Genomic DNA, 63,310 nt, shown 5'->3' with positions numbered 1-63,310 from the left:
ATTGTCATTTTAACTGACAAGGGAAGTACGTGTAATTTTTCAAACCCCAGAGGAGCTCAATGAAATTGTCAGAAACCTCAGGGGAGGTTTCTAAAAAGGATAATTTCAGAAACCTCAGGAGGTTTCTGACATTTACACTCACCTCCCCTGTGGTTTGAACAATTACACTAACCTCCCCTGAGGTTACTAATCCTTTACAAATTCAGTCCAAATGATTAAAATATTGTTTTAGAGAGTGAAATTAGAATTTTGTACCTGATTTGCCCTTTGTACTATGTGTCCAATGAATGACAAAGTATTACAAATTAATTAATAATTAATAAACTTTAAGGAGCGTAGTTTATAAGCAAATACGTATTATTTATTTAAAGTACCAACTCTTTACAGGTATTTTACTTTCAAACATTTACTTTATTACAAATATTACTTTAAAGTACCCTCCATTTACAGATATTTTATTTTTAAATATTTAATTTATGATAAATATATTAACGTTTGTGATTAAAAATTAAAAAGTGTTACACTAATATTCTCACTAATATTCTCGCAAAAAGAAAATCAGTAGGTTATCTATTTAATATAAATTAAATATTTTTTAAAAAAAGAAATGTCCCATAAAGTATTAATTTTTTATGATTTTCATCCATTATATGAGTAAAGTATTAGTTCTTTATGAATATTTTATCCTGAATCATTTAATTTAAGCTAAATACATAAATATTTATAACTAAAATTGAAAAAGTGTTATATTAATATTTCTACGAAAGAAAAACTGGTAGGTTTTTTATTTAACAAAAATTAAATATTTGAGAGTAAATACAAATCTATATTTGAGAATAAATATTTGTAATAAAGTAAATGTTTGAAAGTAAAATACCCGTAAAAAACTCGTATTTTAAATAAGTAATACGTATTTGCCTATAAACTACGCTCCTTAAAATTTATTAATTATTAATTAATTTGTAATACTTTGTCATTCATTGGACATGTAGCACAAAGGGCAAATCAGGTACAAAATTCTAATTTCACTCTCTAAAATAATATTTTAATCATTTGGACTAAATTTGTAAAGGATTAGTAACCTCAGGGGAGGTTAGTGTAATTGTTCAAACCACAGGGGAGGTGAGTGTAAATGTCAGAAACCTCAGGGGAGGTTTCTGAAATTATCCCTTTCTAAAATTATCCCTTTATACATCGTATGAATTGCAAAGCTTTTGGATAGCCAAATAATGGCCAAAAATTATTTGCTTACATCACAAATACAATTTCTAACACACCTTTTTATCTTCCCAATTAATTTTTTATCTCACATACATCACATCACAAAAAGTGCTACAGTAATTATTCCAAATAATATTCCAAATAATCTCCTATCCAAACATACTCAAAAAATGTTGCCGTTTAAGATATATATTGCAGTTGGAGTTACACTTAACACATGAGATTTAGCTAGCAGACAAAGGTCATATTTGGGCTTTAAGGTCCATCCAGGAAATGCATCCGTGTCAGTACCTTCCTTCTTAATCCCAAAAGGTAGTTCCCAATCAAATGATTCCCATTAAAATTCCAGGACATCCGCTCCTTCCAGCACCAAATGGGATGAACTCAAAATCCAATCCCCTGTAATCAATAGCACTATCGAGGAACCTCTCAGGCCAGAATTCAATTGGATTTTTCCAATGTTCAGGATCCCATGCATTGACGAATACCAGCGTTTCTGGTTGAATCTCATGTTCACGTATGTAGCATTTCCCAATTGTTTGTCTTGGCACTAGAAGTGGATATGGTGGATACAATCTCAGGATCTCCTTGACCACTGTTTTAAAGTAGAGAAGCTTTTCAATATCATCTTCTGCCATTGCTGATTGAAGAAATTTGCTTCTGGCTTTGCTTTGCTTTAAGAATGGGCAATTCATAGGAAAGATGGATAGGCAATTTGGTAGAAATATGTTAATCAGTTCAAACACGCAAATGACAAGCTATATGTATCTCAGTTCAACCTTAATCCACAGAAACTTCTTTACTTTCTTCAAACTATAGCTTTCACGCAAAATGTTTTGTACTTGTCTAAAAGCAATTCCTTAGGGTAAAAGCCATCTGTTTCACAAGAAAATAATGTGTTGGCATATTCAAAGGGGATTTCTATCATGTGTTGGCACCGTGTAAAACACCAAAAGAAAGAATGGTGACGAGCGCATTAGAAGAACTTTAACGTTACCACCTACTCTGAATTGTGCTAACTTTCAGGCAAAAGATTTATACTTCTGCCTTATTTTCGACAAAACTGATATAGAACCCACATGTTATCTGCCCAAAAAAAAAAAAACTCACTTTTTATGCTGGGCTTTTCACGTATAGCAAAAAGACTTTTATTGTTTTGGTAGGCAGAGCCAAAAGCAACAGGGGATGCTTGCGTTGGTTTGCTCTGCTCTCTGGTTAGTAGGAACGCAGCTTTGGAAGAAGGCCATATTTTACCAGAGAGTTCATCAAAATTTTCAATCACTAGCACAAAATTTTAAGCCACAGAAAGTGCAGACAATTGGTTTAGGTGCACCACAAGATTATCTAGAGAGAGAAAATAGTACGTGCTTCTTATTCATTTCCCAGAAATTGTTTTCCAGATGAGGATGGAACACGTTAAATCTTGATTTCACGTGCTCATGTTTGGGTCGAATGGTACGGTTTCGAAGCAGGACAATAAGGGAAAGAAATATACCTCCAACGCTGAAATTAAATTCTGCCAACTCCAAACGCTCAGGATTTTTTCAGAAAATGGTGTCCTATTCATGAAATGGATTAAAGAAACTTATCCTCGATGATTCTTGAATGCACATTGGAACTTCAGCAAATTGCCAAAATCAACAGGACAATGTCTAAAAACGTAATGTGCCCCAAAACATGGAGTCAAGTTCTAATCTGTCTCTTGTAATTGAATTGATTAATTAACTGGAAAAATATAATATCAAGCAATCATAGTCTACTGAATTTTCTTTAAAGTCCAAATTCTTGGATTCCAAATCCGACTCGGCAGCACGCCAGCAACCTAAATCCACAAACAAAGGAAAATAATTGTTGTAACTTGTAAACCTATCAGTTCCCAAAGTTTTGACACTTGTGTTTTATTATAGTCCCAAACTTATACCAGCACTTAATCCGCAATGTTGTAGGTACTTCTGCATCCGGGGTTTGTAATGTCAATCATTACTCTTATTTAGCCGCCAGTCATCTATATCTACCTATTATATAAGAAAGAAGTCAACTTTCATACTTTGTCTCCTTACTTGTCGCATGGCTTCTTAATAACTTGACAAGTTCTTGTACATTGTTATTCTTGCCATTGCACATTTTTTTTTTTTGGCTTTTTATTCATGCAAAATCAAACAAGTCTGGCCTTATGTTTACAGGTGTTCATCGATCGATAGTCGGAAATTCGATAAAAAAGTTTTGATAATTTGGGAATTGATTTTTTAAGTCCAATATCCGATTACCGTCCAAATCTTAGTTTGATAAATTGGATTGGAAAATCAGTAGTGAGTTAAAATATTTTACTTTGCTATAAAAAAAATTGTCATAACAAAACAATATCCCATATGTTTTTCAACAAAATTAATCGACTTACTCAAACAAATATGAAATGCAAAAAAGAGGGAACTCATAATCTCAGTTTTTAAACAATATTGAAATAAATAAGAATTTCAAACTTAATTGTTAAGCTAAACTCCAATGTATCAACTTCCATTAAAATTTTATCTCCAACTATAGTTATAGTTAGTTTAGCTAATTACTAATTAATATTTAGTGATAGGATTAAGATTTACTCTTGTATTTAGTAATATACGTAAGTGGGCTTGTATTCTACTTTTGTCTTCTATTGATTTTATGCGAAAGAATGATTTCCACTTAATTGTTCTTGATATTTTAAGTGGGCCTGAAGTCTTCTAGTATTAATACAGAAAAACATCCACTATCAGAAATCGACATAAAAGTTTAGCTAACTCTAAATCTTTTTTTTTTTTATAACTCATTGGACATAAAAATCGACAAACAACCAAAGGTAAGGAGGAGCTCTGGTCAGGACAAACTATTTTATCAGGCCATTTTCTTGGCCTCTAATTGGTATCGACTCTCCTCTTCAGCATCCGCTATCAGAAAACTAATTTGTAGCCATTTAGCTATGTCCATGGCCTTGTTCTAAGCGCTTTGAGGTAGAAGGAAATGTCTAAGGCGATGAAAGTTTAGGGCCTTGTTCTTGGCTTTTTTCACTAAACTTAATGTTTATGCCACTAAACATAATATCTAGACTGAGCTTAAAGAGATCCTCGTACAAATCTTGATCATTAGAAATCAGATTCCAAAATCATTCCTTCCCAGTATTAAAATATAAATAAAGTACCCTTCAAGAAACTGAAAATAAAGGAGATTTCCACGATGTAGGCTGGGTGAGGGTGCATCTTCAGTTCTGAACTTTAGTTCAGGTGTGACACCTCCACCAGTTTAACTAATTCATGTTTTCTTCCCGACCCCAAAATACTTATCAGATTATGTCTGAATCAAGTGCATTGCCTTGCTTCAAAAGGAACGTATGCAATTATTGCTCCACATCAATGTAAAGGTGAAAAATATATGAAGTTTTAAGCAACTCAGTTGGCCAACAGTCAACTGTCAAGATAACAGTAGAAAAGGAAAAAGACACTAAATGACTAAAATTCATCAAAAGCCCGAAAGTTGAGTTCTAATAAGCAGTTGATATTGCACCGATTACATGAATTAGACATGCACGTGCAGCAGTAAATATACTGATTAGTAATACAAGGGGCAATGCTCAAAGTTTGCCTATTTGTCCTAGAAACAACCAGAGCAAGAGAGCAGCCATAGACCTGATCTCATGTCGACGGATTATTAAATAACGCCAGAGAACTTTTGATTCTCTAACTCAAATGGACAAACATCAATAAACAATTGAATAGCAACGGTTATGACCATTCAAGTCTCAGAGTTCCTGATCCAAACCCTAATCAATTGAGGTGTTCAGAGTTAATTCATCCCATTATTACCTCAATCTCGGAAGGCAAATGGAACGCGGCAAGGAAAACCAACACAACAACCCCCAACCAGGAGTTCTCAAGGCTCTCCTTTCCTTCCTTTAAGGTTGATTACCGCAAGTTCTTTTTCTACAAATTCCCCAGCGCATATGGGTGGATAAATGCCACCATGAGGAGAGTCAGCAAAGTGGCCTAGAGGTTTCAACACTGCATCTGACGCGATATGTGCAAATAGCTGATGAAAGGTAAAAAAAGATTCAGAGTTAGCTAAGCTTTATAATTTAAATCAAGCATTCAGCAATTTTTACTAAAATGAGATATTAGGAAGAAGGGAAAGAAAGAAAAAAAAAAATAGCAACTAAGATTACCGTGGATGAAACTCTCCAGAGGCTACAATTTTGCTTTATAGCTACTTTTATTGCATCAGTTGTCCTACTATTTACAACAACTTCATGCATGCCAGCTATACAGTCTCCTGCAGTCAACCACTCTATCTGCATGTTCAGTAAATCAAAAGCACGTGTCACCAGCCATTAGCACAAACCTATATTTCATGTAAAGAAAATGCAGATAAAGATTCTGAAACTAAAGATTCACACTTACCAGTAACCAAATACAAAACAGATAAATTCCATAGCAATGGAATGCATTCTTCGTCAATTGTTTATTCATGCAAGTGTCCATTTCTTTGATGTTATTTGTCATCAAATGTACTCTATCCACTATTTATTCTGAAATCCTTTTGAGGCCAATGGCTAGAATGGTTAATAGTTCTTGCTTAAGAAACCAAAACTGAGCAGCTGCTTGCTCTATTTGTGTCAAGCTAGTCATGTCTAACACCAGCAGGTTCAAGCAAATTGATGAGCTGATCTTGCCAAGTGCACAGTGAAATAGCATACTCTTACCTGTTTTCCCGTCTGAATGAGAAGGCATCCTACAGGAACCTTCACTCCCATTTTTTGGCCATTTCTCAGCCAAATATTTAGACCAGGGAATCTGCTTCTGCCATGAATTGTAAGGAAGTTGAGGTCGTAGTGGTATCCTGCAAAGACAGTGCCCTCTTGGCCATGACGCCGAAGATCACTTCCTGTTGGTGCAAGTAGATGTGGTCCCTGGAATTTGAAAACACAAATAACCCTGTTGGAAATCAACACCGAAATAATTCAAGAGAAAAAAGGAATTAAATTAAGGTAAAGAGAACAGAGATTGGCCCCTGTATTAAAATGGTCCCTAAAAGTACAACTTTGAAGGAAAACGAAAATGATTAGGGATGATAGGGTCAAAACCCTCATGCAAAACGGGCTCCAAAATTGGGACAGACCAAATTGACAAATTTGAACACATTGGCATTATACTCATCCAATTTTTTTTTTTTCTAGCAGGGGAGGGTGGGATTTAAGAAGCAGGGAGGGGGAAGGGGGAATAGAATGCAGGACTTCTAAGTCCTGAGGTCTCAACCTTAGCCACTAGACCAAGGCCTACTTGGCTAATCATCCAATTTAATAAAGTCAAGAACCCAAAAAAACTCATCAATGATTTAGGGACCACAACTGCATTTCTCAAATAGTTGGTTTCTATTCTGTCAAATGAAGCAAAAAATACATTCCAATTTCAACTTCAGACAATTAAACACCTGGATGGAGACTCAGAACTAAGAAAATACTGAGGATCTCTTGGCAGGATGCAATGTCATTCTCTGCATCACAGTAATTCAGGCAAAGGTCAAAGAGAGATGGATATTAACATGCATTCCTTATTTTGCAAAAAGACATGCTACATCACCCTTATAGAACAACCTTTTATGATAGTGCAACCAAGGACTGAAACCCATAAACCATATAATCATAAACATAGTATTAGTCATGAAGCATCGATTCATGCCTTAAAGTCAAAGGCAATGTATGATGAAAATCTAATTTCACATGGCATCCTCACACAACCATAGAGGGCTAAGCAGTCCACTTCGTCTGCAATATGTATCACATAAATTTTCTGTAGGAAAAGAATTTACTCATCACTTATCTTTGTCTTCATGCTATCTCCGATTTAGCATGTGCATAGCCATATGTTGGGGTAGCTGGAATGACAAGAATAACTATTACCTGCTTCATGAGAGAAGTAAAAGCATCTTTCTGCAAGCCAAATCCAATTGCTGCCATTTCAGCCACAGCCTGAAAGATAAATTGCATGCATTGTATTTCAGCATACATAAATTAGAGAGAAGAGCAGCAATCTTGATGACCTACCTCAATCGCGGATATCATTTTATACCCCCATGAATCCATAGTGGCTTTCCATTCAGGGAATCCTTCAGGTATGACAGGCTCCGAATTTAGCTCCTAGAAGAAGGGACTGCTAGTCATGAAAAGAAGACTAATCATGTTAAAATTGTCAAAAAAAAGGTACCACCAATACCTTAAAGCGTGTGTTTGGTGGCCGGGGACCAACCCTCCACATGTAACGCCACTTAGGGTCTGGCCCAGTAGGAGTGGCTGGTTGAAACTCTTTAGCCATTGCCCTTAACTTCTCTTGCATCTCCTCATCAACTAGACTACGAGGTACTTCAACTCCTTCTGGAGTCACCCCAACCTGTGAATTCAGCATTTCAGAGACTGTTGTAATTAAAAAAAAAAAAAAGGTAAGCAAAACAGAATACACGAGTGATAAAAGCATAAATGATGGTCGTGCAGTTAATGTCTCATTATAATTCATCTTTTTTTTCTCAGTTTCTCTTATTAGGTAAGCACTTCCACATGGTAACCATCTGACAATGACAGAATCTGCACAGCAGCTAACTGGTTCAGCTTACTTTCCTGGTTTCTGTATTCAAGAGAACAAGAAGGTGAAATTCAGCCCCTTGGCATATATTTTATTCCAAACATGGTAACATTGCTCAGTTCTCAACAAGTTACAACTTGTAAGACCTACGTTGCCCGTATTCTCCTGAAAGCAACAGCTAACTTCAGTAGCATCCAAAAAGATATACAAACAGCTAATAATAAGAAGAATGACAAATGCCACCAGTGTCTGTCCTTCAACCTCCATGAAAATCTTAACTATTATGCTAGGTATTCTTAAATGTAAATAGATCGACTCAACTTTCTTCATGAGAAACATCACATGCCTTCACATCTTTAAGCACTTCGGTTTTAACAAATCAGTCTCAAATGATCAACATGTCCACCAATACTTCGCAACGGATTTAAGATTGCAAAGATACTGGCATCATTGCATATACTCTCAGACAGAATGTCCAAACCGAACGACATTCATCTTAAACTAGCATTCCTTACCCAGCAGTTGACTCTCTCAAGCACAACCGTTATTGGAGTGCTTAAACACAAAAAAAAAAAAAAAAAAAAACCAATTTGCTCCTTGCACATTAAACTTTCAGATCAGATTCTAGTTCATAGTGACATCAAACCAAGCAAAGATTACACTTAACCCTCCCTCACCACTACTCTCAATGAACTTGCCCTACATAATTTGAAAATTGGACAGAATCCATCCCACAAATGTAAACTCTTCCCATTAAATTTTAATGCTTTTAGATAATATGATATTCGACAAGTACTCAGCACATTGGTCAATTTTCATCATCTTCCATTTCATCCCGCAGAACCTATAAATGCAATTTACACATTACTAACACCTATTTACTCCCAAATATATATTGAAAAAAAAAAGCAGCTGAAATGCATAACTTATCAACTATTTCCGTACAATGTTAATACTGCCATGATTTCACACTAATTCAGTATACCTGAAACGTAAAAAATTAAAGCACAGACTGTGACATTAATACTTTTAACAACTCAACATCAAAAGCAATTTTTTGACACAATAAAGAAAATTTTCCCAAATATAATAGAAAAAGGTCAAATCTTTTCAAGTTCTACACTTAAAGAAAACAACACAACACTTCATCCTCTAATTCAATGCGCTACAACTAAAACAATTAAGGATACGAACTAACTTACTCGGACGAAATGCCAATGCATTTTCAGCTCACAATTCAGCTAAAATAAAAACAATTTAGTCTTTTAAACATATTTACTCCTTCAGAAAACTAATTATAATCGTCCAAATTATACATTGTTTCTTTTTAGTAACTGAGGTTCCGCAGTTTATAACAAAAACAAAAAGAAAAAAAAGTTATACTACAAATCATTTCCCTGTTCATATTATGATTATTTTTCCTTTCCCGTAATAATTCCTAAAAATGGAATCGAGTGAAACCAAAAAAAAAAAAACACTACCGCAACATCTACCAAATGAAGAATATTAAAATTATATCAAAGTAAAACACAAACACGAAAAATGATCAAAATTATTGACAAATTTTTTTTAAAAAAAAAAACACTGGTAAATAAAAAGATTACTTGGTAATGGAGGTGAGGCCGTCCTTGGAGGCGCTTGAATTCTTCAGGTTTTTCGAAATACTTTTCCATCATATCGAGGAATTTATCGTTGTCTTCTGCAGAGCATCTCGGGTCTTTCACCAGCAAAGCTCCGGTTTCTCTTAGGGTCCGACTGACTTCTTCGCAGAGGCTTTTCATTTCCGGACCCAGATTCGTGCAGTCGGATTCGGACCTCAACTTCGTCGAGGTTTCCAAATATGGAGCCAAATCGATCACCGGCAGCTCCATTTCCCGAAATTACTGAAACTCTTTTCTTCTTTTCGTTTTCAGCAGATGAAGGAGAGAAAATAAATTCTTTGGACTGAAAGTGGTGGGGAGAAGGGTAGTTCTGGAATTCGAGATTTTTCGAGGCTGGAGGCCGATGGCGGGAGAATTTTTTTGCTTTACGGGGTCCTATTTATGGTACCTCATTTAATATCACCCCAAACAGGGCATAAACCAGGGACTGTCGTTGGGGGCACGAGTGTGCAAAATCGAAAAATTTCGATTTACTACCAAATTCGAATTCAGTAATTCACTAATTCATAATGAAAATAGGAATTTTAATTTCGAATTCAGGTCAAGTTCGGTAACGAGATTTTTCAAATCGAAATCGAAATTCGAAATTTCTATTTCGATTTCAAATATGTTTTTTATATATATAATATATATAATATAACATTTATATTATAATAATAATTTTTATATTCATGAATTCGGTGAAATTGGAATTCCTATTTCGATTTCAATTTCGTTTTCACACATATATATATATATATATATAATATTTTATATATATATGTAATATAATATTTATATAATAATAATAATAATTTTTATATTCATGAATTCGGTGAAATCGGAATTTACTGAATTCCGAATTGAATTCGGAACGAATTCGAATTCGGAATTGGTGAATTCGAAATTGAAATCGGTCAAAAATTCTGATACCAAAATTTCAAAAAATTCCGATTTCAAAGTTCCGAATTATCAATTTCGATTTCGATTCACACCCCTAATTGGGGAATCTGTGGTCTCTTGCAAGTTGGAACTATAATAAAATAATATTTTTTGAAATTTTTCTTGAGACCTAGCTCAAATCTAAAAGAGTCTACAAAAATTTGTGTTAATTCTCACGTTTTTGGGGTTCGAATTTTATTGTAATATAATTTTGTTTTCATTGTTCATATTTTTTGGACAATATTTATAGTCGAGAAAGAAATCACACAACTGAGCAAGTCACACAGTTGATGTTGATGTTTACATTTTTGGGTCCAAACATTATCGTAACAAAATTATTGCTTTTGTTGTTCGTGTGTTTTGGACGGTTCCTATAGTCGAGAAACAAGTCACGCAACTGAGTAAAGAAATACAATCATATTTGTTGGAATTATTATTCCTAATTTGGGAGATTAAGTCATAAATGTTGGATGAAGGTTGTCATTTCGATCCGTTGAAGCGGTGAAACTTGGTGATTAAATTATCCTAAAGGATTATGAAAACAGTAGTGAGGTAATGAGAGTTAGCCTCTTCCTAATTAAGGGTGCATCTGATAAAACTGAAATCTGAATCCATTAAATTATTAAATTGTTAAATATTAAATCTGATACATTTAATTACATATCACATTAAGTGATAAAATGAATAGTTTATCACTTAATTTTAGAAACAAGTTTTACTTAAAAAATTCAGTGTCATTTAATTAATTCAAATGTTCAATTTTTTGTTATCAAACGATCTGAATATATTAAAATCTGAATCCATTAAATTTAAGTGCTGAATTGAATTATCAAACAGAGACTAAGCTAGCTATTGTACATTAAACAAAACAAAATCATGCTGCTATCTAGTCCCTAATTTTGATATCATGATACATATACATGTGTATCGAGAATGCGCATCTTCTCGAGATTAATTACGCATTCATCTACGCGTAGACCATGATTAAGCTGGCATGTAGCTAGTAGAAAACTTGCAAAAAATATATTTTTACTTAAAGGGGAAAAGCGACATTCAAAGAATAACCAGATCTAGTTGGATCTTGGAAAAGGACAAGTAGGCGGATTAAAATATTTTGCTGTTTAAAGCAAATTAACTAAATAAAGTGGCATAGCAGATGGCTTTTGTCTCAAATAATTCTCCATTTGGTACTGTATTGGGAAAAGAACTAATGATGTAATGTTGATTATTGTCTTACATGAAAAGAAAGTTAAAAGTGCATTAGCTTGGGAATCCTAACTTTTGAAGATTTTCCCAGGTTTATTTAAGCTCTTGTTCCAGTCCCAAATGGTAGTTTCGTGCAAGGAAATAATAGTCAACAAACAAATGTGGCTCGGGAATCCTAACTTGTACGTAAAAAGCAAAACGCCAGTACAAGGAACCCATGGGATGACTTTGCCGTGGAGTTTAAGGAAGAGAACAAAGTACAGTAGTATGAATTAAGCAAAGAAAGTGTAGTATTATGTAAACAATCAAATTACCATGTTGATCAACATTGGCACAGCTAGTAATTTCTTTTTTTTTTTTTTAAGTCAGGGCAAGGTAACTCTTAATTTTAGTCTTCAAACTTTCTGGCATAACATATTTAGTGTTTAAATTATTAATTTTTGACCAATTTCGTCCTCAATCCGAGAAATGAATCAATTTGAACTGAAATTGGAGTTGGGAAGAAAGGTATTGGAGTTGAGAGAGTGAAACTAGCAATTTTATTTTATTAATTTAAAGTGCTTGCAAGACTTTTTACTTAACGGGCTCAATACTCATTAGACGTTCAATTTTTGTTTAAAGTGATTGATTTCTCATTTAAGGATGAAATTGGTAAAAAATTGATAGTTTAGACACTAAATATATTACGCCAAAAAATTTGAGAACAAAAAGTGTCTATAATACAAAATTTTAGAATAAAAACTAGCACTTTCTCCAAATTTATTAGTAGAACATGTTATTAAACTCGACTTTAGATAATTTCACAAACCGACAAGATCCGTTATTTTTTTTTTTTAGAGACGACAATTGTAATATATTCTAATCTATCCTACACTAAGGGGAGGGGGTAGACCTAAGGAGGTCCAGAAATAATTCGAAGGGGACTAAGTCGCTATTGGATCAAACGAATGCACTACGCACCCATCTTAATTTTTTTGAAGTAAATTCACATTTTAACGTGATAATAGGTGGGAGGCAAGATTCAACGGACCCACTACAGTGAACCCGTTTTCTGCATAAAATTGTATCAACAGGAGGCTAAGCTAGGGCTTGATCATAGAAAATAGGGTAAATTATATTTTACCCCCCTGTGGTTTACCCTTTTTTTTACATAACCCCCCTATGGTTTCAAAAGCTATACATAACTCCCTCATGGTTTGAATTAAAGTGTCAAAGTAACGGAAATAGTCACTCGTAACGGAACTTCTAAAAATGTCAAAATTACCCTTATAAATACATGACACATTAACCCCCTATGATTTTTATATTTTACCATATAACCCCCTTATGGTTTAATACTTTACCATATAACCCCCTTATGATTTTCAAAATATACACATAACCCCCCTTGGTTAATACATAAATTTCAACCTTATATAAGGGTATTTTTGACATTTTAGGTGACGCCGTTACGAGTGACTATTTCCGTTACTTTGACACTTTAATTCAAACCATAAGGGGGTTATGTATAGCTTTTGAAACCATAGGGGGGTTATGTGAAAAAACGCTAAATCACATGTGGGTAAAGTGGAATTTGCCCTAGAAAATAATTGCTACCACGTCTCAAATCATTGCCTGATGTCCCAATGACAGCCTTTTTTGTTTTTACGTGCGCAGATTTCAAAAAACAACCTTTCTTGTCAGGTCCTAATCCGCTAAGCACAAACTCATTTAGAAATCATGTGCTGATACAGTAGATTTTTTGAGATAGCCTTTTTAAGGGATAATTACAGAAACCTCTCTTGAAGTTTCTAACAATAGCAGACAGCTCCCATAAGATTTGAGAAATTACAGTCGCCTCTCTTCTTTTGATGGTTTGTGTAACAAAGTAGACTCAATGGACCAATTTTTCATTTCAATATCCTATAATGTTCTCTTTCAAATTTAAAAAGTTTCTTTCATCCCTTTCTTTAAATTTGCAATGTGCATCACTAGATTCACCGCCCATCGATTCTTGAAAGACCACTTCTCTTCATCTCTAAGGCAAGAAGGAAGAATAATTTAGCAACATTTTTTCATGATACAAGCTGCCTCTACGTCATCTACCCTTTTCTGCCACGCCATCAACAATTAATTATGATACTCAAAATAATCAGAACCCAAAATATATTTGTCATTTTAAACACAATCTAACTCATTAAAATCCTATTATGATCTACCCATGTATCCCACGTATAATACCATATCTTAAAAATGTCGACAATAGTGTTATATGTTTCTTGTACTCTAGAAAGAAAATAAAAAGATTACCATGACATTGGAAGCAAAATGAAAATTAATTTCACATTTGGGTTTTTGGCAAAACAATTTATTTGTGTAATTCGTGTTGTCTATATCAAATTAATATTGTTTAAGTGCTTGACCTGAGTTTTATCTTTTTGCCATAGAAAAATTGATTATTTACCAAGGGTTAATTATAGTTTGCCCCTTTAGAAAAATTGATTATTTACCATTTACGAATCTCTGTATATTTTTTCATGTGAAGAGAGAAAGGGGAAGATAATTTGTCAATGAAAAAGGACAAAATTTGTTGGTAAATTAGTTAGACTCGAGATTTGCCTAAGGAGAAAGAGGAAATAAATACTAGCAAATTGGTGAATACCATAGAGTAGAAAGGAGTAAATTGGTTTGCAGGTTTATTGTTGATTAGGAATTTTCTTTTATAAATTTCCTTGTTTTCTTATAAATGGGTTAAAGCATTTTGTTAGAGTTATTGAAGTAATTTTACACCATTAAGGGGGGTAATGTAATTTTTAAAACCACAGGGAAGCTGTCTAAAATAGTCAAAAACCTCAAGGGAGATTTTTGAAATTATCCCATTTAAAAAAGAAATAGTGTAATGCTTTTTTAATGTAATATATGTGATATAAAAAGGTTATTAAAAAATGTATTGATGATACATACAAGCAAATAAATTTCTACAACTAATCCACTATCCAAACAAAAATCTACTTAGATGGATGTATGCCACATTATTTGAATTTGAATTAGAACATCATATTTTGCATATGTGACATTCATCTAAATTCGCTGGTGTATCCACTATCAAATAAATAAATTTGTATGGTGCTCTTTTTTTTCTGTTTTGACAAATCATTGATAACAATAATATATCTAGTGAAGTAACTAGTGACAGGTTCTTCATATCAAAATTCTAGGTATCTTTTATGCTATGAATAAGTTTTTTTATACATTGTCTATATATTTTTTTTTATACACTAGTAAGTTTAGATTATTATGCCACATAATATAAATTTAAATTTGAAATTTAAATCATATATATATGACGTATATATCTATAGTTGTTAGAATAACAAAAATATTACACCGTCTGTGCATAAAAAGTTAATTCAAATAATAAAAATAGTTCAGGTGCCTTGGAGCTTTCTTCCCCCAAGAAACAAGAAATGCCCGCCACCCAACCACTCAACCTCTTTGGGTTGGTTTGGTTCACAGATTTTTTGATTGAAAAGGCATAATTTCGTTTTAAAAAGATGAAATTTAAAGTAAAAGAAAGCGAAAAAGTCATCACTTTAAATCTGAATTAATGCCAGTCACTTATTTCTGTTTACATTTTTTAAACGTTTTTAAACTCTGAATTTGAAATATATGTTAGATTAGGAATGATCTAATGTATAAATGGAGAATTCTTCTATTTCCAAGTAGCTATCAAGAAGACAACATAAATACATATGCTGCAATACACAGAGTTACTGACTAGTACGTAAATTTTTTTTTCTTTGGGATAAAATTGAAGTAGGATGGCTAGAGAATTTGTACTTATTAATTAGCGATGTAATATCTTTCTTCGTTATAGTTGGGAACCCGGGCCATGTGCAAGCACATAAGTTAATCACTCCAATATACGATAAGAGGTATTTGCATAAAGGAAGGTAGCAAGAAAATGGGAAGAAAAGCAAAAAGTTCCTGGCTGTTTGGATTGCTATTTTTTGGAAAAGCTCTTTCATATTTTTAGGAATATTCCCTTAACTCATTTTTCTACAAGCACTTTATCTCACGTACATCACATTGTAGAAAGTTCTACAGCGTTATTTGCATAAAAAACTCTTCCAAAAAATGCAACCCAAGTGGAGTTCATTTCACTTCAAACCCGTCCAAGAAACTGATTTAGGTATGCTTGTCCTTTTGAAGATTTATGGAATCTGCTGAGCTTGAAAGCTCGATGACATAATGAGCCAGGGCCCCAATTTGCAATTTATCCACTCTGCTAAACCATTTTAACTAAGTTTTACAATTAAGCTGGATAAATCATACCTTAATTTTGCTAGGGAAGTAAATTACAATTTAATCATATTAAAATAGATGCTGAGCCCTGTTCTCCTCCACTGGACAAAATAAGTATTCTTATGTCGACTACATATCCTAAGAAGAGTTCATCTAAGTAGAGATACCATGCAAAAGAAATGAAGATATATAAATTGTACGTAAAGAGTAATAGCAGATCACTCACATCAGTTTGCTCTTTATTACAAATTTCCTGCAACTCATTATCACTCTTCTGCATCTAGACAAGAACATCTTGAATTAGACGTTCCAGGGCATCAAATTCTTCTTCCTTCTGATTGAGCTCTTCCTCAATTGATTCCAACTTCTTCTTAGCTTCCTCACATGTTTTTTGGCTTGCCAATCTCATCTCTCCAACAGCACTCTTGATCATGGTTCGCCATCGTGGGTCGCGGTCACGGTCGCGTTGCGGTTTCGATTGTTCCACATCTGTTGTGGTATATCGGTTGAATATCGAGTGATATGCACATTATAACACATGAAATTTTTCAAAAATTTTGAAAAAATTACTAAAATTAGAAAATACTAAAAAAGACACAATTTAAAAAAATATCAGAGTCGACTGCGAGTTGACTCGGATATATTAGCCGATATCATGCATCACAGATTTAAATCGATCAATATTGACTGAGTCAGAGCGAGTCATCGCGAATATCATCATATTCGCGATTCAGGGATCGGTATCGTACCAATCCCCTCCATTCCAGTTACGACTCGACCGATACGTATCGGTATCGGCCGATATGGCGAACCATGCTCCTGATCCGCTTGATGTTAAACTCCAATGGTTCCTTCAAGTTAGGCTCACATTCCAGTTCATCCACTAGGTTAGTGAACTCCCCCTTCTTCCTCTGAGAATATAAATGACATAGTTCAACAAAGCACCAGAAATCAAACATTATGGCAAAATCTCTTCTTGCACGATGGCCATTTGAAGACAAAATACTTGAATAAAAAACAGATTGGTCACCTCTTGATCTGCAACCAAGTCCATCAAGATAGCTGCCATTTCCTCCTGCATAAGTATTTTCACATTACCCATATCACAACATTGTGTCAATTAAATCTGACAGTCTCAAATGTCCTCTCACAAACCAACACCCTGAAGCTAGATAAAAATGCACAGTTTATCTGAAGAGTAAGGACTGTGCATGTTATCAAGACTCTAGGAATACTGAGAAAACCAAGACAACTTCACAAGGATAGCTGGGTGAAAATGTTAACTGGCTCCTAAAGGGCTCTTAACTAAACCAACCTATATCTAACACAATAAACGGAAAGGACAAAGCTAGATTGGCAATTAATATTTGTTTCGGTCTCTTCTGCTGATTCAAGACATGCAAAAGAAAGTAGGAATATCAGGAAATTAAAGAAAACGGATACTATTAAAGTAACAAGTGAACAAAATTCCATGCCATTTCCTTCTCATGTCTACATTTTCGTTTCTTGTTTCCACTGAGATTCCAGTTGCGTTGGCTCCTTCTCTGGCACCTGAGACCTTAGTGTTTGATGTTCTAACTGTAATTTCTTCCTACCTCGCCTACTAAAAACTTTCTGACACAGAACAACTACCTTCTCTGGCATACTCTTCATATCTATGTCAAGGGAAAAAGGAAATAATACAGATAAGGTACTGTAAAACCCACGATTTTTGGCCCATTTTTGTTATCTTGCCCAATTAAATTAAATGGTAATTTACCTTTGATAATAGTAAAAATAATTGCAGGTTAGGTTAAACGGTTAATTAAGGGGTACTAATATAAGTAGTGCTAGGTTTAGGGTTTTATTGAAACCCTAGACAGAAAAGAAAAAGCCCAACCTTATTTTTCTTTCGTCTGCCTCTTTAGAGCAAGAGCCGTCAGAGGGGAGAGAAGGAGAAGCAGACGACATCGTCAATCGATCCGACGACTAGGCACCTAAACCTGTAAGTCTCGAGTTTACGCAAGAAAACTTTTCTTTTAAGTTTTGTAGGTGTATTAATTGTTCTAGGAAATTCTATGGACATGTATTGTTGCTATATAGGTTTAGATATGTATGCTTTGATAAGATCAGTATCTAGATTAATAGAAATAGGGGAGGTTGATTTTAATCCTGAGATTATAAGGTGTTTAAATCTGTTTAAAGGAAAAAAAAAGAGAGAAAAAAAAAGGGAAAAGGAAGAGCAGCGGCAGCTCTGTCTCGGCCAGGCGTTGCAGAAGCAACGCCACAGGAAAGAATTCCAAGGGTTGGCCGAAACTTTAAAAAAAAAAAAAAAAGAATGAGATGATGTCGCCAGCACTTGCGACAATAAAGCAATTGTGGTTGGCCGAAATTTGGGTCGCTAGAGGGTCTGGCGACCATGGTCAGCCATGGTTGATAAAATAAAATAAAATAATAATATATAATAATAATTATTATACGCAAAAATAAATAAGTAAAAAGGGAAGCAATTTAAACTTGGACCAAACTATAGTATAAAAATTTAGTAAGTGTTTAATAAATAAATTTTAAATATAACTAGTTTATTTTTTATAGTATATCGTGAATATTAAAATGCAAGACCCAATTTAAAGCAATTGTTAGAATTGAAGGGTTAGTCATGTAAAATGTTACCTAATTAATTACGTCTAAGATGCTTAAATGGAAATCTAAAACATTTTAATCTAGCCTTATTAAGTCAATTTAGATAATATAAGATAAGTTCTAAATTGTAAAACGAAATGCTTAAAATCATAATAATAATGTTACTAATAATAATAATAATAATAATAATAATAATAATAATAATAATAATAATAATAATAATAATAATGCTGACGATCACACTAAGGATAATAATAATAATAATAATTGTAAATTAAACAATTATCGTAAGAATAATAACAATATGGACATGGAGGAAATAAATTAACGATACAAACGAAAATAAAAATATAAATACGAGTGGAACAAACTAAGACAATAACTATAATAAGCCAATTTATATACACATAGGTACATGTATACATAAATAATAATAACATCTACACACGCATAAAAGTAGAATAAAATGAAAGGTAATAGTAACCAATTAACGAATATAAATAAGTGGTAATAAAGTAAAATTAGCAACGACGAGGATGATAATAATAATAATGAATAATTATAAATTATAAATAGATATAATAAGATAGTAAATAGAATTATGGATAAGTATTTTCTTTCAAATTAGGAAACCTTAGAAAATGAACACTTTCCAAATTAAGAAACTTTCTAAAAATAGAAACTTTCCAAAAATAGAAATCGCCTAATTTGAGGGAAATGCTATTAGGGTCCATATAATGGTTTAGGTATGAATCTGATACTTACTTAGAGGTTGTATATTTATGCATTTATAGAAAGTAGCAACTAATTAGGGAACCTATGCATTTGATAGGTGCAATACAAGGATCTAAGGTAGTTCCACTCGAGCAGCCAAACAGAGGTAGGTGGTACTTACCCTTCTGAGATTTCAAATGTGCAAAGTGAAATTTTTGGTTTCAATGCTATTTTGTCGTGTTGGCTCGAAAGGGGTTTGATTAAATGTTTTGCTTGGAGATTTATGAGAGTTATATTTTATTATACAAAAATGGACCATGCGACTTATTTGAAATGTGTTGATATGCTTCTTATATACAAAATGAGCTGAATTTTTATGAAAGCAAAAATTTATATATACGATATATGAACTAAATTTTGACAAGTAAAGCTCAGAGCAGTCGTGGAATAGCCGGTAGGGGCTATAGTCCTGTCTAATCGCCATGGTAGTTTGGTATAGAGTCCGGCCGATTGGTAAGGTCATGGTATAGAGTTCGGCCGATTGACAAGGTCATGGTAGCCTGGTATAGAGTCCGGCCGATTGACCCAAATATGAATGAGACCAATCGGTAGTCATGAAACTTATTGGTCGCCCACCTAGTAGGGGTTTAATCTCTAGGCTGAGTACTCAGTAGCCGGTCATTACATGTACTTGTTATGAGCTGATCTGAAAGAATGATTTATGAGCCGATATGAAATGAATTTATGAACTGATTTGAAATGAAACTTATGAACTGAAATGAATTGATTTATGAGTGGATATGAAGAGATTTGTGACTTGAGATGAAATGAGTTATGGCTTTACGATTTCTTATATACAACTATTAATAAGATGCTTTCAAATTGCTTGTCATTCTTTACTACTGATTGCTTTATAAATAACGTTATTTTTAAAATTACAGATGTGAATGATATGCAAACGATTTGAGTTGTACTTATATATTTGTGTACCTATAAAATTAAGAGTGCATGGTTCAACAGAGGGGTAAATATTACCTACTGAGCGATGTGTCGTTCAATCCACTTCTTACCACTTTTGCAGATTCGGAAGAGTATGAATTGGTTTTATATAGAAGACCCTGAGGATGACTTTTATTAGTTTAGGTGCATAGAAGTTGGCAGGCTAGCTACTTCTTGTGTTATCCTATTTACTTTTGTTTCCGCTGTTTCAATTGGAGAATAAATGTACGAACGCCTTGAATATTCGTAGACTTCCTTTTATATGTAATTCGAACCGCACTTTATTTGTTTAAATTATTTAGTATGGTCAAATTAAATTAGTAATGTAACCTTGTATTCCTGAGTGAGACTTGGGAGTACGGCGGATGTCATGTGACGGGCACGTGCGGGCTCGGGGCGTGACAGGTACATACCCGTTAAGAAATGTTGCACATGTTAATCAAATCCACATGACAGGTCTTTAAATCGATACAAACGGATAAGTATGCAATCTAGACTAATAAAGTTCAATTATAAAAACCAAATGGCATTTTCAGATGGAGTTTCGATGGACTAATTGTCCAAGTTCAAGAGTAGCTAAATATGTTTGTGGGATCATAAACCTTAATAAAACTTATCATTTGATCTATTGATCATTACTTTTCTCTTCCAAGAAAGGGCAGATTATTAGTACTTAGCATGCTTTCATTTCCCAACATCAACAATCAGTTACATCCTTGTCAAAAATGAAAAATTAGATGCAAATTTGTCCACAGAAAAGTCACATTATACAATAAAAAAAACATAGAAGAAAACAAAGCAAAATTTCAATATACCACCAGTACAAAGCTTTGATAAAGATTTTTACTACTCCAACAAAGAATCTAAAAATTTTAGAGCGCATGTATAAGTGACTAAGTATATATAGATCAAGCAGAGGAGGAATGGAGAAGCAGAAACATTTTTACCTTTACCTGTGTATGCTAAGTTGCGCTTTCGAATTTCAAATGGAGCTTCGCTTCTTCTGTAATGGCCTTGGGAACACGCCTTCTTTCATCTACTGTAATATTCAGTGCCTTTTCACTAATTTATTTGCCTTTTCACTAATGGCTAGCTGAGGATGTGGCAAAACAAAAATTTGTTATTACATTCATGTACAAATTCTCGTACTAATGCATTTTTTAAATAATTGAAGCAGTATTTTATTATAAATCTTAACTATACTAAAAGAGCGAGTTTGCAATTGTTCAATAAATGAAGCGTATAGAATTTTTTTTTAGCTTGTATTATTTTTGTTCCTAACATCTATTTGTATCTGTGTATAATTGATATAATTTCTATCATTAGTGCAGATTTAATGAATAACTAGTGTGAATGCCTGTGCTACATACAGTGCTTACGTTATTGACTAAAATTAAAAGAGAGGGTAAATTTAAAAAAAGTTAAAAAAAAATTATACCAACATAATTACAATTTATGATTTGTCTAACAATAGTTCAAAGTATGACAAAATCTATAGATCATTCAAAAATTGTGTGTTTGCAGAAGATAGATCTTAAAATAATAATAGAAATTTATATTATAAAATGAATGATATATAAATAGAAATAAATGTAATTGCATGTTTTATTTGATTTCAAAATAAAATAATTACAAATATTATGCATTCGATTTGATAATCTTGTACAAAGGTGGGAACATTTTTTACACCAGTCAACTTTTACTATGAAAATTAATATTGGTGGTTTAATTAATTCTATTAAATTTTGTGGAGTTCGTACTACAAAAAAATATTCAGCGAGACTTATATTTATTGGAAGTGAACTTGCTGAATCTTTTTAAAATATTTCAGTGGGATCATTATGAGGTAAGATTCATTTTGTGATCAATTGTTTTTTATCTTTGTAATTTTGCAGGTTTGGAATTAAGACGCCATTGAAATCAATGATTAAACCAATAGGGGATGATGGTGGCCATGGTCCTCTCTCCCAAGTTTTAAAAATTTCATTCATATTGTGTAAATATTTGTGAAAAATAAAGTTGGCTCTCCTAATTTTTTATAATTTTAGTTTATATTACGAATATATATATATATGTATATGTGTGCGTGCACGCGCGTGTGAATTGACTACATTTGAATTAATTTTTTTTAAAAAAATTATTTATTTTTTACATCCCATTATAATTAAAGTTAATATTTGATATTTTTAGATGTCATATATTTAAATAGATGAAAATTATTATTTCAAAATGAAATACTTACAAACTTATGCATTCGATTTGATAATTTTGTACAAAAATGCGAACATTTTTACATCAATCAACTTTTAGTATGAAAACCAATATTGATGGTTTAATTAATTGTATTGAATTTTGTGGAGTTTATACTACAAAAAAATGTTCAGTGAGACTTCTATTTCTTGAAACTGAACTTACTGAACTTTTTAAAAATATTTCAATATGATCACTATAGTGTAAGATTCGTTTTGTGATCTGTTGCTTTCTCATTTGTAATCTTGCAAGCTTGAAATTATGACACCATTAAAATCAATGATGGAACCAATGGGGGGCTAATGAGGGTCATAGCCCATCCCTTCTACGTTTTAAAATTTTTAATTTATATTGTGTAAATATTTGTGTAAAATAAAGTTTAACCCTCCTAATTTTTTATAATTTTAATTTATATTATGAGAATATATATATATATGTATATATATGTGCACGTGTGTGTGAATTAACTACCTTTGAATTAATTTTTTTGAAAAAGTTATTTATTTTTATAATCCTTTATAATTAAAATTAATATTTGATATTTTTAGGTGTCATTTATTTAAATAAATGAAAATTATTTTGAAGATAACTTATAAAAATAATTATGTTAGGAAAAATTTTAGCCCCTCTAGGAAAAAAATCTTGGTTTATCACTGATTGAAACGTTTGTAAGTGGGATTCATCTATGGTGATAGACTGATAGTATGATACATAGTCTTTTTTTCACTATATTTAATTTGTGTGATGACAAATGAAATGGGTAAAATAGATTAGTGATCATCAGTTTTGTGAATAATTATGATGTGGTAAGTGTGAGTATTGTTATCAATATGTGGTAAGTATCAATGGTAAATGTGAAACGTGAATTGGAATTTTCAAATATCATTTTGTAGGGGTGATTATTATCTGTTAGTTAAAATTTAGGGGTTTTAATTTTGTGGGTTAGTGGGTCACGTAAATTGAGGTTTTGTGAATTAGTAGGTCACGTAAATTGAGAAGTAGGGATAAGGAGAAGATAAGTGTTATTAAATTAAAATAAATCTAAAATTATAATAAAAAAGGATTTAGATTCCTGACGCTTTTGAAAGTTCCTTGTAAAAAACCACTTGAGATCCTCGGTGACATGTTTTCTATGCCAATCCAATGCCACCAATAGTATTGTGCCAAGTGTCATGTTATTATTTACCCTTGTGTTAAATCAAGCCAAATTAAATTATTAGAAAATTAAAATGTAAATAATAACATGACACTTGGCACAATACTATTGGTGGCATTGGGTTGGCAAAGAAATATCATTTTATTTCCTAAGTCTAAACTGAGGGCTTTGCATTGAACTGAACCATCCATTGCAGAATGTTTCTCATTTCAAATGAGTTGCTTGCTAAGATTTCAGCCCTCTGTAGCCTATATAGAACATTGATCTTGAAGACTGGCTGACTTTGCAAATTCTTTATATTACAACCACTGGATTTGTCATCATGTTTCTTGTTTGGTTCATTCTTTTAGGAAATCATTGATGAAGATGATGAGGAACTGAAAAACCTAAAGAATGAACTTGGAGAAGAAGTTTATAAAGCTGTGACTACTGCATTGTTGGAGATTAATGAATACAACCCCAGAGATAGAACCCCTATCATGGAGTTGTGGAACTATGAACAAGGAAGGAGAGCAACTCTCAAAGAAGGTATCTCGTTTATATTCAATCACTGGAAGATGGCCCCCAAAGAGAGAAGCTTTTAAGTGTTGAAGGAGCTTGCAATCAAATAGTACTAAATTCAAGGAGCTTTTAAGCAGATTTGGCTTCAAGACCCCTAGGTTGACCCGTACCATTTCAAGGAAAGAGTTGTCGAGTCAGCCGGTTAAATCAACTCGGTAATGGTTGTCCTATTTGAAAATTGGGAGAGGTTTTTTTTTTTTTTAATAACAAATTAGGGTTGAGATTAGTAGGGACAAAAAAAAAGAAATATGTGGAGGGTGATCATTTTTATCTATTTACACTTTATACGTGCTCGTAGTCACATATTTGGATATCAAGAATTTTAAAAAAAAAATTTCAGATTTTGTTTTGCTTACATCATATATATAATTTTCAACTATCTTTTTATCTCACATACATCACATTATAAAAAGTGATACAATAATTATTTCAAATAAATATTTCAAATAATCTCCTATCCAAACAAACTGATTGACTATCATATGAGATTCTACTTAATCTCGAGAGAGATAATAGTTCTGTAGCACAAGCTTTGTAAGGTAACGAAGATGATTTGTCAATTACAGGACCTTTAATTAATGGTAAAAAAATTCACCTTGTTGCATTTGAATCGCAAGCCATTTAGAGGTTCCTAATGATTTTGATAGAATTTCTCATAAATTTGCGTGCTATCTAATGATTTTGAATTTCTCGCAAATTTGCGTGATATGTCAAATCAATTTCACAAGTGGAATCTACTATGCCTCACTTTTTCATGCAATTTGTGCTGAACTTTTTTTTTTTGGACAAAAATATCATCTATATATCTATATGTATTAGAGAGCAGGTTTTTTACCACTTGAGATCCTCGGTGACATGTTTTCTATGCCAATCCAATGCCACCAATAGTATTGTGCCAAGTGTCATGTTATTATTTACCCTTGTATTAAATCAAGCCAAATTAAATTATTAGAAAATTAAAATGTAAATAATAACATGACACTTGGCACAATACTATTGGTGGCATTGGGTTGGCATAGAAAACATGTCACCGAGGATCTCAAGTGCTTAGTTCGGACTCGGGAAATAAAATGATATTCATTGCCATGATAAGTCATACAAGCACTTTAGGTTTTCTATTTAAATCGAGTAGCAGAATTTCTTAGTGAAGCACCCTTCAATGCTTCTGAAGTATTTACTCAATCCTGAATTTTCCAACTTCAATGGTGCTGTTATCAAATTTGTAATGTTGGCAAGAAAGTTTGAGCTAGAGTTCTCTAACTTACTGCTTGCCAATCAAAGAATTACCAAGTCTCTCAGTAATCTATGCGCAGTAATTGATATGGCAGAAGTCCAAGGCCTTATAATTCAATATTCCAGTTGAAAATTTGCAGTTCTAAAGGAGGCAAAGGAGAGGATACATATTTATAGTCAGGTGAGATACATACCATATAGATATTTTGACCTTCATCCTCCGCTACTCGGAAAGGATGTCTTCTAGGATCTAAAAGACGAGACTCCCAGTATGAGGACAATTTCTCAGCCTTCAACTGTGCTACAGCATCTGAATACATTTTTCTCATCGCAACATAGAAAGATGTATTGTGCAGCTTTCCCTATTTCCTGACACCAATTATAGACGTGCTAAACTCCAAGGCCTACAAGGCAAAAAAAGTACACTCTTATGCATTACTTATTTCTAACAACTTACGAAAGTACGGAAATAGACTATCATAATAAAATCATTGAAATTATCATCTTCATCTATACAATTAGGTCAGAACGAACAGAAGAGATGGACAGAACAAGTATGTGTTAATTTTAGCTATTCATCAAGTGTGGCATGAGTGCAGAGTAATCCTTTTTTGTACATATAAGCATAGGTTTCAAGACTGAACTAATGTAATATCAATGTGTCGGGCTGACTATATATTTTATTTGCACGACATAAGATGAAGATGAATCACAAATTTTGAGGTTAGCAAGGGGAAAGAAACGGTCTAGTTGCAAAGGAATCGACAAGCCAAATGCTTACTTTTATCAACTTCTCTCGAGCTTCTTACAACTTATCATAGCTCTTATGCCCCTTGATTGAGAGAACCTGCTTCAATCTTTCTTCACTATCCAATTGTTCTTCCGTCTCTTTCAATTCTTTTTTAATGTAATCCAACATTTCCTCAGCTTTCTTATCGTCATCTCTGGTTTTTGCACTCAATTGTTGAGTCCATCTTAGCTGTGCGATTTCCAGTTCAAGATCATGAATTATTTTTTGAAGGTCATCCTTTTCGTTCTGCCACTGCACCATTAAATATTAAACATACTTGAATTATATTCCTGTTTGACGAGTGATCTAAAAAAGTTTTAGGGAAAGAGAGTACCTTTCGCTGTTTAAATAACTCTGAAATGTTGCTACCTCCCCTGTTTGCTTCATTGTAACTCTCTGGTTCTACAAAGACAAAAAGAAAGCAATTATTTTTTGACCAGCAATAGCAAAAATAAATATAGATGAAAACAACTTAATGCGTTGAACTACTCAGATACTAAGCTATTCTTGCACTTATGAGAATTCATGCATGTAGGTGGATGGTATTAATTGGTTGATGACATAATAAGCAAGAAGAAGCCCATTGGCACATGCTCGTGCCAAAATAAACTGGACAATGTTCTTTGGATCTGTGTATCAAAATTCAGCCCCAAGAAGACAGAGATTGAATCCTGACTATGCCTGTGATAGTCAATTAATACTTATTTGCTACTAATTCAAGTCAAAATAGATGTTGAACCTCGCGTCCTGGATTAACAGAAAGTAACATTCTTATATTGCTCTAGAACTTAGAAGTTTTGTCAGGGTAGAAAGTTATTCAGAAGGAAGATGAACAGTTTCCCAATTGCAAAAAGCATAGGCAAACCACTAACATCAAGTTGCTCATGGTGAGATTCCTGCAGCTGATCGTCACCATTCACCATCCTATCAATAATATCTATAATCAGATGATCCAAAGCATAGAATTCTTCCTCCTCCTATTTGAAATCTTCCTGAACTGATTCCAACTTCTTCTTAGCTTCCATGTATCTTTCTTTGCTTGCATGTCTCATCTCTAAAACACCATTCTTGATTTGCATGATCATCAACCCTAATGCTTTCTTCATCTCAGGTTCCAATTCCTGTTCCCTAACTTGCTTAATAAGCTGTCTCTTTTTTCCCTAGTAGAGTAAAACATTCAACAACAATTCAGAGATTCAAATACAGAGAAATTTATCTTCCAATGAGCCAATCTGAATAACCCATAAAAGAGTTACCAGCTGATCTTCAGCTAGCTTCAACATGATAGCTGCAGTTTCATCCTGCAGGGTTACAAGTTTTTTTTTGTGCATCTCGTTCTAGTTTTTCAACTTGATATAACAAGTTAATGATAAACTTCGAGCAACAATTTGCATCCATGTTTGTTTGCAAGTTTTAGAGCTACACAGCTACGAGATTCTGCAAATCAATTGAAAGATCATCATAACTTTCCCAAGAACATAAGAATTAGAATCTTGATTTCTTCCTGATTCCAAAAGCCATAGAGTAACACAAAGGATAACTTATCTATCAATGCGCGTAATCAGACGTGTGATTAAAATTTTTTTATTACTCTGATCACTTCCAAATTTTAAAAACTGGAACAACTTATAAACCCGAAAAAGCACTAACATGCACAATATTTCATACCATTTCCTCCTCATCATTAAGCTTTCTTTTCTTATTTCCACCAGGAAATTGTTGTTGCGTTCTCTCCTCCCACTGCAACATAAGCCTTCGGCTTTGATATTTTAGTTGAAAAACACTGTCATACTGATCAACAACTTTCTGTAGCTCCTTCATGTCTATCTATAGAAAATGCAGACGCTATGGTACTTATTCGTCAAACAATCAGATCTATTAACATATATCCTTGTCTTCCCCTCCAGATAATTCATAAAACAAATATACAAAAGTCATATAACAGAATTAGAAACTAGAGAAGCATGAAGTCTAGACTTCAGGTCTTAAAAAAATTCATAAAAGAAACCAAGACAGCAAATTCAGTTCATCAATGCAAACTTGCTTTAGACTAAAGATTATCAAGAATTTGTTCTTACTAGAGGCAAAATCTAGCCCATTTAGAAATATAAAAGAATCCAATTGCAACCAAGAATTCAAGCATCCATAGATTGAGAAAATCACAATATTCGTTTTCCAACAGGGGATGGTCAATAATGTACCATCGACTTGGAAGTTAGAATTATTCAGATGTAGTATAGTCAATAAAATGAGATCTAATGAAAATGCTATCCTTCCCTTTAGTTTTTGAGGACAGCAACGAATAATTTCCCAAGACATGGTAATGATTCGATAACACCACTTCTTTATTCCATATTTTTAGTACAAAAAGAAGTTGTTCTATAAAATATTTTCTTTCACCAAACAGGTTGTTATTAGTTACCATAACACTATCTAAAAGAGTAATTAACATAGAAATTGTACTTTTACTCTCAAACTAAAATGAATATTAATACTAAACAAAATAAGTTGATTTCTCTTTTTTGTCTTGTCAAAGTTCCCTGCTGCTTATGCAAATTAATCTACACTTTCCTTACAAAAGTTTCTCCACTCTTTCCTTCCCTCAATCAGGCCAGGCTGCTAGCCCCTCTGTTCTCCCCAGCCCATGCCCATGTTGGTATTGGAGTTGCAACAGGTGCCGTTAGAGATAATTTCAATTCTTGATATCCAAGCTCCAATTTTTATTCACATCACATACCAAAATGTTTTATCCCAGAAGACCAGTAAACCTTCTATACTAAGAAAAAACAAAAAAATCAAATCTTTGAGTGAAAAAGGTTAAAAGAAAAGGTCAACAGCATCTACAAAAAAAGGTAAAAAACATAGTAGTATAGAATTTTTGTTATCGTTTTCAACTTTTCAATCATGTAGAACAAAAGCCATTACCATTTGATCAACGAGAAATACGGGAATCAGTCATTTCATTTGATTCTCATTCCCTACCCAACAAAAACCTCCAACCCATATGTAACATGCATAAATCTTAGAGCTTCCAACTTTTAAGGACAAAATGAAAAAAAAAGTAAGAACATAAAACACAAGATAATGGAGAAACATGAAATATTACTGGGCTGTGCTTTTTTGAAAGGATTCTTCAGCTACCATGTACCTGGCAAAATCTTGCTTAGATGCTTTGAAGGAGCCTTACCAAATGTCACAACGGGCATGCGTAGTAAATGAGTCTCGAGGACAAAGTGAAAACAGACGAACTTTTGTCACCTTTACTGGATTTAATTCCAATAAAACCCCTCAAAAAATTGCTTCTCACTGACTTGCCCGTCTCAATTCTCAATTGAATCAATCTACCCCTGTGCTTAGTGTGCTAGGCTCCGTTTGAATTAGCTGTTTTTGGATGTGTTTTTGAAAAATTTTGCTGTAGCAGAATTTTTAGATTATATTTTGGGATATTTAAGAGTAGAAGAGTTTTCTAGAATATATTTTGAGATTTTTTTAAAATTTTAAAAAATTTAAACTAATTTTTAGATTATTTTTTAGAATACTTTTTAAAAATTTTTATTATATTTGAAAAACACTCCCATCCAAATAGTTTTTCCAGGTACAATTAGGTTGGGCATTGCAATTCCAGGCTAGATTTTACATATACAAATGCACGAGGTTCTGTGAATTGACCAAATTACTTCCAAGTTCTTGTTACCAAAATTTTTAATTACTCGCTATTGATGAAAAATTTTCTAAAACAATCTAATTATTCTCCATATTGTTAAAAATTCTAATTTTGTGTAACTTTGGGTTAATGAAGCTTATTTTTAAATTTTGGTTAAAAATTACATTTTTAACTACATTGTACTTAATATTTTATACGTTGAAAATTTTTTACAATAAGTGTAATATTTACAGTTAATGTTGGCTTGTTTTATTAATCCAAAAGTTTTTTCAAAATTTTTTTTCTTCGTAAAATTTTATATAACATGTAAAGAGCCTTTGGCCCTCTATAGGATTCAGAAAAAAAAAATTTGTATGGCATGAAGAGGGTAATTTGGTTGGTTCATGTATCCATGCACATTGAACATGCCAAATTCAGTCCAAAATTGGATTTTCCCAACCCAGAAGGAGAAATTTGTAATAACACAGGAGGTGAATTAATTTAATTAGGGGCAAAAAATCTCAGGGCCCTTAAACTATTGTTCGTATCAATTTTTTACTACCAAACAATTTTTCGTCACAAATTAGCCATTAAACTAACTAATTAGTACAACCGTGGCCATTTCATGGATTTTGACTCTTTATCTACAAAATAATCAAAACACTTAAGGATATTTTTGTCGACCAAATGTTAATTATATTGGATGAATGCTTAGGGGTATTTTTGTCGACCAAGTGTTAATTATATTGGATGAATTCTAGAGTCGGTGAAAATACCACACATGCTGATTTTGAAGAACTGTAAGAAATAGAATCTAATACATTTAGTATTGGAGCCGTATTGCTGGAACTTAATAGAACAAGGGTATAGGGTCAATTAGTGGTGGACGATAATACCTGGATGTATTGATTATTTTGTAGATTAAGAGCCAAAATCCATGAAATTGTTATGGTTGTGCTGATTAGCTAATTTAGTAGTCAGTTTATGACGAAAAATTATTCGATGGTCAAAAGTCAACGCGAACAATAGTTTAATGACCGGTGCCGTTTTTTGCCTTTCAATTAGACATTCAATAAAGCAATGTGAGAAACAAGCATTTCTTAAGGGGATTTATTGGAATTTACCCATCTTTTTATGTATTTTTATTCTATTTACAGTGTAGGAAACTTTTTTTTCTAACTAATAGACATAATAATGTGAAACATGATTTTTTGTTGAAGATCTCGTGGCATACATCTACATTAGTGTTAAAAATAATATTTTCTTATACTATATAAGAAAGAGTTTTGGTCAAAAGGGGTTTTAAATTTCAACCTCATGGGTAGGGGTATTTTAGAAATGTGAAATAATGTATTGCTTTTTTAAAGTTTTTTGTACAACTCATGGCAGCATGTGTTTGGATATATTTATAGAGATGCCCTCATGTTGTACATTTAAAGTTTGTATTGTAGGTAGAGTACAATTTATGGTGAATTCTTTTGTCATACATTTCCCAAAATGGAGTTGTGTCTTTTTATGGGTATTTTGGGAATGTATGATTATTTTGATTATCTTTTTACCTTTGGGTACAAGTGATAATAGCCTTTGTGTGGCTGTAATTAATTAAACGTCCTTAGTCTCTAATTAAATTGGGGAGAATATGGTTTAGTAGGTAATTAGTGAAAGGAATTAATGAGGGAAGGGTATTTTGGGAATGCGAGTTTGTTGTACTGCTCTTTTTAACAGTTGGTACAACTCATAATAGCTTTTGTCTTGATGTAATTACATAAAGGTGGTGAGTTGCAAATTAAAAGTTGGAGAACATGGTTTGATCACTTTGATGTAATTGATTAGACTTCTCGGCTGGCTAAATTCCATTCATTGCATGGATTTATTGCAAATAATTTATTAAACACAATCATTAGGGATAATTGGCAGAAGTTGTCTAGATAGGTGTTACTATTCAAATTCTGTTGCTTCAACTTCATATATTTTGGCTTACGGTCTTTACCATTTCCAACCATTCTAGGACCAGAATGGTTAAGACAAAATTAATGCTAATTATTGAAAAATTTAAAGTATCAAGCGTTGGACATCTGTTCATCCCCTTTTTTTAGTTTTTGGGTTTGCTCAACAAATGTATTGTTGTTTGGAACCATCTTTCATCCATTTGAAGACAAATCATAACCAATCAATTGACTTTTAGTTTTTTGAATTGTATTTTTTTGCGTTGCTTGTATTTGTGGTAGGAACAGGATTCATAGGAAGAGTGTTACATATTTATATCTCATAATCAGAATCTCCAAACCAAGGTATGTTGAAGTTGTATTTTTTTTACATTGAAATTTGTCATAATTTGCAAATAACTTGTGATATATGTATAACTGCTTTCCATGCACATGTTAATATATTTAATTAGGTCATACTAATGCATTAACAATATCAGTCTCATGTGTGTGAGGAAAAGTTTTGTAGGGAATATTTGCAATAAGATAACCAAAATTTTATCCTTTTTGCTAAATCTTTCAAATTCTTTTGATATACATGTAGTTAATTTTTGAATTGATTTTGGTGTTAGTATGTACTTAGTGATACTGATTTAGTTTGGTGACAGAGCTCATTCATTTATGTATTTGGTTATATATATGATTGTCTAATTTCTGGGAATACTTGATTCATTTGGTGGTAATTTGACCTTTGTACTGCTGATTTGCTATGGTGATAAAGTTGATTCATCTATGTGATCATGTGATAATTGATTTTGGTAGTTTGATCTTCTGCTATGAAACTTATGATTTGTCTTAATCTTATATTTGATAATATGTTTATTTTCTCTTATATTTTGCTAAACTTATGGTAATTGAGTAGTCCATAGTGGTTGAATGGAATTCATTAAAACTTTCATTCCTGACTTCCTTCACAAAGCATTATAATTCAACCTAAATTTAGATACATACTTTATTAGTATTACACCACAAATTATGCCGGATAAATAATTCCAAAATTCGATTGAAGTTGGAGTTGTTTTGTCACCAATTTACTAAAACTATAGCAAATTCAGTACTACTGAAAAATTATACAGACAAACATATTTTTATCTTTTGAAGATCCTTGTAAATACTTTATTACAATTTTAACAAAAACAAAGCTTCCAAAATAGTTAAAAATGGATCTTAATTTACACAAGTTAATAACTTCAATTTCTAATAATTTGTAAAATCTTTACCTACTTAATTTATTAGCTATTGCACCAAATTAAATGATTGTTAGATGTTATCATACAGTAGCATTTGACAAATTTGACCAAAACTCATTCTTATATAGCACAAGGACATCTGGGTATTTTTGGACTGACAAATTGTTTTGCAATCGTTAGTGCATTGTGTGAGAACTTGTAAAATCCCTTATATTTTTCTTAAAATTACTTTTTTATTTGGAATTTATTCCTTTATAATAGCTTAACTACTCATTTATTCCCTCAGTAGCTGCAATCAACCATAGAATCAAGAATTTTTCCTTTAGCTTCCTAGTTAGTGTAAATTAAGGTTTTCGCGTATTTTGGCCGTGTGATCACTTGGTGAGGTGTGTGTACTAGATTTGGTGGTTAAAAGTGAATTTTATATAAGAAAAGTGTGTGATTAGAAGTGATAATAATAAATGAGTGAATCATAAATTAAAACCCTAGTAAGTACGAAATAAGGAAAAATGGCTCGAAACGACGTGCACCATTTACTACCGATTGAGTGCACCACTTAAACACTACCTTATTACCTTAATACCCTTATTTTTATTTCAGCTAATTAACCCTAAAATATCTCTTAAACCAGCCACAATCTTTGACCAAAAAAAAGAGGAAAAAAAAATTGAGATTGATCCTACGGCGACACTTGGCAACCATCCAAGGGTTGTTTTACCAAACCAATTCTAACCTTCTTATCTTTCCTTGAGCTTCATTTCAGCCTTTATTCCTCTATGGTGGCCGAGTATTAGAGGGAGAAAAGAAGGAAGAAACATTTCAATTCCAATCTTGATTTTTGGCCTTGTTTGAGTTGAATCAAAAATTTAAACCGATTAAACTTTCACTTGGGAACTTAGGAAGCTTTGTGTGGTAAAATTTTGGAAGGAAAGGTTGTGATTTTCTCTTGCAAGTATCCTTGGTGAGGTATTATGGCTACCTATCCTTTTTCTCTTCCTTAATCTTGTTTAAGTTTGGATAGAAACTCATATTCTTGGCTTATGACAGTTAATTAGTGAGTTTTGCATGATATGGTGGAATATTTAGTTAAGGTTTGATATTTTCAGTTGGGATTCTTGTTGTTTATCTAGGATATGATGTTTATGAGCTTGGATAGAGACTTGGGGTAGTGATTCAAGATATAAATGTGATTTTCAAGCATTGAATCATCAAATTCCAGAAATTTGAGACCAATCTGCCCTGTTACTGACTAGTATGTTCGTCCATGTTAGAGGTCGAATCAGGCCTAGGTCAAAACATGAAAGTTGTAGAAAATAGAGTTGTATAGCTTGCTGTAAAATTTCAGCTTAATCAGAGTACTATAGCATATAAAATGACAAAATTATCCCTGACTGTCAAATGCCCTATTTCGCGGGCAATTTTGAGATTTCACATTTTGGTTTCATTTTTCAATTTGATCCGTATCAAATTAGCATTTGGTCAAAACACAAAAATTGTAGTTCTATGTTTCAACTTTCCAACGCATCTAAAAATGTTTCAATCAGACTTTTGTAACCTGAGTTACTGCCATTTGAATCCAGTGCTGATAATTAGACCGACAATGAAATTCTGGTTATGTAATTTGCAAATTCGACCTGGATCAACTGTGAATTGGGTTGACTTGTTTTCATGAAAGTTGTAACCCTTTGTCTTAGTTTCGAAACACTACCTAGTACACCTTGATTCAATAACCACAACTCTAGTTATGGTCGAAACCGTGCAACCTGTTTTCATTTCTGCGCGAGCGTATGCATTTCTTGGCAGTTTTTGCTGTTTTGGCCGTTTCAGGTTTTATTTCCATTATGATGGTTGTTTGACTAATAGTTAAGTATAATCTTTTATCACAGGCAGTAACGACTCGGACGGAGTCGGTGGACCCATATAAATTGCCGTGATTTGCGTGCTAGTTGTTTTGGGTGAATAATTGGGTTTGTTTATGTAATAAATTATCAAAGTACTTTGTACATGTGAAATGGGTATTTAGGCGAAGGTATATTTTATCTCACTCGACCTAAACCCATTTTCTGTTCTTGATTTAATATGTAAGAATACGCCTTGTATTGAGTATCACCTCTTGTGTTGTGTGCTGTTGGGGCGAATACATGACTTGAGTGTTTTGATGAGTACTTTATTGAGAGATTGGATATCTCAGGGCTCGGTTTCAACCCGATTTCAAGGATAGACGGACTATTCGAGCCGGTCGGGGTTTGGTCGAAATTAGTTCTATGTTAACTTGGGATTTCGTTCTTTGTTAAAACAAAGTGATTTTGTTTTGCTTGAGTTGCTGTGTGATGTTGACTGGGCTAGCGGGGGTTGATAAGGTGAACAGAGAAGTAAGTGGAGTCTACAGACTATGAGTATTTTGATTGACGGAGTGTCAACAGGCGGTCAAACTTGGGGAATTGAACTGGTTTTGAAGCCACTTGTATCCTACCATTGTGATATTATATTTTTGTTTATTGATGTGAAATATCTTGGTTTATATGTTTAATTGGATGTGACTTTACGTTTTTACCCTGATTATTCACTAAGTATATAACTTACCCCATTTAATTTGTTTTCCTTAGCAGGAGCCGACGAGGGGATCGTTCGGGAAGGTGTATAGTATAAGTGACTTTTGGTTTATAGAATAGTTACATTTTGCCCTAGTACTTGTTATAAGTTGACTGATAAGATTTATATTTTTGTTGTGGTGGTTATAGTTAGTAACTTCTCTAGGGTTTACTTTCTGGTACTAGTAGTGTGTATAGCTTAATGTAATAGTTTATACAACTTTTGAAGATGTAATAGTGTAAATAGAACTTTCTTTTAGCGTGAAATCTATTTTCTCGTTTTTGGTATCGAGTCCTGACGCGAGTTAGGAAAATAATCCACTAAATCCTTTGGTGCGCCTTTGGGTACGGTGAAGTCGTCACACATTGGGTACAACTTATATTAGCATATGTATTGGTGTAATTTACTAAAATGGTGTTATATGGCAATTAAAATAAAGAGACTTGCAACTATTCATTCAATTATGTAAAACAACTCATAATAATACCAATGCATGAGTTCCCACGTCTGAAGCCCCTGTCTTTGAAACAGCTTCCACACCAGCAATATACCACTGTTTACATCTTAATTAAACAGCCAACAACATAGGTATATTGATGATTTAATGTCTAAGTATCGATTATGGTTGTTCCGATGTCTCCTCTTTCACATTCTTCCGTTTGTTCCCTTTTCGGCTTCCAGGATTAGGTTTAATGCCCTCTAAACTACTCCATTATCCATGCACTTCCTTCTACTCATATTAAGTAGGATTCGGTTAATATGCATTATTATCTACAATAATTTTATTAATATTACTTAATATGCGTTGTTATCCTATTCTTATCTTTATTCACTTGCTCACCTTGCAACAATATGGATGATATATATCGATAGGTTCTTGATAAAAAATAACTTCTTGGTTAATATGGAAATAATATTCACTTCAACCACTAAAAAATCCTCTTTAATGACAGGCACTAAAAGTAGTTAAAATTAGATGCTATTTGTATGTTGTTACACTAGTTCAAGTTTTTAAGTACAGCTACAGATTGCCCAGCTATTTTTGGCCAAAGGTGCAGGTAAAACTTAATATGTCCCAAAAGCTGCTAGTAAGCATATTAATTAGTTGACCTTTAATAATTAATATCTATACAAAAAGTTGCAAGGGAAAATTCCTTACCTTATGAATCTCTCCTATATATGAAAACCACTTTTCAAATATAATTTGTGTTAGTGTATTTCTTATTTTATTTCTGAATCTATAATACGTGATTTAATTGACTAGATGTTAAGAGTTTTTTTTTTATCATGTTAACAAGTACCAAGACAAACCATTTTTTTTTTTTCAAAATAGCATAATAACTTTGTCATAAAGTTTACTATTAACGTATTTACCGTAATTTTGCCAGATGTTATGAAAAATAAAATGATTAATCTTCTATATATTTTCATCGTTAGATACATAATACATAATCTAAATTTGAATTTAAAATTCAAAATTTATATATGTGGCACACATCCAATTCTGATGATGTGTACACTATCAATGTATATAATACATTAATACTAACTCAAAATAAAACTATGTGTATCTTTTATTATATAATGCATGAGCAATGGGTTTGGTGTTAAGAAAATCCGTCATTATTTGTTCTTTTGATTTTACCCTTGCACCATGGAATAATGTACAACCACCACATGTTTCATACTCCCATGTTCACATAATTGCTCCCACTATACTTATCTACCACTTATGCTCCATACTTTCACATTTACGTAATTCTTGGTACTATACTTATGTACTATTATCACCTACGTTAATATAACTATTGCTGCTATACTTATTTACTATTATTATATTTATCCCAAGCCTTCCTATGAATTTCAATAAAAAAAAATCCCACCACTCTGTACTTAAGTCCTTTACCACAAACAATTTGTTATTCTATATTTTTTATTTTTATTTTTGCTTTAAAATATGCACACGCACAGAGCGTACCTTGCCCACTAGTAATAAATAAAACCTATGTATGCAACATGCAAACCATTCCAACATGTCCAAAAATTGATGTATGCAAACATCAAGAAATATTTTTCACTTAAATTGTAATAAGCATTTTTCTAGAAATTAGAGATTTTGGGTTCAAATCCTTCATCCCCCTTCCTGCTTTTTAAATCTCATCCCTCCCTTATTAGCAAAAAAAAAAAAGTATTTAGTCAAATAATAATTCACAATTATATGTTCTTTTGCCTTTGGTGTCACGAAATTGTACAAATTTTCTACCTACCAACCAACCAACCAAAGGGTATCCTATTGCCCTAACCTTAATACTTTTTATATGGAGCCGATAAGAGACTGAATCAGTTTATACAAATGATCCAAGTGATGTCAATTAATCCAAGCAATATTTACTGCAAATGTTGCTTGGGAGGCCAATTAAATCCATCTTTGATCAACTTCACCAATTTGCAGTACTTAGACTTGAGCTTGAATAACTTTTCAGGAAACCAAGTGAATTAATTTAACCCAAGTGTGCAAGTGATCTTGCAATGTCAAATAGCATCAAGTCATCTTGTAATGTCGAATATCATATACAGTGTAGGACATGCTAACAACGTATCATTTCACAATTCTAATATATAAATAATACGTGATCACAAGATACGCAAGAGGAGCGACATGATTGCATTAATAGTTATATGATTTTATAATGATTACGTAAGTATATACAGGAAAAGGTTACACTGAAGTAATAGTTATGTTTTGATGTAGTGTGTAACTAAATGTTTTACTCTTTTGCAACATTTTGTTTACATTTATATGATTTGTTGTGCAGTATTTAGCGTACACAATAAAATTCACACTTTTGACAAGTAGATAAATAAATAAAAATCAAAATTCATGCCTACAATAATATAATGTAACATGTAAGTAGGGGTGTGTATTCGGTGCAAAACGGTAATTCGGTGAATTCGGTTATTCGACCTATAAAAATCTAAACTGTTTTCAATTTTGAATTGGCCGTAACCAAATTCATTCCGGAACCGATATCAAATTCGAAAACGGTAATGAATTCGGTCTAACCGAATTCACCTATTAAAAAAAACTGAATTTTTAAAAATTATTACTGATTTGATCCCCAAATTTATTCATAATTTAACACATTACTTATGTTCTAATCATTTTGTGGTTTAATTTAATTGCATTTATGTGATCACTTATACCTAGAATCCTTAGTCTATGATTTAAGGAACACATAAAAAGTGATTAATTTAAACTAGAATAAACCTTAGACTGTACAATAATTAGTGATAATTTATGAATTTTATAATTTACAATGATTAATAATAAGTAATATTAGTTACAAACTTACAAATTACAATGATTAGTGATAAGTTATATTAATTACAAACTTATAATTTATTTCAAATCAAAATAAAACTTATTTACAATCAAAATAAAACTTATTTACTTACATATGTTATTGTGAAAGTCAATACACTAATACATTGATTTGCAATTCACATGCATTTACTTACACTGCTTAGTTGTCTTGTCTATATTTAAAATCTTAAGATTAGTGAATAGATAATATGAATTTTTATGTTAAATATGTAATATAAATTTAGAGCATACTAATACTTGCAAGTTACAGATTACGCATTCAAATATTCAATAATTCAAACATGAATGATCAATGATGTATCAAATTACCAATATCTAAATTCTAATTACTAATTATGTTTATTGTTTAATATTTAGTATTATACATATATGTATTAATTATTATCTAATTCTAGTCATGTTACTCATGTATAAAATAATAAGCAGTTATCTTATATTGTTATGTATTACTATATATTTGTATTATTATAATCATATAACAATTAACAAATACTAAAATAATATATTGTATATTATTATATATTATTATTATTATAAGTACATGATATGATGATAATACCATATACTAATTATTATTAATAGCATTTACATATATAATATAATAATATATTAGTAGTATATACTAATACTAAATAGCATTTATCTATATATTATATAATTTTAAATACCAATTTGGTATTCAAATGCGGTAATGCAGTGCCCTACTTCAATTACCGAATTTGAATGTGAAATCGGTTATGACCAAATTCACAATTTCATTACCTATTTCATACCATATTAGAATTCAGTGAATTCGGTATGTACCGAATTTGTACCAAATTATCAAATACCCAATTTCAAATTACCGAATTGAATTTGAATTCGATTATGAATTCGGTATGAACCGAATTGATGTAAGTACATACCAAAACTTGTAATTAACACAATAATCGTACCTAATTGCACCAAACACATGATTTTTATTTATTGATTTCTTATGCGAATCCGTTGTAAAATCTCTTTTTTTTATGTCTATTTCTTTTGATCTATGAAGGCACAATGCTATTACGTTCATCCTTCAAATTTCATTTCTAATATATACATGTTGCAGTTGACAAAGAAAAAACCCCCTAGTTTTTATGTCTCAAACTTGAACCCATGTGAATCTCAAAAGCCAATACCTTTCTCCAGCACACACGCTGTTATGAAGAAAGCGATTGACGGCTAAAAAACCTTTTATTATAGTTTCCTTTTTTCTTAGGAAAATAGTACTTGTTTCTTAAATTGTTACTAATTTGGTCCATACTGACTTTGAGAATCACAAGGTAAACACGATCAACCGTGAACTTCACAACAAATATAATTGCTTTTGTGTTTATTAGTGAACTTTCCCTTATACATGTACCCAAGTTCCTTTGCAATTTACATGTAGTATTTTGCTTTGATCCATCAAAAATGCCACTTCAACCAAAAGTGAAATACCACAATGATGGTACATCCGCTACAAAATGAAACATTAAAAATCTAAACACCATGTAACTTTACATTGCCACAAAAATAATCATCTAAATCCAAGGAAAATCTCAGCAAATTTACCCCCTTAGCTTCAAAGAAAAGTTCAAAACTACATTTCCCTCGCTAAAACTTTTAGTGCCACATATCGATTCGTTTTACTTCTTCCTTTTTTTCTCAATTCTGTTTGTGTAGAACTTAAATTCCCTTATTTGAATTTCTTATACATGGGTTCTTTTATTCTATACCTTAGGGCACATGATAAGAAGTGGTCCGGGTATTAGTTGTTGGAAAAAATTTAAAATTTCTTTGATAAAGTTTTCCAAATTTAGGAGAAGGAGATGGTAATGTTTAAAATTTAAAGTGGGTCTATCCCATACACTTTATGTGCTTATCCTGTGCCCTAGGGATACAGAATAAAAAATAACAAACCAAAGCATGCGCCAATAGTCTCATAAACAATGAGGCTCTTTAATTCTCTAGTAACTGCTAGTCGGATGAGATGAAATCGGACTGAGCCCATAATTGCATATTCATCAAATCAAAATTGCATATTCATCAGATCGAAAGACAGCTATCCTTCAATGTATTAAAGTCACAGCTTTACAGAAAATAATTTCTTTGAGTTAACGAAAGAGTTTATTAAAAAAACCAATGCAATAATTATTCTTTCTTTTTCAATCAGTCATTGCAATTGATAGAAAGGGCCAATTTGCATTTTGCAAACAAATTGTCCCAAAAAAAAAATTGGCCTAGTAGGTCATTTACATAATAGTCATTATAATACCGGAACGCAGACACAGGGACGAGTCTATTATAGTCATTATAAAACATTTTCCCTCTGTATATAAAGTGCCAAAAATCCGCCGTCTCTCAGCCACTTCTCTATGCCCCCTTCTTCCCTTCCCTTCTCCCCTTCGTAAACCTCAGCCTCGTCGCCCCATTTAACTGCCCGCCATCAGTTGTCTTGCTATATATCAAAGTTTCTTGATAAAGCAAACTTAGTCAGTCTGCTTATACTGTTTTGCCACTTGAGATTTCGAACCACTTTGTAGGTACTAATCCTCTATAATTTGTTGTTCACTTCAATAATTCTGTCATATGCTCATCTGGGCTTTTCTTCTTTTCCATTTTGGGTATTTCATTTGCTTCTGTATTCGTTTATTGACTGGTTGTGGTCATAGCCTTGCATTTGCCTTGAAAGTGATTGAGAGTTGGTTTGTTAATAGTGCTTTTTTTTTTTCCTGTTTTCTTGACTTTTGTATTGAAATTTTTTTTCCATATTTGAATCTCGATTAAGATTTTATTGGTTTTAGTTTTGTTTCTGCATTATATGTAAAGGGTCCGTCTTGTTTAGTACCACAACAGTGTAGAACATATGTTGCTTGGATAAAGTGGCATGAATGAAGTGGATTTGCAAAATGTTTCTCCATTGATGTTTTATTCTTGGTCAGTGCTTGGTTACCCTCTTATAAAAAATTGAAAGTTGATAGATTTTTTTTTGGTTCCAAAATAGAGTCTTGATTAATATCTTATTGGTGTTAGTTTTGTTTCTGCATTATATTTAAAGGGTCTGTCTCGTTTAGTACTACAATGATGTAGAACATTTGTTACTTGAATAAAGTGGCACGAATGAAGTGGATTTGCACAGTGTTGTTTCATTTGTGTGCTTGGTTGCTCTTATAAAAATTTGAAAGTTGAATTGGGTTTCAGGAAAAAAGGGGAGGAATATATATTTTTCTTCTAATTTTATTGTCTTGTGTAAAAGGCGGAGTTACTGTCTTTCAGTTGTCTGTTGTTTTGAAGAATGAGTACTTATTCAGATATCTGCACTGTTTGCCGAATTTGGTACCATTTGTCTAAAATGTCTGTGGCTCTTTCTATATGCCATATACATTTCTTGAATACAGGGGCATGAATGAACTGCAAATGCGTAGACTATCCTGCTTGTTGTCTTGTTGGGTATGTTTTAGTTGTCCTTTAGTGTGGTAGTGGTAAAGGTGACAAATTGTTTTTAGGGATTTTACATATCTTTCAGGGTTAGCTGTTGTATTTGGTTTTACAAAGAAGGGGGTTTATATGTTTTACTCTGATTCTTTTTTCCCGCAATAAGGTCAAGTTGGAGAAAAATAGTTCCGTGTGATTTATGCATATGTTCCTTTTGCTTTTGTGATTGATTTTCTTTCTGTAAGTCTGTTGTTCTCTGTGCAAGATGAGGACTGATAAAGATTCTGGAAGTCGGTTTCTCAATTATGGGTCAGAGGATCTGTTGCATATACTATTACATGTTTCTTTGAATTGAATATAGTGGCATGAATGAGGTAGAAACGAATAGAGGGTCCTGCCTTTGTCTTTTTGGATGCTGTTTAGTTGCCCTTTGTCTTAAAGGCATTAAGGTGGCAAGTTTGTTGCTTTGAATGTGCTCTATATGCTTTTGCATGTTTTGCTGGTGCTTTGGGCAAGAAAGAGGAAATATATAATCTGTTGGTTTTGAATTTGATGTTTTTGTTGAACTTCACTATAACATTCTCTGTAATGTCATATAGGTATTTGTAGATTAGGGGTTGTTAATGGCGGGGAAGTCAAACAGAGGGAAGAATCGGAAAGGGTCTCAAAATGCTGCCAACCAGTCAGAGCAGACAGCCTCGTCCAATCCTTCATTAAGCAATCATTCTGGCTCATCTGATGCTAATGGAAACCCAGCTGCAAGTGAACCCACGAGCAGCAATGAGAATAAGGATTTGGAAAACATTTCCACGGAGAACAAAGGACAAGGTGAAATGAGCATGACTGTGGACAACCAGACAAAGCAAGATGAAGTTAATGCAGCAGCAGAGCACAAGGCTAAGCAAGGTGACTTGTTGTTTTAGCTTCTTATTATCTGTTTATACCCATGACTGATACGTTCTGCTGGATGTAGGTTATAATCTCTTTATTTTGATTTTAATCCCAGAATTGGCTTTTCAATGTTTTAGTGGGACTTGAGTTAAACCAACAGCTTGGTGTCTACATAGTGTGCTACTGAGCAAATCTATGTAGAATATAAACCAAGTGACTTGTGCTCCAATTTTTCTAATATGTTTTACTACTATATTGATGTTTTTACATTGTTTTATTTCTTTTTACAATTTCTTATAAAGTTGCTATTTTTCTTTATTATTCCTGTCATGGCTGCATTCTAATGCTTCATCTTGTGCTGCAGGTGACATTCATCTCTATCCTGTTACTGTCAAATCACAAGGTGGTGAGAAGCTAGAGTTACAAGTAAGAACAGCATCCTGGTTTATCAACTTTTTCCCCCTCTCAGTTGATTTCATAATTTGTCTTTCCTTGCATAGCTCTAGAATTCTGTTTTCTTTTAGCTACTGGTGCCATATATTGTTAAATAGTTTTTGGCTGCAATTCCTTTGTCATATGATATTTGCTCATGTCAGTACGTGGAGGGGCCATTTGTGGATTGTAAATTATTTGGTTTTCGTTACAGTTGAGCCCTGGAGATTCTGTCATGGATGTGAGGCAGTTTCTTCTTGATGCACCGGAAACATGCTTCTTTACTTGCTATGATTTGTTACTGCATGCTAAGGATGCTTCTGTTCATCACCTAGAAGATTATAATGAAATTTCTGAAGTTGCTGATATAACTGCGGGTGACTGCTATTTGGAGATGGTAGCAGGTAGCAAAATTCTCTTTATTTGGCTGATTTTGCATGCTTCTCATAAACATTGAAAGAATCACGTCATAGTTTACTTTGTGGATGCATAAATTCTCTATTTCCTAAAATAGTACCATCAATTTTTTTTTGCCAACTGGAAATGATTCTTTTGTTTATGGGCTCTGATTTAAGACTATATGTTGCAGCATTGTATGATGACCGATCTATCAGGGCTCAGGTTCACCGCACTCGAGAGTTGCTGTCACTTTCGACGTTGCATTCCTCTTTATCGACATCGCTTGCCTTACAGCACGAGATGGGCCAGAGTCCATCTGGAACTTCAGGAGGTTGGTCTTTCATAATGTAGTGTTTACATATTTCTTGCCTTTTATGCTTTTCTTTATTTTTCCTGTTATCTTTCTTGATCTTATGTTTGGCTCGGACTTATTGTATACTTCTTGAATGTTTAATGGGTTTAGATCCTGTGAAATCTGAAGTTGCAGACCTTGATAGTTTGGGCTTTATGGAGAATGTATCAGCATCACTGTCTAATTTGTTTTCACCTCCTTCCAAGGAGATCCAATGCGTGGAGAGTATTGTGTTTTCGTCCTTCAATCCTCCTCCTAGCTACAGAAGGTTGTCTTTTCTATTGCATAATCATTTTTTATATGCCTTGTCTTTTCTCCATGAACCCATGATGTCTGCTTCTTTTTTAGATGTTGTACTGTCTCAGTCTTCGACGTATTTTGTTCAGGCTTTCAGGAGACCTGATTTATTTGGACGTGGTCACTATGGAAGGAAATAAATTTTGTATAACAGGAACAACAAAAATCTTTTATGTCAATTCTAGTACGGGCAACATTCTTGATCCAAGGCCGACGAAATCAGCTTTTGAAGCCACAACCCTTGTTGGACTTCTGCAGAAGATTAGCTCCAAGTTCAAGAAAGGTAATTAACAAGACATTTGACCACTCAGCTTGAGTTCTTTTTTCTTCATTCAGATTCCAAAGCATTGGTTTCTAGGATACTGAATGTTATATCTTTTGCATGAAGCTTTTCGAGAAATACTGGAGCGGAAGGCCTCTGCACATCCTTTTGAAAATGTTCAATCTCTTTTGCCACCAAATTCGTGGCTTGGATTGTATCCTATTCCCGGTAAATATGATACTATTGAAATTAGTATAGTCGAGACTCAAAAAGGTTAACTACTACATTTTTTTTGGTCTGAATATGGATGCCAGTAGACCACATAAGCAGTAACAACCATTATGTGTAAGAAAGAATTAAGGATGGAGGTCTGTTGTTTATACATCCTTTTTTGGCTTATTCTTGCTAGTTCATTTTCAGCTGCTAACTAGGCATCTCATTTCTGTAAGGCAATCTGCTGTATGGCATCTCATATGATAATATGGATAATGCTAATAGATTCTGTGGTTTCTCCCTTTCTGGTGCTGCAAAGATGATAAACAATAGCAGAAAAAGCCTACCTTCAAATAAAACCTGTCAAGGAACAGCACAGACATTGTTTCCTATTTTGGATAGCTTCATATTGATCAATAGAAAATTTAATTATTCATTAAATGTTATTTGAATTTGTTGAACCAAAAACGTTGACAACATCTTCATAGTCAAGACTATAAGCTAGCAAAAGTTGTTTTTGTTTTATTTTATGGTAATTTGTGCAAAATCATCTGGGGCAAAAGCTGATATTCTTGAGTTTGTTGTTTTGAACTTTTGAGTATGAGAGGTTTTATTCTATCTTATCACAATCTAGGCTATAGGCCATGGGAACCTTTATTGCAGTTAATATGAGCATAGCTTTTTGATTTTACTTAATACTTATTGTTTGCTCATATAGATGATAAGTGTTTGTTGATTGAGCTCTTTGGTTCTTTTAGCATTTAAAATACTCTTCTTTTCATTTTAATCACGCAGAGTTCCAAATATTATATGAGTACCATATATGCTTATCAGGACAAATGTAACTGAGATTTGGGAAAAATCGATTTAACCTCAGTAATGTTACAGAGTTTCTTTTTATTGAACCTTGCAATAAGGAGTTTAAAGTAACCCTTTTGTTTTCAAGCTTTTTAACAATTTGCAGGTCTTTAATTTCTCAAGTTTTTGTACGATCTGATCTAATCTTGTCATGGACTTTTCTGTTTTAGATCACAAGCGTGATGCAGCCAGAGCTGAGAATGCACTGACCCTTTCCTTCGGAAGCGAGCTGATAGGGATGCAGAGAGATTGGAATGAAGAACTGCAGTCTTGTCGAGAATTTCCCCACTCGACACCTCAGGAAAGGTGTATATTCGTTTCGTTTATTCAGGATTCAATGTTTATCAATGCATTAAAAGAATTTCAAGTTGGTGGATTGATAAACTTTCAATCTAATAATTTTAAGCTTAAGAGTCCCCCTTAATTTCATTTGCTTTTGATGTTGCTATACTTCTTAACTGGAGTATCTTTTTGCAGGATATTGCGAGATAGGGCTCTTTATAAAGTTACATCTGATTTTGTTGATGCAGCAATCAATGGGGCCATTGGTGTTATCAGCAGATGTATCCCACCCATTAATCCAACTGACCCAGAATGCTTCCATATGTTAGTACTGACTTTTATGCCTAATGTTTTGTGATGACTCAGAAATGTTATAAATGGTTCTTATCTTTGCTTTTCAGAATGTACTGTGTGTTATTGTTTTGTGAGTTGTATTTGGCAGTAATTCCTTCCTTGGGCAATTTGACATTTCATGAAAATTGTTGTACATCTATCTGTACTATCAGTTGTTACTGCATAGTGTGATTTGTGGTCTGGAATTTATCCTGCTAATACTAAGGCCATAGAATTATTTATACTAGTTAGATACTCCCTTTTGCCTTCTTTGGAGCCATCTGACTATATAAAAATAGAAGAGATGAAATGTAAAAGTTGCATGTATGAACTTTTTAGCAAGCATTTTCCTTCTATTCCCAATATTACCCTCCTAATTTCTGGCTACCTTAAGCCACCAGAAAAGGGGAAAATGTGACTGCTTTCTAATTCTAAGGAATGTACTATTTTGTCTCTAGTGTCCATGGTTCATCATAATCTTGTTCAACCAGCAACAAAGGGTAGCTTCCTCTTGTATTTATGTTTTCCTGTCTTATGTTTGTATCTTGAATTGTTTCAGTGTCCACTGCCTTATTGTAAATATTCTGTTTCTTTTTTCTTTTGACATCTACTCTATTTTCTATTTCAGGTATGTTCACAATAACATATTTTTTAGTTTTGCTGTTGATGCGGATCTTGAACAACTCTCCAGGAAGCAGGCATCAGATGCTTATGCTTCAAATAGAATTGAGAGCTCAGGCATGCTGCAGAGTTCTTCTGAGAAGACAGCTAACCATTTGCCACATGGAGCCCAGAGGGTTCCTGACCAGTCTGACAGCTTGAATACAGAAATTCTTAATGGTGTCACTGATTTAACCTCTGATGTTCCTTCTGAGACTCAGTTGTCTGAAAGTGAACAAGCCACATATGCTAGTGCGAATAATGATTTGAAAGGCACAAAGGCATACCAGGAAGCTGATGTTCCTGGTTTATACAATCTTGCAATGGCCATTATTGATTACAGAGGTCATAGAGTAGTTGCACAGGTGGCATATCAGTCCCTTGTGAACCTAGTGCTAGAAAGCTTGATACTGCAATGATAATTTTGAGTCACACGTTTCAGCAAATGATGCCTTTTCTTCTTCTTTGTTAATGTCATCTGTATTAGTTTTCCTGCAAACTTTGTATGTACAGTGTATGCACGTACCTTTTTGATGCATGCCTGTGTGTGGTTTATTTTCTAATTGTCTTAAAGAAAAAAGTGGAACTGAACCATGTAACTTCAGCTTCATTCTGGTCCATGCCTACTATAGAATCACTAAATTGAGTCAATTTATCATGTAATGCTTATTATTTTTTAATTGACGCCCCCGGTTTCCCCCTATAAAGTGCTCTTCGTGCTGTTTTGTCTTAGTCGATTCCCTAAAGTTGACAAATTTGGTTAATTTAAGAACCAGCATATATGCACTAGTTTCTCATGTTAAGTTAGGTAAGAATAGACAATTCATCAAAATTGGCAGAATGTTGTTTCAACTGTATAGATACTATCATGCGCGAGGATGCTTCTCAGCTAGAGTTGCAGTCTTACCATGTTAAATATGCATGCCTTTGTGTATGTAGTGTATTTGCACTCTGTCTGATGTTTGTGTGGGTTAGAATGTGTAGAATGACACTTCTCTTCTATCATTTGCTGATCATTATATTTTATATGCATGTCTGTATTTGCGTTAATTTATTTGTATATTTTTTATGAGCTGAGCTAAGGAGAGTTTTTTTTGACTAATTTCCTCTAGTGTGATAATGATTTCACTTCTTACTGGCAGAGTGTTTTACCTGGCATCCTTCAAGGTGATAAATCAGACTCCCTTTTGTATGGTTCTGTTGACAATGGCAAGAAAATTTGCTGGAGTGAAGATTTTCATTCTAAGGTTCCAGTAATTTTAGTTTACGTGAATTATTCAGCTGTCAACTTATTCTTATTGCACTTTTACCTCCAGTAATTGCATTGAAAATCTCTTTTGTCACCTTTTGCCCTTGTGTCCCTGGCTCCTCTCTCAAGGTCATTTCAGGAATTATTACAATTTTATGTTTAAGTTGTCAAGGAATTTATATCTTAGAAGTGTGCCACAAATGTTTGTCTAGAAATGTGGGAAAAATCTGAGAATAGAAAATTGAGGAAGGAAAAAAATGAGTTTTCTCTGAAGCTCATAGGTATCTTCCAGTCTATATGGCTAGTCAAACTCTGATGTAACCTCGAATATGGTGCATTTTCAACATCTGATGTTTTCCAGTTGTGTATATGTTTACTTGTGCAGGACGCCTACAGTTCACTCTTTCTGTTTTCACTTTTAGGCTTAGTTTGGGAGTTTAGGATAGAAAAGAAAAGAAGGGAAAGCTTAAGTTATGAGAGAAGAGAAGAGAAGAGAAGAGATTGTTATATTGTTTAGGAGTTTTGAAAATTAGTGGAATGATTTTGGACATAGAAGTCATTAAATATTTGTTCAAAACCTTTTTAAGGACAAAATAGGCATTTTAAAAAAATTATCAAGCTTTCTCCAAACTTTCTTCCCATTTCCTTCCGATTTGGGAGGGAGCATTTTGATAACTATTCATCATTCCATTTGCTTTCTTTTCTTTCCTACTTAAAACTAACAAATGAAGCAAAAGGAAACTTTCTCTTCTTTCCCTTTCTTTTCTATCCAAATCTCCCACTTCCAAACGAAGCCTTACTGTTTGGGGTTTATTGATGTTTGCGAAACATTGTTGGAGCTGCAACAGAGGCTGCTCTTTTCATATTCCCTTTGGTGAAGAAGTTGGAATTAAATACGATAAGCTGGATTAATGAACAACTTATTTTTTGGTCCTCCCCATTAGTCTAATGGAGTTGTTAGGGAGAATGAATTGGAAGTTTGGTTCTGTCAACTTACCTCTAATTGGCTTCTTCTTTGTTCAGCATGTTCCTGCTGCCACATGGCATTGGAACTCTTAACACATAGTCTGAGACTCCCCCCCCCTTTTTGTTCTTGTGTGGATAACTTATAGTTTTGTGTAATCTATATCATTTTTAACTTCCATTTTTTTTAAAATTGGTTTTCCCTATCTGCAATGCTAAATTCTTGTGAAAATTACTGCATATAATCCACAGTCAAGTGGATATCCAGAATTCTTTTCACAATACTTCCTTTTTTTTTGGGTGAAATGTTCTTCTCAGTGTTTAATGTTTGTGCTTATCCTTATGGATATGATGTTTAATTGCATGCTGCATGCATCGATAGGTATCAGAAGCTGCCAATCGTCTCCGTTTGAAGGAACACCGTGTCTTTGATAAATCTGGGAATGTTTTCAAATTGGCTGCACCAGTTGAATGCAAAGGCATTGTTGGTAGTGATGACAGGTACTGTTCAATGTTGTGTGGTGTTTGTTATGGTATTGTATAACAAGTTCTGATGCAAAAGTGTCTGAGTTGAATGTTTGACTCTTTAATATCCCAGAATCATTCATCTTCTTACCTGTCTTGGTTCCTTATTAGCATAATAGTCAAAATTAAAACAAGTCAATGTCATTTTAATCATTTCCTTTGCAGAAAAGAGATCCCATCTCGCTAATGTCATTTTAATCATTTCCTTTGCAGAAAAGAGATCCCATCTCGCTAATGTCATTTTAATCATTTCCTTTGCAGAAAAGAGATCCCATCTCGCTAATGTCATTTTAATCATTTCAGTAATTTGTAATCATTTTTATCACTACAGATGTGCTCAATAGATACTATTTTCTTGTAATTTATAGTCATTAGTTGCAAAAACGCGGATGTAATCCATAGTTTTATCATCTTTCAATGCTTGTCTGTTTGATTTTTCACCTATTCTTTATTTATTCAGGCATTATCTCTTGGATCTGATGAGAGTGACTCCTCGTGATGCTAATTATACCGGACCTGGTTCCAGATTTTGTATACTTAGACCTGAACTGATTACTTCCTTTTGCCATGTAAGTTCTGCCTCAAAAACGTTTTGTTTTGCTTATGAATTTTCTTCACTGTATTGTGATATTGGAGATATATCATTTTGTAAGGCGGAAGCAGCAGAGAGGTCTAAATCTCAGGTTACATCTGAGATGGATGTTTCTGGAGGTACTGATTCTTTAGATGCCAATGCAGAACCAGTGCCGAGCATCCAGGAAAATCCTGTTTCTGCAGGATCAGAGATGCAGGTGAAAGTGGCATTAATGGAATGATTTTGTGATGTCTATTGCAGGAGTTTTCTTTTTGCACAAGTTATTGACATTACTGCAATAATGCTTTTTAAGCGCATATTGCATTTCTAATGTGCATAAGCATCTTATCTATCCTGGCATGCCTGACATTAATATCTAATCACTATTTGCGGCCAGTATTATGAAGTTGATAGTATTTTATACATTATGACTTTCCATTTTGTATGTGCAGTTGAGAGAAAGTAAAGAAGTGCTATAAAGTGTTTTCACAAAATCAAGAGGTTATATGTTCTTGTGCAATTTGGAGTTTATAAGAAGGAAGAAAGTTATTTCTTAGTTTTTCTTGTTTGCAGAAATGGTTGATGAAACCTCAAATAATCAGAAGTGTCTTGACGTTCTTTCATGTGTTCATGTAACAGTAAAGATTAACCTTTTGCTGTTTCCATGTGGGCGCTTTTTGTTATAGAAAAATGGGAAACAATACCTCATCTTTTTCCTTCCCTGAATTTCTTTTTATTTTTAAATAAATGCGAAAGATATCCATTAAATTGTTTCCAACTTATCAGTCGGGGACTATTTTTGATTGCCAATTTTTCGTTATTCTATTCAAGATTTTCAATTATGCTTACAAGATTTCATTGCAATAATGTTATTCAAATTATTTGAGTCCTTCCCATTTTCTGGAATACTCAAAAAGAAAAAAAAAGTATTTTACGGAGATTTAAATGGATAAATAGTAGGATTTAGTTTTTACATCCTACGGCTTGAAAATAAATGACTATCATTGTGAAGCATTCTTTCAAAAGACAAGCTTGATTACTTATTATCCGCAGAATACTTAAAACGTAGGGTTGTTCATATGCTACCCTCCCTTCTCCTCTGACACAGACACCTTTTATTTCATTCTCTTCATCACCTTTGCAATTGTGAGTATTTTATAGCATTCTGTGAATCTGTTTGATATTTGACCAATTTTGTCAAAGCATAGCTCTTTTTCTGTTTTTCTTTTGGTTTTTTTTTTTTTGCGTTGTGGGATGCAGGCAGAGACAGTATGTCCTTTCATTTTCCCAGTTCATGTATGTTTTTGTTTATTTTCTTGCTCATACTTCACGTGTTTGCTAGTTGGTTTGACATGTACATATGTGTCCGTATTAGAATGAAAGCCTAACCTGCTGTAAGTTACGTGTGACCTAGCTACTCTATTTTGCAGAGTAAAGAGAAGGTAGAAAAGGAAGTGGCTGAAGAATATGGTTGTCAGTCTGAAAGCAGACATATAAGCGAGGAAATACTTTTTAATCCTAATGTCTTCACTGAATTTAATTTAGCTGGGAGTCCTGAGGTGCTTTAAGTTACCTGTTCATATTGTTTCTTCCCACAATCTCATACTGGCCAACCATTTTTTGTTAACCATCTGCTTTCCATTATATTCACAGGAGATTGCTGCTGATGAGGAAAATGTGAGGAAAGCAAGTCTCTATCTCAAAGATGTATTACTTCCGAAATTTATACAAGATCTCTGCACACTTGAAGTTTCACCCATGGATGGACACACATTAACTGAGGCACTTCATGCTAATGGAATCAATGTCCGCTACCTTGGCAAAGTAAGAATGTTTCCTGCTCTACCCTTTCCTAACTTTAATGTTGTTTAGAGACATCAATACTTTTTCAGGAGGAACTTGAGGCCTGAATTTTTGTTGGTTCAGCTAGCCTGCTTTTGTGGTATCTCTTTCTTGATTTACTTGTAAGTTGGACTGAATTGTATGCAGGTTGCTGAGGGTACCAGGCACATGCCTCATTTATGGGATCTTTGCTTGAATGAGATAGTTGTCAGATCTGCAAAGCACATCCTCAAGGTATTAGCTGCTACTTGCTCTTTTGGCATCTGTTAATATGGTATTTACCTTGTTATAATTTGGTAAGATGGTCATGTATTTACAAATAAGTTTTTTCCATACAGGATGCCTTGAGAGACACGGAGGACCATGATCTTGGTGGTGCAATTGCTCATTTCTTCAATTGTTTGTTTGGAAATATTGCTAATAAAGGTGTCGTAAATAGTACAAACTTGAGAAGCCAAAAGAAGGTAATTAAATGTGTACCCTTTTGTTGGTTTATTGAACTTCTGTAAGATATCATCTAGCTGGTCAACATCTTTTTCTACATGGATTATATTATTTTGTGCATCTCTGACTCAAAACTTAAGTACCTTGTCTAGTCAAAATTTCATGATGATAACATTGAAGGTAAAAGTTGTTTGAACATATTTTTAGCTGAAGAGGATGTTTGCAGTTTTTCATATGTACACTTGCTTTGATATTGTAGTTTAGAAATTTCCTGAGTTGAGAATGTAAATATTACAGGACCATGTGGGCCATCAAGCTTCATCAAAATCCTTCAAGAGTCAGGCTAAGTCAAAAAATAGAGGATCAGCTAGGAAGAAGCAGTCCTCATTTTTGAATTTTAATTCTGATTGTCTCTGGTTTGACATTCAAGAATTTGCTAAACTAAAATACCAGGTAACATGAGCTTGAGAAAATTTTGTCCTGGTAGCTTGCCCAAGATTTTCTCATTCTATTAGTTTCCTAGTAGCTTTACCTGTCTCTTTTTCTATGGTGCAGTTTGAATTGCCAGAGGATGCAAGATTGCGTGCAAGGAAAATTCCAGTGATCCGCAACCTTTGCCATAAGGTAGCTTTGGTTTTAGACCATCAAAATGAATGTTTTACAAATATTATTCAAACTTTGTGTTGCGTCTTCTTATCATGAACATTAGAAATCTTGGGTATTAAGTTACTGTACCTTTTGTGCAAGAAAGAACCAAAAGAAAAAAAATAAAAATTATTGTTCTAAAAAACTTTGCTGCTATCCAGTACTTTAAGGAATTGTTTTACAATCATGAGTACTTCTGGTGGAAAATTGCATTCACATGATTGTTTGCGATTGACATGTTCTTGGTTATTGCTTTGATGTGAGATTTCTTCCTGTTGCCAATTTTGAATGGCGTCAATATTTTACTTTTCCGATGCGCACTTTCTCTTATGAATCCTGGATGTAATCACTCCTAGACAACTTTTTCTCTGGAAATTTCCATAATTTTGGTTATCGATTTTTTTGGACTCGTCTTTTAACTTTGTAAAGGGGAAACTAATATTTTGCTCAACAACCACCACATCGTGGCTATAATAGACTTGTTGAAAGTGTAGAAAAGAGAATTATAGAATAGACATAAGTAGGAGAGGAGCAAAAATTACATACAAATGATGCAAACGTGCCATGAGGTACTCAGACTATATGATTCATAGTTAATCATGGTATGTTGAGATAGCTCACAGTGTGGAATTCATGAAAAATGAGGTTTTGGCACAGGAATGCCATGTGCGGTTCTTTTTGTGGTTTTACATATATGTAACTATCTTGTTTTAAAGTAGGAGATATCTTATTATAATCTAATTGGTCTTATTTATTTGCTTTCTGTTGAATCTGGTATTACATGGTAATCTTTCACTTTGTGCATTCTTTCCTTCTGGAAAATAGCTGTTGGTGTCCTGGTTATTGTTACTATTTGGTGGTTACACTTAACACATAGAGCTGGGGGTCTTAATAGGTGGGTGTAACAGTTGCAACTCGGAGATATGATCTCGATGGAGTTGCGCCTTTTCAAGCATCAGATATTTTGAATCTCCAACCTGTAGTAAAGCATGCTATTCCTGTTAGTTCGGAAGCCAAGGATCTTGTGGAAACAGGGAAGGTTCAATTAGCTGAGGTACGGATGATTTTTGCTTTCTATTTATCATGAAAATCCAAGGTCTTGCCATTCTGTTTCACTGTCTGCACATGATAAGAGTTGATGTTGGGAGTTGAACGTGCCAAGATTGCAGAAAACAAGATTACAATCATTCTTGTCCTAGCATTTTTTATGCTGGGAGTTTAATTTTATAATGTCGCAGAAAGAGAGAAGAAAGATTGTAATCATTGTCATCCTACTATGGTGATTGACAAACTTTGGCCATGTGTTAAGTGTTGGAAATCAGGTCCCATCATGACCTGGAGGTCTGTAGAGTTAATTTCTCAATTAATCTTGAGTTGTGCAAAGAAAGTATGTTGATATATAATCTAAGCAATTACTAAACATGCTTGAGGGCCTTAAAGTATGAACATTGATCTACATATTCTTCAGATAGCTCTATTATTTTGAAATTTGAGTGGCTGTTTCGTACTTTTACTAGCTTCAAAATTGGTTTGACCATTCTACCTGATTGCAGGGGATGCTCAGCGAGGCATATACATTATTTTCGGAGGCCTTCACTATACTTCAACAGGTATTATATTGAATTCTGGTGTTCCATTTGTTTTTATGACTTAATGAGCAAGCATCTCATAGCCATGTTCTGACAAAATGTAGGTCACTGGTCCAATGCACAGGGAGGTCGCTAATTGCTGTCGGTAAGGACTACTTATTTGATCACCTCTTTTATTGTTTTGGAAATATATTCTTCTATGGAACTGGTGGTGGTTCAGTTTGTTATCTCCCTCAGTGATTATGAGATTATTTGGGATAATTTTTTGAAAAAATACTGTAGCACTTTTTGATGTGATATATGTGAGATAAAAAGGTGGTTGAAAAATGTGTTGATGATGCAAGCAAGTCAGTGTGTGCAAATAAGGTGTAAATAATGTGCAATCCAAACACACTGTATTTCTCCACTTTAGCTTGTGTAAACATCTATTTTCTTGTTTCATATAGCTTTCCTAGCACTTTAATAGGTGTTTTGACTGTTAACATTGTTCAGAAGTAATTTTCTCCTTGTTTCAAATTGTTTTAATGGTGATCCTTATTATTCTACAATGTTCTGATAATTAATTTATGCTGTTTTTCTCTTGTAACTTATAGCTACCTTGCCATGGTTTTGTACCATGCTGGCGACATGGCTGGAGCAATAATGCAACAACACAAGGAACTTATAATAAATGAACGCTGCCTTGGACTGGACCACCCTGACACTGCACACAGGTTCTAATCTGTCTTCTGAGCTTTACTATGTTGCCTTGCTCATTAAACTGTAATGCCAAGTGAAGCAAGCACAAATATCTTCTGGCCTGTAGCCCGATTTCGACGACTAAGTTAAAGTAGATTTTTGGATGCCAGACAACATATAGTAATCGAATATTATGGGATTTAGTTGTGCAAAGTGCTTGGTCTTGCTATTGGGTCAAACAACTATGTGAAGTAGGTAAGCCTCAGGAAATAGATAGAGCCGAGTAGATCTGTTGGCCAAGCTAGCTCAAGTAGCTCACTAGTAGTCCAATTGGTTTTACCTTGATGTTGCCCTGCTTAGACAATCCAATTTATCTGGTTACTGCATTTTTCCCTTTTGCTTTGAGATATATTAAGAAGTTTGTGGAACAAGTGCCCATCCATGATTAGTTCCTTGGACAAGTGCAGGAATACAACATTGTTAGAAGATACATCTTCTAGCTAAGAGTGAATAAGTTAACAAAAAAAAAAATAAACTTAGACACAGCTTATTTTTTGATCTAATTATTAGATGACAGAATTACTTTTTTCTTGAAGAGTAACAGTTAACATGCCAAAAAATCTTACCCATGTTTCTTGGGAAATGTTATTTGCATTCCCATGTTTGTTAATCACACTTCTACTGTCATTTAATCATATAGTTTTCATTTATTAGACCATATGATAAAACAAATGGTGGGTGTGCAAATAACAAAAAATGAAGTGCGAATAACATTTCCAGGACTTCTCTATCATCTTCTGTTTATATGATACATAGTCCACACATTCTGCTCTTTTGCATTTGAATTAAGATCTTTTTTAATCATCTTGTTCTCATGTTAACTTTCTGCAGTTATGGAAATATGGCCCTTTTCTACCATGGTCTTAACCAAACTGAACTTGCACTGCGACACATGTCTCGGGCTCTACTTCTGCTAAGTTTGTCTTCTGGCCCAGATCACCCTGATGTTGCTGCAACTTTTATAAATGTTGCAATGATGTATCAAGACATTGGAAAGATGAACACAGCTCTTCGTTATTTGCAAGAAGCCTTGAAGAAGAATGAAAGGCTTTTAGGAGAAGAACACATTCAAACTGCTGTGTGCTACCATGCTTTGGCAATTGCATTCAACTGTATGGGTGCTTTCAAGCTCTCTCACCAGGCATGTGCTTAGCATTGTTAACTATGCTTCACTACTGATTGTGCAGTTTGTATGTATGAATTGATCAAATATTACTTCCTGGTATGGCAGCATGAAAAGAAGACATACGATATACTTGTCAAGCAACTTGGAGAAGAAGATTCCAGGACTAGGGATTCTCAAAACTGGATGAAAACATTTAAGATGCGCGAGTTGCAGGTACTTTCACGTAAATTGTAAGTTTTCAATGTGGTCATCCTTTGTTCTTCTACATTGTGGCCAATTAATTTTAATCCTATTCTTATCAGATGAATGCTCAAAAGCAGAAAGGTCAAGCTTTGAATTCAGCTTCTGCCCAGAAAGCTATAGATATTTTGAAGGTACCCTTTTAATTAAAAACATTCCCCTCATTCAGCCTTTCTCCTCTTCTGAATTTTTTGGTTTGAGAAGTTTTAAGGAACAAGAAGGATAGAGTACATGAAGCTCTCGGGAGTAAGAATTTGGAACTTGTCATGGAACTTGTCATACTCTAGGTTATCTAAATCATGGAAAGAATTCGGAAATGTAGAATGCTAGGTGTCTTGGGGTAGACATATTTCTGGTAGACTGGTACAAAAAGCGAAAATTGAGTTTTCATCACCTGGAATTCTTTGAGATCTTGTCAAAGAAGTAGGAGTCCTTTTATTTGTTAATTTGGAGAAACTCCTTAAATAAGAAAAAGTAGATAAATAAAGTGGCATCATGTTGTGTTTGTAAGCATTTTTCTGAAACAATAGTGATACATAACATCTGTATTTATTAGCCAACTTTGACCATGGAATCATGAGTAATAAGTTATCTCCGGGGATGGAAAAACTGCCAAGCCCTGGGCATCCCAATGGGACACAGGCATATTTCTCGGGGTATTGTTGACAGTTTCAGTTTCAGGCTTTAAAGTGTATAATTGGATGGACTTGTATGGGTTATTCCTTTCCTGGTTTGATGGTTTCATCCTGAAGCTGAAGATGACTCATTGCAGGCCCATCCTGATCTAATACATGCATTCCAAGCTGCTGCTGTTGGGGGAGGATCTGGGAGTTCTAGTGCTGCTACAAGTAAATCGCTGAATGCAGCCATAATGGGCGAGGCCCTTCCTCGAGCGAGGGGAGTTGATGAAAGGGCTGCCCGAGCTGCTGCAGAAGTTAGAAAGAAGGCTGCAGCAAGGGGCCTTTTAATACGGCCACATGGTGTTCCTGTCCAGGCTTTACCCCCGCTTACGCAGCTTCTTAATATTATCAATTCTGGGGTGACCCCTGAAGCAGCAATCAGTGAGGAAAACGGGGTGAAGAAAGAAGTTAATGATCATCCTCCAAGTGAAGCTGGGGGTGGCTCTATTGATGAATCCAAACCAGGTCCACAGGATCAGACCCCTGTTGGATTAGGCACAGGTTTGAAGCAGAAGGCCAAGGCAAAGGTTCCATTATGATTTCAAATGCAAAATCTGCAGTCAAGGACAATGCCCAGCGCCTTTTTTAGTTGCTGTCAAACCGCATTCTGTTTGGATTTGAAGGAGGTGATACTCGACCACTTTTGGAGTTAACACGAGCCATCTGCATGCTCTGTTCTCTCAGAAGCTCATGAGCTATAAGGCCTCTGGAAAATAACCCATTTTTTGAATAATCAAGCTCAGGAAAGATATAATTTCTGAAGAGATCTGAGTCAAAGCGTTCTTGATCTAGTGAGGTTCAAATTGTTTTAGGCAAAATTACAAGAGAAGGTGTTTATGAGCAAATGTAGAAGTAGAGACTATCTAATTCATCTTTAGAAGTTTCAAGAGCAATTATCTTGCTGTCTGTTTACATTTTTTTCTTCTTACTTCTTTTCATTTCTTGGTTTTTGCCTTTTGTGGTTGTGCTTCCAAAGGAAAAGCACTATAAAACCCTTTGCCACTCTTACAAACTTTCCCGGTTTGCTATGGGAAAAAGGCCAATTCAGTGTGAAGTTCGTATATCTGTTTATCTAAAAAGGCAAAAGTGAAGCTCTGGCATGTCTCTATGCATTATGGTCTGGGAACTATCGAATTCCTCCAAATTCTCAATGCTCTCTGCTTTTTTGCCAAAAAGCTTCTATGGTTAAAGAAAGTAGATAGCAACCAAATAGTTTTTTTTTTTTTTTGCCAAAAGTATAAGTGGGACGTCTCAAAAGTGAGGTTTTGCACTTACAATCTCTCTCTTGTTTTACACAACTCATTCCCCCCCAACTTTAGTAACTTAGCTCCTTCTCTACATAAGTTGTGGACTTAACTTTGTAGTCTGTCTTAAGTTGTATAAAGTTACCCTTTTTCTTTTTCTTTTTCTTTTTTTGGGTATGAAAGTGATCTTGGTTGGCTTAAAAAAGCAAAAAAAAAAAAAAAAAAAAAAAAAAAAGGAAGGAAGCTGTGGGACTAGTATATATGAGCAAAACTCGTTTAGTTGTCAGAATGGCATTCTATACACTACTATTACATTACTAACTGCACCTTTTCTATGTTGTCAGAATTATATTTGAATCCGCTTTAGAACTGCACCTTTTCAATAATAGTCTGATTCTCCTTTTCTATGTTATGTATTTTTTCCCCCTGTTTAGCCTAAACCTACGAATTGAGAGGTTCATCTATGGAGGACAAGTATTGAATTGGTATAATTAAAGGAGTAATGCTATATATTACCGGTTTTTTCATCACCGGTGCATCACTTCCCACCTGAATGCTCACGTAAGAGAAATCATTTTCTACTGTTTGTTTGAAAGATGGACGGGAAATCTGAAGTTATTAAATTGTTAAATATTATATCAAATATATTTGAGTGTATATCACATTTAGTAATAAGTGAATAACTTATCGTTTAATTTCGGAAGCAAGTTTTGTAGTGCCACTTAATTAATTCAGATGTTCAATCTTTTATTATCAAACGTTTCTGAGCATATTAAGATCTAAATCTATTAAGTTTAAGTGATGAAATGGATTATCAAACAGGATCTAACTTAATTATGATTTGTAAGGATTGAGCAAGGACACGAGTAACAATCTAGGAAATAACTAATGTAGAGAGGTTTGTGGTCGTCCTCCATTCCCACTTATGATGTCGAGGATATATGTTTTTCAATCACCTTTTTACCTCAAATACATCAAATCGTTGTAATATATTGTTTTACAAAAACTTCAAAAAATAACAACAATCGAAACTGGCGCTGAGGTTTCGAAAATTGGTGGAGATGAGTCTGTTGGAGGAGATGGTTTGGAGGGTTCTAAATTCTTCAATTATAATGGAAGATATATTTGTTTCTTCTGGCTTTATGAGAACATATAGATCATCTATTCAGTGGTCCTATTTTTTAGCCTTGTGGGTTTGTTTAGATTGTCATTTTTTAACCCAAAAAAAAAATATTTGTTACACCATCAACACATTTTTTTTGCAATCGACTTTTTATTTTTTTCCAACTACTTTTTTTTAACACATACATCGCATTACCAAAAAAAAAAAAAAAGTGTCATAGTATTATTGACTTTCTAGAAGTGAAGCTAAATTTTTAACTAGTCCTTGAATCTTCATTTAAGACACACAAGAATCAGTTTCTCTTTTGGTATTCATAGAGGATATTGCTACATCTGGAAGTTTGTTTAACAGATTTATGGATTTGGCATGAATGGTGTAATTTTGCCGGAAATCTTTTTAAAGAATTTGGTATAACTTCGTAGAATTATTCTTTCATAGTTTGTTTTTTTTTTTTCCCACTCAGAACTTTTTATGATGCAGCCCTTTAGGAATATTCTCTGGGATATTTCCTAAACCTTCCTATTGAAAAAATAAAAAAAAAAAAAAGAAACAAAGCCATAAGGGCCATGAAAATATTTATCAGCCCTTTGATAAGACAAATAATTAGGTCATTCAGACACAATCGCGTCTATTTGTGGTCTTCTTTAGAATTAAGCTGGCTTTAATTTGCGATTTCATTTCATGTCCCAAATGTTCAAAGGACAAATTGCCCCAAATGAATTATCCTACCAAAAAAAAAAAGTCTTGTTTTGTTAGACATTTTAATTTGGATGAATTAAACAAGATATGTATATAGATGATCAAGTAGCCTAATTCACATATAATGCCACAATTATGAATGTAGAGGTTTTCGGTTTGTGATATAACAGTAGTGTATATTTTTCATTCTATTCGCCCAATTCCCCCCACAAGAAATAGCCAAAAAAAACCCCCTCAAAATTCATAATTCGTAACTCAGATTACAATAGATGCAGGAAAAGATCCACCAACTATAAGTGCAGCAAAAACTACTAGCAAAATATTAGATGTCAACTTGATTTTGTATGAATTGGATTTTTCTTGGCAATATTATGCTATTAAAGGATTTTTTTTTTCTTTAGTATAAGTAGAAGGTTTCGAACGCAGGACTAGGACTGCATACGAGTCGAGTTGCTCATGAGCCGATTGTGAGTAGTTCAAGTCAAAGTTGACCGAGCTCGAATTTGAACTCAAAAATACTTAACTTGTTAGCTCCCGATCCGACTTGATTATATATATATTAATAATGAAATTCTATATATATGTTCTTAATGTTTTATTATTTATTAAGAAAAAGTACTATTTTATTCATTTTTTAAAAAATAAAATAATTATTATTTTTTTAAAGTTCGAGCTCGAATTCGATTCTATTCGAATTTGAAGTCGAGTTCCAACTTGAGTTTTACATTAAACTTGATTCGGCTCATTTGCAGCCTTACCCAGGACCTGTCATTTACATTCTCTCCCCCCCCATACCACCCAACTCATCACTCCCTCCTAGCTAAAAGATCATTAATCATGTTAGTTACAAAAAAAAAAAAAAACCTTAAACATTTTATTTGATTTTTTTAAAATCTAGTAAAGCATACACTTTAAAGCTTACAAAAAATTTGCACTCCTAATCATTGTGCACATGCCCTAATTTCACTCATTGTCCAACGGTAGACAAAATTTGATCCTCAACAATATCCATAATATCCGATGATTATGACCAACCCTCCTTAAGGTCGTACGTTTAGATTTTATTACCTTACCATCCTCAATCCTATTATTGTCCACAATTGAGTTACCCTATTAGGGTTTGGGAAAAAACAAAGAGTCAATCTTGTATATATTGATAGTATATGTATTAACATCCCTAGATGCATGTCACTTAATTTCAATTTAAATTTAAATTCAATTTTTTTTACATTTGACATACATCCAAAAATGCTAGAATATGTGCTATCAATGTTTCTATCAAATAATGCACTACTCAAGATCGACTTGAGTTAAACAAACTTGGACTCGATCTCGAACTCGTCGAGCTCTTGAAGATCAAGTTCGAACTCGAGCTCGATTTTATTTTGTATCACTCGAGTTCGAACTCGAACTCGTGCTTATCAAGCCCAAATTGAGCTTATTTCGAATTCAATCGATCTTAATCGAGCCTAATTGAACTTTAGAAATATAAATTTATATTTTATATAATTTTAAACAAGGGATAAAATAGACATTTCATATTAATAAATAAAAATTTTAAAATATATATGTATATATATGTGTGTGTGTGTGTGTGTGCGCGCGTGTATTTGTGAAGGTCGATTGAGTTCGACAAACCTTAGACTTTCACATATTAAACTCAAGTTTGACTCGTCAAATAATTCGATCTACTTGAACTCAGTCAATATGAATTCAAAGCCGAATTTGACTGAGTAAACCTGTGAGTTACTCAAATAAGCTTGTTGCACCTCAATATGAATTCAAAGCCGAATTTGACTGAGTAAACCTGTGAGTTACTCAATTAAGTTTGTTGCACCTCTACTCCACTGTACTCAAAAAAGAAAACTGCATTTAATATTAATCCAAAAGAAAAAAGTTAAAATATTTGTATGCCTTGAGCTACCCTTGCATTGTCCTTAAAAGGGCAAAAAAAAAAAAAAAAAGTTTCAGCAGAAACTACTAGAAGGTCCAGAACATGACGACCACAAATGGCTTAGAGGCCCAAAACAAACCAAGCCATAACTCTTTTTTTTTTTTTTTTTTTTTTTAAACTTCAATAAAAAAAAAGGGGCACTAACTTTACTTCAAGACCATTAATTTTTAGGATTAATCACATTTTATCCCCTTAAAAAATACCCCATTTTTCAGTTTACTCCATAACCTTTAATTTTACTCACTT

At 33.5% G+C, this 63,310-nt stretch overlaps 3 protein-coding genes and 1 long non-coding RNA gene across 6 annotated transcripts; 2 read left to right on the top strand and 2 right to left on the bottom strand.

The window, feature by feature from the left end:
* Nucleotides 1-1,544: 1,544 nt before the first annotated feature.
* LOC113724161 (cytochrome P450 71B24-like) lies at nt 1,545-1,859 on the bottom strand. Its single transcript, XM_027247088.1, has one exon. It carries the CDS (start codon nt 1,857-1,859, stop codon nt 1,545-1,547), a length of 315 nt encoding a protein of 104 aa, XP_027102889.1.
* A 2,866-nt stretch (nt 1,860-4,725) lies between these two features.
* On the bottom strand, nt 4,726-9,842 carry LOC113727054 (uncharacterized). The gene is made up of 7 exons (XM_027251026.2): nt 9,425-9,842; nt 7,458-7,631; nt 7,289-7,381; nt 7,145-7,213; nt 5,948-6,154; nt 5,411-5,536; nt 4,726-5,277 (listed from the first exon to the last, which is right to left on the bottom strand). The coding sequence occupies exons 1-7, from the start codon at nt 9,689-9,691 to the stop codon at nt 5,122-5,124; spliced, it is 1,092 nt and encodes a 363-aa protein (XP_027106827.1). The 5' UTR covers nt 9,692-9,842; the 3' UTR covers nt 4,726-5,121.
* A 7,909-nt stretch (nt 9,843-17,751) lies between these two features.
* On the top strand, nt 17,752-20,521 carry LOC140035884 (uncharacterized). Its single transcript, XR_011839790.1, has 3 exons — nt 17,752-17,876; nt 19,347-19,394; nt 20,310-20,521. It is a non-coding gene; the product is annotated as an uncharacterized lncRNA (long non-coding RNA).
* A 20,827-nt stretch (nt 20,522-41,348) lies between these two features.
* Nucleotides 41,349-59,098, top strand: LOC113727053 (clustered mitochondria protein-like). 3 transcript variants are annotated; one of them, XM_027251024.2, is made up of 29 exons: nt 41,349-41,558; nt 43,050-43,356; nt 43,706-43,767; nt 43,988-44,177; nt 44,363-44,503; nt 44,636-44,792; nt 44,911-45,104; nt 45,210-45,311; nt 46,325-46,460; nt 46,632-46,760; nt 47,398-47,794; nt 48,572-48,676; nt 50,024-50,142; nt 50,627-50,735; nt 50,820-50,957; nt 52,171-52,299; nt 52,394-52,564; nt 52,730-52,816; nt 52,921-53,046; nt 53,324-53,479; nt 53,582-53,650; nt 54,567-54,725; nt 55,225-55,281; nt 55,365-55,405; nt 55,854-55,973; nt 56,830-57,139; nt 57,230-57,337; nt 57,427-57,498; nt 58,137-59,098. In XM_027251024.2, exons 2-29 carry the CDS (start codon nt 43,074-43,076, stop codon nt 58,581-58,583), a joined length of 4,314 nt encoding a protein of 1,437 aa, XP_027106825.1. In that variant the 5' UTR covers nt 41,349-41,558; nt 43,050-43,073; the 3' UTR covers nt 58,584-59,098. The 3 variants fall into 3 exon arrangements, with proteins under 3 accessions (XP_027106825.1, XP_027106826.1, XP_071931643.1); XM_027251025.2 differs by having other exon boundaries at nt 41,418-41,554; XM_072075542.1 differs by lacking the exons at nt 41,349-41,558; nt 43,988-44,177 and having other exon boundaries at nt 43,236-43,356.
* The last annotated feature ends 4,212 nt before the right edge of the window (nt 59,099-63,310 follow it).

Source organism: Coffea arabica, chromosome 2c (genome assembly GCF_036785885.1).
Source record: "Coffea arabica cultivar ET-39 chromosome 2c, Coffea Arabica ET-39 HiFi, whole genome shotgun sequence".
Taxonomy (NCBI): domain Eukaryota; kingdom Viridiplantae; phylum Streptophyta; class Magnoliopsida; order Gentianales; family Rubiaceae; genus Coffea; species Coffea arabica.
This window is presented reverse-complemented; position numbering and strand designations above follow the sequence as displayed.

What these genes read in the sequence shown, in the direction of transcription:
- LOC113724161 (XM_027247088.1), bottom strand. Translation starts at nt 1,859, where the DNA reads ATGGCAGAAGATGATATTGAAAAGCTTCTCTACTTTAAAACAGTGGTC.
- LOC113727054 (XM_027251026.2), bottom strand. Translation starts at nt 9,691, where the DNA reads ATGGAGCTGCCGGTGATCGATTTGGCTCCATATTTGGAAACCTCGACG. An exon ending in AAATGATATCCGCGATTGAG is followed by an intron (nt 7,214 to 7,288) that starts GTAGGTCATCAA and finishes TTTATCTTTCAG; the next exon opens with GCTGTGGCTGAAATGGCAGC. An exon ending in TTACTTCTCTCATGAAGCAG is followed by an intron (nt 6,155 to 7,144) that starts GTAATAGTTATT and finishes TTCAAATTCCAG; the next exon opens with GGACCACATCTACTTGCACC.
- LOC113727053 (XM_027251024.2), top strand. Translation starts at nt 43,074, where the DNA reads ATGGCGGGGAAGTCAAACAGAGGGAAGAATCGGAAAGGGTCTCAAAAT. An exon ending in CCTCCTCCTAGCTACAGAAG is followed by an intron (nt 44,793 to 44,910) that starts GTTGTCTTTTCT and finishes TATTTTGTTCAG; the next exon opens with GCTTTCAGGAGACCTGATTT. An exon ending in TGATTACTTCCTTTTGCCAT is followed by an intron (nt 50,736 to 50,819) that starts GTAAGTTCTGCC and finishes TCATTTTGTAAG; the next exon opens with GCGGAAGCAGCAGAGAGGTC.